Genomic DNA, 72,089 nt, shown 5'->3' with positions numbered 1-72,089 from the left:
TTCTTAAAATAAACTAAGAAAATATATTTTTCTATATAAAAACCTATTGGCCTGGAATTGTCTTTGAGTGTGTGTTCCCCATTGATTGCCTGTGTGTGTACAACAAATGCTTAACACTACCCTCCTTTATTGATTTTAAAGAACTGCAAAACCACTTATGAAATGCCGGTCAAATTCTAATTAAAGTTGTAGTGCACATGAAATGGAGATCTTACCTATTTAAGGAAAAACAGACAGGAGTATTTTTACCATTTTGGTTTTATCATCACATGTGCCAACTATTTAAATTGATTGTGCCCCGGCGTTTCAAACAGTTGACAAAGGCTAACCCAATAGCCGAAACGCGTCCTGAAGTGGATTAACTGTAATTAATTAAAGCTATGATCCTCAATCTGGAGTGCTGGCTTTCTCTGTATTCGAGGAAGAAGTGTTTATATATATATATATATATATATATATAAAAAAGAAAAGAGTACTCTGGGTAGTTCCCAAGTTTAGGTGGAGAGCAGCTCCAGTAAGGAGCACCCTCAACACCAGAGACACTCTACATTTGCTTACCTCAAATGTCTGTTTATCTAGCAAACTTTTTAAGCATAGGATCAGCACAATGCTATCTACGCTTAGCTGGATAGGGACAAAGTCTTTAAGCATAGGTCTGACACAGTGTCAACCTTGCTGAGCTGTAAAATGATAAAAGCCATTTACCACTCCAGGCACAGTATAACAACTTTGGATTGGTAAAATACCATCCAAGCCAACCTGGAATGAGTAAAAGCAACCCCTGACACGTGTTTCGCTCTCATTAGAGCTCTTCAGAGAAGGTTAGCTTTGTCCAGACACAAGGGAGCACCCAGTATAAGTCAAAACAAATCCCTTTCAGGGTTAGAGTGATGCATAAATTATGCAAAAAAAGAAAAGAGCACTCTGGGTAGTTCCCAAGTTTAGGTGGAGAGGAGCTCCCGTAAGGAGCACCCTCAACACCAGCGACACTCTAGGTTTGCTCACCTCGAATGTCTGTTTATCTAGAAAAAATGTAAAGCATAGGATCAGCACAGTACTATCCACGCCGAGCTAGATAGGGACAAAGTTTTTTGCCACTTGTACAGCAAAGTTTTTAAGCATAGATTTGACACAGTGTCAACCTTGCAGAGCTGTAAAATGACAAAAGCCATTTACCACTCCAGGCACAGTTTTACAGCTTTGGATTGGTAACAGGGCCCGCGGGGCAGAAGAGCACCGCTGAACAGGGCCCCGCCGTGGAGATAGGCACCGCTGAACAGGGCCCGCGGTGCAGAAGAGCACCGCTGAACAGGGCCCGCGGGGCAGAAGAGCACCACTGAACAGGGCCCCGCCGTGGAGATAGGCACCGCTGAACAGGGCCCGCGGTGCAGAAGAGCACCGCTGAACAGGGCCCCGCCGTGGAGATAGGCACCGCTGAACAGGGCCCGCGGTGCAGAAGAGCACCGCTGAACAGGGCCCACGGGGCAGAAGAGCACCGCTGAACAGGGCCCGCCGTGGAGATAGGCACCGCTGAACAGGGCCCGCGGTGCAGAAGAGTACCGCTGAACAGGGCCCCGCCGTGGAGATAGGCACCGCTGAACAGGGCCCGCGGTGCAGAAGAGCACCGCCGATAAAAACACGGCGGAAACAGACTACGGACGGGAAAACGCTCACCACTACGCACTCCAGGAGGAAGGAGGACAGCATGGAACCCGAATTAAACATCCTACCTGCTCTCGTCTACCTTCTCATCTACCACGAGTACGAAGTCCGGCGCAGACGACAACGGTGAGTACTGCACCTACGACACACGGGAGGGGGAGGACGAAAGGTTACGGGCACACACATATGCGACCCCCCCCCCCAACTATGTACACACCAATGCAGAGCAACAAGTCACAGTGACACCACCCAAACACCCCTGAAAAATGCTAGGACATAATCAAATTTGGAATAAATATTTATGTACCAAAAAGCTCCCGAAAATTATCGTACAACCATGAAAGATATTCACAACAAAACTAATGACATACACATCAGTGTATAACTGAAGTACCAAGTCCTGCACATCCTACGAATTCATCATGTCCGTGGGCCAAAGTCTTGAGAAATAAGGGCAAAGCCCACACAGGAGACCTGAGTCCTTTGGAGAGAACACTGCAGGGGCACCAGATGTAAAAACTACAGGCACCTCAGGGGGAAGGGAAGGGGGTGGCACCACAGCCACATGAGTCCACGACGCCAGATCCACGAGGATCCACCATGCCCACTGTACCATTACCATCCTGGGGAGTGCAAAGCCACAGTCTTTCAATGTCTCTACAGTGGGTGGGCTGCCCACTGTACCATCCTGAGGAGTGCAAAGCCACAGTCTCTCAATGTCTCTACAGTGGGTGGGCTGCCCACTGTACCATCCTGGGGAGTGCAAAGCCACAGTCTCTCAATGTCTCTACAGTGGGTGGGCTGCCCACTGGACCATCCTGGGGAGTGCAAAGCCACAGTCTCTCAATGTCTCTACAGTGGGTGGGCTGCCCACTGTACCATCCTGGGGAGAACAAAGCCACAGTCTCTCAATGTCTCTACAGTGGGTGGGCTGCCCACTGGACCATCCTGGGGAGTGCAAAGCCACAGTCCATCAGGTGGATGACAGTCTCCACTGGTCAAGGAGGAGGCATGGTGGGCACAGTGAACCATAAACAGTGATTGAGACAGCCGTGCCCAGCGGAGCGGTGCTTGAGAAGAAGGGCCCAGCGGAGCGGTGCTTGAGACGGCGGTGCCCAGCGGAGCGGTGCTTGAGACGGCGGTGCCCAGCGGAGCGGTGCTTGAGACGGCGGTGCCCAGCGGAGCGGTGCTTGAGATGAAGGGCCCAGCGGAGCGGTGCTTGAGATGAAGGGCCCAGCGGAGCGGTGCTTGAGATGAAGGGCCCAGCGGAGCGGTGCTTGAGACGGCGGTGCCCAGCGGAGCGGTGCATGACAGGAAGGGCCCAGCGGAGCGGTGCTTGAGATGAAGGGCCCAGCGGAGCGGTGCTTGAGAAGAAGGGCCCAGCGGAGCGGTGCTTGAGACGGCGGTGCCCAGCGGAGCGGTGCATGACAGGAAGGGCCCAGCGGAGCGGTGCTTGAGATGAAGGGCCCAGCGGAGCGGTGCTTGAGATGAAGGGCCCAGCGGAGCGGTGCTTGAGATGAAGGGCCCAGCGGAGCGGTGCTTGAGACGGCGGTGCCCAGCGGAGCGGTGCTTGAGAAGAAGGGCCCAGCGGAGAGGTGGAGAGACAGCGGTGCCCAGCGGAGCGGTGCTTGAGATGAAGGGCCCAGCGGAGCGGTGCTTGAGACGGCGGGGCCCTGTTCAGCGGTGCTCTTCTGCACCGCGGGCCCTGTTCAGCGGTGCCTATCTCCACGGCGGGGCCCTGTTCAGCGGTGCTCTTCTGCACCGCGGGCCCTGTTCAGCGGTGCCTATCTCCACGGCGGGGCCCTGTTCAGCGGTGCTCTTCTGCACCGCGGGCCCTGTTCAGCGGTGCCTATCTCCACGGCGGGGCCCTGTTCAGCGGTGCTCTTCTGCCCCGCGGGCCCTGTTCAGCGGTGCTCTTCTGCACCGCGGGCCCTGTTCAGCGGTGCCTATCTCCACGGCGGGGCCCTGTTCAGCGGTGCTCTTCTGCACCGCGGGCCCTGTTCAGCGGTGCCTATCTCCACGGCGGGGCCCTGTTCAGCGGTGCTCTTCTGCCCCGCGGGCCCTGTTCAGCGGTGCTCTTCTGCACCGCGGGCCCTGTTCAGCGGTGCCTATCTCCACGGCGGGCCCTGTTCAGCGGTGCTCTTCTGCACCGCGGGCCCTGTTCAGCGGTGCCTATCTCCACGGCGGGGCCCTGTTCAGCGGTGCCTATCTCCACGGCGGGCCCTGTTCAGCGGTGCTCTTCTGCACCGCGGGCCCTGTTCAGCGGTGCCTATCTCCACGGCGGGGCCCTGTTCAGCGGTGCTCTTCTGCCCCGCGGGCCCTGTTCAGCGGTGCTCTTCTGCACCACGGGCCCTGTTCAGCGGTGCCTATCTCCACGGCGGGGCCCTGTTCAGCGGTGCTCTTCTGCACCGCGGGCCCTGTTCAGCGGTGCCTATCTCCACGGCGGGGCCCTGTTCAGCGGTGCTCTTCTGCCCCGCGGGCCCTGTTCAGCGGTGCTCTTCTGCACCGCGGGCCCTGTTCAGCGGTGCCTATCTCCACGGCGGGGCCCTGTTCAGCGGTGCTCTTCTGCCCCGCGGGCCCTGTTCAGCGGTGCTCTTCTGCACCGCGGGCCCTGTTCAGCGGTGCCTATCTCCACGGCGGGGCCCTGTTCAGCGGTGCTCTGCTGCACCGCGGACCCTGTTCAGCGGTGCCTATCTCCACGGCGGGGCCCTGTTCAGCGGTGCTCTTCTGCACCGCGGGCCCTGTTCAGCGGTGCCTATCTCCACGGCGGGGCCCTGTTCAGCGGTGCTCTTCTGCCCCGCGGGCCCTGTTCAGCGGTGCTCTTCTGCACCGCGGGCCCTGTTCAGCAGTGCTCTTCTGCCCCGCGGGCCCTGTTCAGCGGTGCCTATCTCCACGGCGGGGCCCTGTTCAGCGGTGCTCTTCTGCACCGCGGGCCCGGTTCAGCGGTGCCTATCTCCACGGTGGGGCCCTGTTCAGCGGTGCTCTTCTGCACCGCGGGCCCTGTTCAGCGGTGCCTATCTCCACGGCGGGGCCCTGTTCAGCGGTGCTCTTCTGCCCCGCGGGCCCTGTTCAGCGGTGCTCTTCTGCACCGCGGGCCCTGTTCAGCCGTGCTCTTCTGCCCCGCGGGCCCTGTTCAGCGGTGCTCTTCTGCACCGCGGACCCTGTTCAGCGGTGCCTATCTCCACGGCGGGGCCCTGTTCAGCGGTGCTCTTCTGCACCGCGGGCCCTGTTCAGCGGTGCCTATCTCCACGGCGGGGCCCTGTTCAGCGGTGCTCTTCTGCACCGCGGGCCCTGTTCAGCAGTGCCTATCTCCACGGCGGGGCCCTGTTCAGCGGTGCTCTTCTGCCCCGCGGGCCCTGTTCAGCGGTGCTCTTCTGCACTGCGGGCCCTGTTCAGCGGTGCCTATCTCCACGGCGGGGCCCTGTTCAGCGGTGCTCTTCTGCCCCGCGGGCCATGTTCAGCGGTGTTCATCCAGCAGGTCAAGGGAGCCAGACCTGGCCTTGACTCCCGGCTCAGTCGCCCTCGGACCGTGACGTTTCTGGACCCTTCGGGGACGGACTCCTGGCCTCCTTAGTGTCCTCCTTCCCAGCTGGGATGTGGCATGTGGGGTCCACCTTCTCCGCGCTCCTGCTGCCCTTCCGCTCCTTTGATGGGGCTCTCGGGCCCTTGCCTCCCCTAGAAGGTGTGGGTGGTGAAGTGGCCGCACATTGCTCCTTGGGGGCAGCCCTGTTGGTCCTCGCACGGCGGCCCTTGTTTTTGTGGGTCCTCTTGCCGGGGGGGGGCTGGACGTGTCCTTGCTGCTGATGGATGTGTCACTGCTGGCAAAGGGTGGGCTCCAGAGCCCATGCACAACAGTGACACCCGAAGCTGGGCTGGTGGTGGCTGCGGTGCTCTTGGGACTCTTTGAAGATGGATGGGGGAGCTCATCGGGGGGAAAGAGGTCAAGGTTAGCCAGGAAAAGTTTTTTAGGGCCAAGGTAAAAGGTAGGAGAAGTGGAGATGGAAGTGGAGGTAGAGGAGGTGGTTGTAGGAGAGTCAGGTGTGCTGTCATTGGGTGAAGGTGCTGGTGCTGTAGGCTGTCGTGAGGTGGATGGCTGTAGGGTGGGTGGCTGCCTGCATTTGTGTGTCTTGGAAGAGGGGGTGACAGACACAGTGGGAGAGGACACAGGGGACGTGTAAATGGCAGTGGGGGTGGTGACTGCACGAGTGTGGACTGTACTGGAGGGTGAGGTGGTGATGGAAGCACTGGCAGATGTTGGGGTGCATGCAGGTGTGAGTGTAGACGTCACAGGGAGGGAGGAGGGAGACGAGGAGGAGGGGGACACAGGGGTGGCAGTGGCTGTTGGCATGTCTGCATCTGGGTGTTGCTTGGGTGAGTGTTTGTGGGATCTGTGGTGCTTGTGTTTGGATGAGCTGCTCTTGGGTGTTGAGGTGTGTGCAGGCTGGTCTGATGGTGTGGATGGGATAGGCTGAGGGACAGGAGACAGAGAAAGGCTGGAGGCAGTAAGAAGAGGGAGGCTGGAAAAAGGGACAATGGCTGCCGTCAGTGCTGAGGCCAGAGCAGTGAACGCTCGTTGATGGGCAGCCTGACCCGAATGAATGCCCTCCAGGTACGCATTGCTCTGTTGCACCTCCATTTGCACACCCTGGATGGCATTCAAAAGGGTCGTCTGCCCAACAATGAGCGTCCTTACCAGGTCAATGAGCTCCGCACTGAGGGCAGCAGGGGCAACAGGGGCAGGGGCTGAGGTGCCTGGGGCGAAGGAGACGCGCGCCTTCCTGGGCGAACCGGCACGGAGCGAAGACTGAGGGGCTGCTGGGAGGGCGGGGCTGGTGCGCTGGGTGGCGGCTGTACCTGTAGAGGCGGGGGGCACGGATGTTGCCGCCACCGCTAGGGAGCTCCCGTCCGAGGACGTGTCGCTTTCGCTGCTCTCACCAGCGGTCCCCGTCGTGGTGCTCCCCTCGCCCTCCGGATCACTGGTGCCCTCGGTGTCTGTTCCTGGGCCCACCGGGGCCTTGTGTCCTGCAGCTCCCTCGTGCTCCGATGCCAAATCTCCTCCGCCTGATGATGCTAATGCACACATGCACAAGAAGATGAAGAGAAAGGGTGGGGGGAGAAAAAAGAAGACCAGGTTGAGTGCATGCAATGTCAACACCGTTGGCAGAGAGGACAGACACAGGAGCCTAATGCACTAAGCCGCGCATTCGGGGTACACTACTCAGTACTACTGACTAGGACAACAGGCCAAGAGACGTCAAACGCGCACATGGGAGATGCTGGACCTTCAATGGCTGTACTTGTCACCCTACCGAGGTGGGGGCCGGGGGCACAGGGCCATGCCTAAGGGAGAGGACTACACTACAGAAAGCGCCCTGGCCTAATGTCACCCACAGCCCTCCTCCCCCACCCAGACGCCTCCACTGCGCAGAAAGATAGGAGAATGTGCTGATACTCACCCCCTTGTGTCTGCTGTGATGTCTTAAAGCGCCCATCCAATTCTGGGTAAGCCACCGCCAGGATCCGGGACATCAGGGGGGTCATGGTGCGACTGGCACCCCTCCTAGGTTGGGAGGCCATCCCCAGCAGTGTTTCTGCGGTCTTCCTAGTTCCGCGGCGGATGTCCTCCCACCTCTTGCGGCAGTGGGTGCCCCGTCTGTTGTGGACCCCCAAGTTCCGGACTTCCTTGGCGATGGTACGCCAAATCTCGATCTTCTGATGGGCGCTGACCTATTTGACATGTACAGGGTGGATAGGAGGAATTCATCAATGACCTGCATGTTAGATGTGATTGGCCCCCCCCACCAACTTTGCCATATGGCACATGCTCTCATGTGTCGGGCGTTGCACTCCTCATTCGCCCCCCACCCCACCAACTTACATCCACCCCAATCCACACAGGCATAGCCCATTCCATGTGCACCCGTGTACTCACTTGTTGGTCTGGAGGACCGTAGAGTACCGCATACTGGGGGAGGACCCCATCCACGAGCTTCTCCAACTCTTCAGACGTGAAGGCAGGGGCCCTTTCCCCAGTCGCAGCAGCCATTGTATCTTCCAGACCGAGGTCACAGCAGCACTTGCAGTATAGGTCCTCTCCTGTGGATGATCAGGTCTCGAGTGATTAAGCAGATAGAAAATGGCAGTCACGCCCGCGGCGGTGCGTACCGCGGCGGTGCGTACCGCGACCGCCGGCGCACTTCGTCATTGGCTCCTGAAACCCATAGGCTTCAATGTTAACCAATGCGGCTTTGCGCTGCGGTCTTCGACCGCCTACCGCCACGGTGTGCCCCGCCAGCGCATTGACCTCACATCCCATTGTCCCACTTCACAGGTCAGGCAGCCGCCATTTCAAGGGCCTACATGGCTTAATTTTGAATAAGACACACAGGCCTAGGCCTTGCATTGCCACACATACACGCCTTTCAACCCATTGCCATTCTTTAACTGTGCAAGCTGTCTGTACGTACCTGTGGTTTGGCTGACTCTGTGCTCCATGTTGTCCTTCCTAGGCACCGTCCGCTGGGACTTGCGATGAGAAGGAGGAATCCTCGCGTGTACCGACCGCTGGTGGACCTGTCGACAATGGAAGAACGCCACATCATACTACGATACCGACTTGACCGAGCCACTATCCATGAACTGTGTGCCCAGCTGGAGCCAGCCCTGATGTCCCCCATCCGCCAACCCACAGGGATTCCCCCTCTGGTGCAGGTTTTGTCAGTCCTCCATTTTTTGGCAAGTGGGTCATTCCAGACCACAGTGGCCATGTCATCTGGAATGTCTCAGCCTATGTTTTCAAAGATTTTGAGTAGAGTGTTGTCTGCCCTGATGAAACTCATGCGGAGCTACATCATTTTCCCAGAGGAGGGTGACTTGCCTACAGTGAAGGGTGATTTCTATGCCCTTGGACATATCCCCAACATCATTGGTGCCATTGATGGGACCCATGTGGCTTTGGTACCCCCAAAAGACGATGAGCAGGTGTACCGAAACAGAAAAAGTTATCATTCGATGAATGTCCAGGTGGTCTGTTTGGCTGACCAGTACATCTCCCATGTAAATGCCAAGTTCCAGGGTCAGTGCATGACGCGTATGTGATGCGAAATAGCAGCATCCCCTATGTGATGGAGCAGCTACAGAGACAACGTGTGTGGCTAATAGGTGACTCTGGTTACCCCAACCTGCCTTGGCTACTGACCCCAGTAAGGAATCCCCGGACCAGGGCAGAGGAACGGTACAATGAGGCCCATGGGCGAACTAGGAGGATCATCGAAAGGACCTTTGGCCTCCTGAAGGCCAGGTTTAGGTGCCTGCATATGACTGGGGGATCCCTGATGTACTCACCAAAGAAGGTGTGCTACATCATCGTGGCCTGCTGTATGCTTCACAATCTGGCATTGCGACGTCAGGTCCCTTTCCTGCAGGAGGATGGTGCAGATGGTGGTGTTGAAGTAGCTGTGGAGCCTGCGGAGAGTGAAGAGGAGGAAGACTCAGAGGACGACACAGACAACAGGGACAGAGTAATAGCACAGTATTTCCAGTAGCACACAGGTAATGATCACCCATGCCATTTTACATTTCCTGAAAGCCTCCTGCATCTCAACTTTGTCGGTTTCCCCCCAGACCTATGGACATGATGTTTGAATTTCCCTTCCCTTTTCTGTGCTGTATGAGCCACTGCGTGACCTCGGCTTGGTTGGCCCATGGACTAATGCTAAGTTACCTCGGTATGTGTAATTCACAATGTTCACAATACGTAATTGATATGTAATGTGTCATACATTTGTAAATAAGACAGCCTGAGTCCTAATTGATTTCAGTGCAATGTGTGATTTATTATTAGTGCATAGATATTGGTACATGATGGTGAAACAGTGATGGGTGGGGGTGGAGTAATGTCCATGGCGGAGTCCAGTTCTCAGTCTCACAGGTGCATTGTCCATACGCCTGTGGCAGGATGGAGCAGGGGCAGTTCAAGGTTTGACAGGGTGGCCATGTGGGACAGTGGGAGGACTTCAGGGGGTATGTGATGCTGGCGGGGGACTTGACATCCTACTCTGTCGTTTTTTTTTATCTCAGGCTCCTTTTGCGGGGCGGTTGTTGTTCAGCAGGAGGTGGGGTTCTGGGGGGCTGTCGTTGTGGTGGGGCCTCCTGTCCACTAGCGCCGGCGGAGGTGGTAGGCTGTTCCTGTTCCTGGCTAGTGACAGGGGCCCTGTGTGATGCCACATGGTCCCGAAACTTGTCCTCTATGCGGTTCAGGGCCTGGACTATGCTCCCCATAGCGGTTGAGATGTTGGTTAGTTGGTCGCTGAACCCCATGTAGCGTTGCTCCTGCTGTGCCTGGATCTCCTGGAACCTGGCCAGTACCGTCGCCATCGTCTCTTGTGAGTGGTGGTAGGCAGCCATGATGGTGGTGAGGGCCTCTTGGAGAGTGGGTTCCCTGGGCCTCTCCTCCCCCCCTGTCGCACAGCAGCCCTCCGAGTTGCCCTGTTTCCCTGGGCCTCTGTCCCCTGGACGGTGTGCCCACTCCCACTGCCCCCAGGTCCCTGTTGTTGTTGGGTTGGTGGGTTACCCTGGGTGCCCTGTAGTGGTAGACACACCGCTGCTTGACCTGTCCTAGAGACAGAGGCATGGGCCCGCTGGGTGGGAGCTGTGCGGTTGTTCCCAGAGGGGGTTGGGTCTGCAGTGGCCTGTGTCTGGGTGAGGGGAACCGACTGCCCAGAGGTCCCCGATGGTCCGGGCTGGTCGTCAGGTTCCAGGTCGACAGAGCTGCTGTCATCACTAGTGGCCTGTTCCGGGGGTGGGATGGACATTTCTGGTCCCTCCTGACCGGTGTGTTGTCGTTCGGGTCCTGCATGGGGTAAGAGGGTATGGTTATTGTTTCTGTGTGTGCATTAGCTTGCGTTTTATAGGTGCCCTTGTCCCCCAGTGCTGGCATTCCCTTGGGGGAGGTGTTGTGAGGGTGTTTTGTGGGGGGGGGGTGATGGGAATGTGCAGTGGTCATGCTTAGGTGATGGGTGTCCATAGTTTGGGGGTGGCATGCAGGGGTTGGTGTTGGGTGGGTTGTGCTGGGGAGACATTCTCAGGGAGGATGTGTGCTGGGGGGTTGGGGGTGAGGGTGGGGGTTAGCATGCTGGGGGTGGGGTGAAGTGGTTGGCCTTGTACTTACCAGAGTCCATTCCTCCGTGTACTCCAGCGAGGCCATCAGGATGCAGGATGTTGAGTACCTCCTGCTCCCATGTTGTGAATTCGGGTGGAGTGGGTGGGGGTCCCCCGCCAGTCTTCTGCACTGCGATGTTGTGTCGCGAGACCATCGAGCGCACCTTCCCCCGTAGGTCGTTCCATCGTTTGCGGATGTCCTCTCTATTTCTGGGATGCTGTCCCACCGCGTTGACCCTGTCCACGATCCGCTGCCAGAGCTCCGCCTTCCTCGCTATGGTGGTGTGCTGGACCTGTGAGCCGAAGAGCTGGGGTTCCACTCTTATGATCTCCTCCACCATGACCCGGAGTTCTTGGTCCGAAAAGCGTGGGTGCCTTTGTGGTGCCATGGGGTGGGGTGTATGAGGTGTGGGGTGGTGTATGTGATGATGTGTGTGTTGGTGTGTGGTGCTTTGTGCTTCTATGTGGTGTGTGTGATGTTGCGGTGTGCCTCTGTGTGTCTGGCTATCTATTCTCTGATGTGTGTCTCTCTCTCCTTCGTCTCTGGTTTTTGTTGGTAGGGGTTTGTGGGTGAAGTGGGTGTGTGTTTTATATGGTATTGGATGTGTGGGAGTGGTGTGTGTATGGGTTTCAGGTGTGTGCCTTTCAAATTGTCCAATGTGGTAGGGGTTTGTAAAGGTGTGTGTATTTTGACCGCGGCGGGGTCTACCGCCAATGGAATACCGCGGTTGAATGACCGCCGCGTGGATTTGCGGGTCATAATGGGATGGGCGTATTTCTGTTGGCGTGGCGGCGGAGGTTTGGTCTTCTCCAGTTTACCGCTGGCCGCTGATGTGGCGGACTGCAGTGGAGGGCGGATTTTCGGAGGTTTTGCAGTTGTGGGTCAGAATGTCCGTGGCGGCTGACCGCGGCCGCAGCGGTATTGTGGCGGCCTTCTGACCGGCGGTAAGCGGCTTTTACCGCCGAGGTCAGAATGACCCCCTTAGTCCCCCTGATGAGGCATCGAAGTGCTTTTGGATGACTAGCTTGCTACTCCGGACCCCAAAAGGATTAGTGGTGGATTAGTATAGGGAAATATGAGTACAGTATTAGTATAAGGAGGTATGAGTTAATTTGAGCAGAAGACATGTGAGTCTGTTATTTGGACTGAATAAAATAATGGATGGATACAGGCGGGAAAAATCCAGAAGTGTAAACTGGAAGATCATAATAGCAAGATGAGATTTGGGATGAATAAAGGAAAGATGGAGGAAGGAAGTGTGTGTGGAAAGGGATTAGGGACATCATAGTAGTAAAACGGGGTTTGGGATGAGTCAAAGGAGAGATAAATGAGGGAGAATTTAGTAGGGTTGTTTTGGAGATCATGGTAGTAAACTGAGGTTTGGGGTGAACCTAATAAGGGTTATTTTGGAGATAATAGTAGTAGAATGGGTTTGGCAGGAGTCAGAGAGTGGATCTAGAGAATAGATTAATAGGTATAGGGTGAGGGTGAGACAGAGTAATGCTTTTGAGATAACATTTTTTCTCTTGTTCAGTAGGACTAAAGTAATAAAGATATAGATATATGTTTACAAAGTAAGGGAATACATGTGCAAGGAATATAATACATTGACAATTAAATATCAAATATCCTTCTTCTGGTGGGCGCTGACCTACAGGAATAGTACAGGGGAAAAGGAGAAGATATAACCGTCCGCACCGTCAAAGTCATTGGCCCGCATCCCTATCCTTGCCATGATGCACATGCACTCACCGTCGTTTCATGCACCCCTAGTTCCCCCCCCTATCTTTCATCCACACCACTCCAAACAGCCATTGCCCATACAGCATGCTCACAGTGTACTCACCTGTTTGTCTGGAGGACCGTAGAGTAGCGTGTACTGGGGGGGACCCCATCCACTAGTTTCTCCAACTCCTCCGTGCTGAAGGTCACAGCAGCACTTGCAGTGTAGGTCCTCTCCTGTCGAAGATCAGGTATCAAGTGATTGAACAGAGAGAAAATGGCTGTCAAGTCCGCGGCGGTGCGTACCGTCACCGCCGGCGTACATCATCATTGGCTCCTGGGACCCATAGGGTCCAATGTTAACCAATGTAGGATTGCGCTGCGGTCTTCGACCGCCTACCGCGACGTGTACAATGCCAGCGCAGTTACCTCATATCCCCTTATCCCACTTTACAGGTCAGGCAGCCGCCATTTCAGGGGTCCACATGGCATTATTTTGGACTGCGTCACATATATCTAGGTCTTGCTTAAACACTAATACAGCCATATGTCGATTTGCAAACATTTTCCAATTAAGTTGTGTTTACGTACCTCAGAGTTGGTTGATTCTCTGCTCGCTGTTCTCCTCCATAGGCAACGTCCGCTGGGGCAGGTGAGGAGATGGCGGCATCCTCCGGTGTACAGACCTCTGGTGGACCTGTCGACAATGGAGGAGCGACATGTGATCATCACCTACAGACTTGATCATACCACAATCCTGGAACTGTGTGCCCAGTTGGAGCCAGACCTGATGTCAGCTATCCGCCATCCCACAGGAATCCCCCCTCTAGTTCAGGTGCTGTCAGTACTCCATTTCCTAGCAAGTGGGTCTTTTCAAACAACAGTGGCCATAGCATCAGGGATGTCCCAGCCTATGTTTTCCAACGTGTTGTCCAGAGTGTTGTCTGCCCTGCTGAAACACATGCGGAGCTACATCGTTTTCCCTCAGTTGGAGGATTTGCCTACAGTGAAAGGTGACTTCTATGCCCTGGGATATATCCCCAACATCATAGGTGCCATTGATGGGACACATGTGGCCTTGGTCCCCCCACGCAGGAGTGAACAGGTGTACAGAAACCGGAAGAGTTACCATTCAATGAATGTGCAGATGGTGTGTTTGGCCGACCAGTACATCTCCCATGTGAATGCCAAATTTCCTGGCTCAGTGCATCACGCTTACATTCTGAGGAATAGCAGCATCCCATATGCGATGGGGCAACTCCAGAGGCACCGTGTGTGGCTATTAGGTGAGGACATGGACCCTATACAGTGTGAATAGGTGTCTGGGTCTGGGGATGTCCCTATGAGTTAGTGTGTGTCTAACAGTTGTCCCTCGCCATTTGCAGGTGACTCTGGTTACCCCAACCTGTCATGGCTACTGACCCCTGTGAGGTATCCCAGGACGAGGGCAGAGGAATGCTACAATGAGGCACATGGGCGAACTAGGAGGCTTATAGAGAGGACCTTCGGCCTCCTGCAGGCCAGGTTCCGGTGCCTCCCTATTCTACTCACCAAAGAAGGAAGCCAGATCATCGTGGCCTGCTGTATGCTTCACAACTTGGCTTTGCGACAACAGGTGCCTTTTCTGCAGGAGGATGGTCCAGATGGAGGTGTTGTGACAGCTGTGGAGCCTGTGGACAGTGAAGACGAGGAAGCAGAAGAAGATGATACAGACAACAGGAACACAGTGATCCACCAATACTTCCAGTGAGACACAGGTAAGAAGACAACACAGCCTGCCACATCTGATTTAATTCTACTACCTCTCATCTGTCTGTCATTTTCACCCAGTGTATGGTCACTGAGTTGTCACTTTCCCTTACGATTTCACAGATGTGGGTCCCACTGTGTGACATCTGCTTTGTTTCCGCATGGACTAGAGCTGTGTGACATAGGTATGTTGACAATACAATGGACATTGCTATTTCCCTCAGTTATTGCAAATACACAATTGTGAAAGCACAGACTGACTCCAGATAGTTTTGTGACTTAAGGGTGTTTATTTAAGTGCTAAATAGTGGAGGGGGTTGTAAAGTGGTCACGGGTGATGGTGGAGGAATGTCCATGGCAGAGTCCAGTCTATTTGTCTCACAGGTGCATTGTCCAAAGGGGCATAGGAAGTGGAGCTGGGGCAGTTTAAGTATGGACAGGGTGACAAAGTGGGACAGAAGGAAGACAAATCAGAGTGGTCTCATTTCTTGGCAGGGGTCTTGGCATTGTTCTCTGTCTTTGTCCTGGATCTCAAGGACCGCTTGCAGGGTGGTTCTCCATCTGCAGGGGGTGGGGTGCTGGTGTCGTGGTCCTGTGGCGGTGCCTCCTGTCCACTAGCGCCGGCGGAGGTGGTGGGCAGTTCATCATCCAGGCTAGTGTCAGGGGCCCCTTGTTGTGCCACAGTGTCCCTCCTGGTGTTGACGAGTTCCTTCAGCACCCCTACAATGGTGCCCAGGGTGGAATTGATGGATTTTAGTTCCTCCCTGAAGCCCAGATACTGTTCCTCCTGCAGCCCCTGGGTCTCCTGAAACTTGGGCAGTACCGTTGCCATCGTCTCCTGTTAATGGTGGTAGGCTCCCATGATTTTGGAGAGGGCCTTGTGGAGAGTGGGTTCCCTGGGCCTGTCCTCCCCCTGTCGCACAGCAGCCCTCCCAGTTCCCCTGTGTTCCTGGGCCTCCGTCCCCTGAACCATGTGCCCACTGCCACTGCCCCCAGGTCCCTGGTGTTGTTGGGGTGGTGGGTTAGCCTGGGTTCCCTGTAGTGGTGGACACACTGCTGATTGACGTGTCCTGGGGACAGAGGTATGGGCCCGCTGGGTGGGTGCTGTGCTGGTGTTTCCAGAGGGGGGAAGCTCTGTAGTGGCCTGTGCCAGTGTGAGGGGAACCGACTGTCCCGAGGTCCCAGATCGGCCGGGCTGGTCATCTAGATCCAGTTGGACAGAGCTGCTGTCATCACTGTGGGCCTCTTCTGTGGGTGGAGTGGACATGTCTGGACCCTCCAGTCCGGTGACGTTGGGTAGTGGTCCTGCAGGGGTGTAAAGGAATGATTACTGCATCTGTGTGTGCCATGGTGTGCAATGGTTGGGTGACCCTGTACCCCAGTGCTTGCATTCCTGTGTAGGACCTTGTGTGATAATGGTTTAGGGGGGTGTATGGGTATGTGCAGTGGACATGCTTTGGTGATGGGTGTCCATGCTTTGGTGTTACATGCAGGGCTTGGGTTTGGGATGTGTGGTTTGTGATATTGGGACATACGTGAGGAGTTTGAGTGATGGGGTGAGGGCAAGGGTGGGGGTATGTGATGGCATGCTGGTGGGGTGGGCGGATAAGGTAGTAAAGATTTGCCTTACCAGAGTCCATTCATCCAGATTCTCCTGCGAGGCCCTCAGGGTGCAGTATAGCCAAGACCTGCTCCTCCCATGTAGTGAGTTGTGGGGGAGGAGGTGGGGGTCCGCCGCTAGTCCTCTGAACCGCAAGGTGGTGTCTTGAGAACACGGAACGCACCTTCCCCCGTAGGTCGTTCCACCTCTTCCTGATGTCATCCATAGTTTTTGGGTGCTGTCCTACTGCATTGACCCTGTCCACGATTCTTCGCCATAGCTCCATCTTCCTAGCTATGGTGGTGTGCTGCACCTGTGATCCGAATAGCTGTGGCTCTACCCGGATGATTTCCTCCACCATGACCCTGAGCTCCTCCTCAGAGAACATGGGGTGTCTTTGCGGTGCCATGGGGTGGTGTGGGTGATGTGTGGGGTGGTGTGTGTTGTGATGTGTGGGGTGATATTTAGAGGTGTGTTGTGTGAGGTGCTTGGATGTTGTGTGAGTGATGGTGTAGGGTGCCTGTCGATGCTATTGTTCTTTCTGGTGGTGTCTCTCTCTGGCCTTCTGTCGCAATTGTTGACGTAAGGGTTTGTGGGTGATGTGGGTGTGTGTTTTATATTATATTGGATGTGTGGGAGTGGTGTGTGTATGTGTATCAGGTGTGTGTATTTCGAATTGCCCAATGTGGTAGTGTTTTGTAAGAGTGTGTGTATTTTGAGTGCGGCAGTGTGTAAGTGGAGGTGGAGGTTTTGTTATCGCCAGTTTATCACTGACCTTTGGTGTGGCGGACTTGTGTGGAATTCCACGGCCGCGGAGGTGTGTTGGCAGTCTTCTACACGGCGGTAAGCGACTTTTACGGCCAATGTTGTAATGACCCCCAAAGTCTTTTGCCATTTCTACAGCAAAATCTTCAAGCATAGAGTTGCCACAGTTTTTTTCATTTTTTATGATATGCCCCGGAAAAGAGGTGGTGGTTCCTGGGGCTCCATTGTGCCTATAGAGGGGGGTTGAATGCCCCCCCAATATACATATAAAACCCCTGGGAGGTGGTAGTCCCGGGGGCTCAATGAAGCCTGAGGAGGGGGACCGGGTGGTACCCCTCCTCACTTTTTTAATACCTTGCATGCCCCCAGGACCTGGCCCATCCAGAAGCTCTTTAAATAAGAAGCGCAGGAATCCGCTCTTGGGTTTTTCTATTGTTGCTGTGGATTTGCAGCAAAAATTTAGACAAATGCTTTTTTGCCATGGTGGGTTCCCAAAGGGACCCCAACGCCATGGCTAGGGGGTTAGGGTATCCCTACCTTGCCCCCTTTTTTATACACTTTCTGGTTAAAGTGTTGGCAGCCAATCAGATTTCAGCACGGTGACTGTTAAATCTGCGGAGGATCAGTGTCCCTAGATTTACAAGTTTCTTTTCTCTTTAATATCTCAAAATATATATATATGCTAAAAAATCTGCAGGTTACAGTGACATTATAGTTGATGTTTAACCCATACAAAACCACAGAAATTCAGCAGTTATAGTTATACTTATAGTTATACTTATGTAATAAATATATGTATAACTCATGGTCTAAAGTTACTTTCCGGCGCAAGTTATAGTTTCTTCAGGTAAGTATAAGTATAACTATTACTGTTGAATTTCTGTGGTTCCGTATAGATAAGACGTCAACCTAACTATAATGTTTCTGTAACCTTTGTGTTTTGTCAGTGAATTTCTATGGGTTTTTTAACATAAAGTAATTACTGCAGGTTAATACACCCACAGCCGCACAAGGCTGTGTGAGATGGAAGTTGGCCACAGGCAACCGCCAGCATGCACTCAAAACCCTTTGGCTGTGCGCAGCAGGTTTTAGTGTTTCAATGGGTGTATTTTGTTTTCATTATTTTTTGGATCTGTGTATCTTTTTGGCCACCCTGAGCCCGCAGGGTAACCGCGGATCGGTCGAAAAAAAATTGGTCAATTTTTTGCCAATGAGGGGTTCCTGAGGGACCACTCCATGTGTCCTATGGGGACAGGATACCTCTATCCTAATCCCTTATGTATTTTTTTAACTTTATTTTTACCTCCCTCGGGCCGATGCGAGAATCGAAATGGAAGCCACAACTTTTTTGTCAGGTTGCGGCCAGCCAATCAGTGCTGTACGTCTACCTTGGATCTGCGTATCCTCCGTCAGTGGATCAGTGAAGGATCTGCGTCCCTAAATATCTATATTTTTTAACATTTAATAACTCAGAAACTACTGAACAGATTTACACCACAAAAAGCTTGAGCACAACAAGCACGATCTGCGGACCAAGATCTAGCTTCCTATCAATTGTAATTACATTCAGCGATCAGAGTGTAGCCGTATCTAAAGAATGCAAAATTCACACAGACGCAGAATGGGGAAAAAGTGTTTTGAGAATCCCCCTTTTTCTCTGCCCCGCTTGATGAATCACCCTAAAACTTTCAAAACAGCAGCTGAACTAATTGCCATATTACTTTTGAAAAGTTTGTGAAGATTTGTCAAACTGCACCAAAGTTAATGGCAAAATAATAAAGGCTATCTATGGGAAAAGTTGGTAATAACTATATGTGTGTGTATGTGTATATGTATATATATATGTATAAATATATATATATATATATATATATATATATATATATATATATATATATATAATTTATTTTTTTAAACAACGGTTACAGGTACGTTACAGTGAGATTCTGAATTTACTCGCACAAAACCAGAGAAATTCAGCAGTTATAGTTAGAGTTATTTCAAGTAACTATAACTCGGGGCCTAAAGCAACTGTGACTCACGCCCCAGCCAGCACAGTTTTTTCTTCAATAATTTGACTGATAATGTGTCACTGATATTTTTATTGACGTTCTAAAAGTTGTCATGAGTGCTGCAATATGTGGAATAATTAGCTGTGCATGGCGATGGCGCAAGTTATAGTTACCTTAGGCCGCAAGTTAGAGTTATTTCACGTAACTATATCTACAACTACTGAATTTCTCTGGGTTTCTGCGAGTGAATTCAAAACCGAACTATAACGTCCCTGTAACCTTTTTGGTTTTAAGTGAATTTCTATGTTTTTTTAAGTTCTATTTCCTAACTATAACGTCCCTGTAACCTTTGTTTTTTTTCAGTGAATTTCTATGTTTTTTTAACGTACAGTAATTTTCATTACTATACATTAATCCAAACACTTCTGCGCCCGGCCTTCGTCTGTGCATGGCAAGGGTTGGCCGTAGGGCTGGGCCACAAGGCCAACCCCCTATAACCACCAAGGCTTGTGCATGCCCTTTAGCACGGCAATGGCTAGGCCCTGCGCCCAACCCCATAACTACCAAACCCCGCTCTGCACATGGCCTTTGGCCGTGCATGGCGGGTGTTGGCTGTTGGGCCAGTCTCTCTGGTTGTGAAAATAGGTGTGAAAAGGTGTTTCTGATGGATACAACTACCTGTGGATTCCTCACCTAATGAATTCTCCCAATGCGCCAGCATTCAACGGAAATTTTCTTCCCAGCTCTGCACGTCGATGAGGGCGTCACTATTGCCCGAGTCCCACGCTACTCCGTCTGATGTCATTGTGGCAATAAGAGGACCTCGCCGGCGTACTGATGTCAGTTCCCTTTTTTCCATGCCTTCGAAGCATAACAGTTTTTCTCCTGGCTCTTGGGAAGCTACTGTTTCTCGAAGGTGTTGCTTTGTTAAAATGTCTCCACCTCGTAAATCAGGATTCAAGCCTTGAAGAGAGTGCAGGGGTCGTATGTCAGTGACGGACCAGCATAATGATTGCTTGTGGTGTTTGAGTTCCGAGCACGACGTGGAGGAGTGTGGTTCATGTCAACAAATGAACCCGAAGGCGTTCAAGGAGCGAGAGCCAAGCTGTTTTTGGCCAAGGCTAAAAAGAAAGAGCAGCATGGACATCGGAGGTCATCTTCAGGGAAGTCCTCGAGGTCGCATAAGAGACGGCGTCGGCATGATTCCCGGCATCGAGATGATTCCTGGCGCCGTTCGGAGAGGGACCTATCCCGGTCGAGGTCACCTTCTATTCAGCGGCATCCAACGTGGGATGTCAGTCCGACTGTGACTCCTCAGCTTGAGAGCCCTCAGGCTTCTCCGGCGCTGTCGGTGTTTGAGGTGGTCGAGCCTTCCCAGGGTCCTGGCTTCTCGCCTGGAGGTGCCTGATCCAGCGCCTACGCCGCAGGAGTATCCAACATTCCCGGCTACAGGAGCGGATCTGGCGGCATTCTTGAATGCTATGTTTCATATCTTTAACTCCATGGCCCTTGGCGTTGCACTGGCTGGTCCCACAGGTCCCTTGGCTTTTGGATTGGGCGTTCAGGCTTCATACAAGTCGACGCCATTCATGCCCTTCTGCCCAGCAGAGACTGCTGGTCCGGCGCCGTTGCCGTCGAGACCTTCGATGTCGGTGGCTTCTGTGGATCCAGTGGTGCCGATGACTTTGCCACGAATCCAATCGACGCCGGGGAAGAGAGCCCGTTTATCCATTGCGCCGATGGATCCGCCGTCGGATGAATCCGGAGACCGGGGTGTGTCTCCTGGGCCGCGTCAGCTGAGGTCGTCGGCCAATTCTATGTCGACACCGAGGATAGAGGCCAGGCTGCGCTCAAGAAGAAGGGCTCTGAGGTTTTTGGAGGAGCAAGAGTATAGAAGGCAGCTCCTGGAGGAAGGAGAGATCGCTGTGCCCCTGGGGGACTTTCAGGGTTTGGGCTCCGCGAGTGGTCTCGATACTTCCCCTGAGTGGGATTTAGCCTCTCCTGGGGAATTTACTGAGGAGGCTGCCTCGTTCCATACGGTGATAAGGGAGGCGGCGTACTTTCTGAACGTTCCACTACCGGCAGCTGAGGTAAAGACAAACATTCTGACTGAAGTCTTGCATCCTGCTTCGGCTGCTGCGGAACTACTCCTTCCGTTCAATGATGCTCTTACAGAACCAATCCTGGAAGTATGGAGGGAGCCTGTATCTTCGACTGCTGTAAGCAGATCGGTGGCAAAAAGATATAGAGTAGCTCCTGGGGACCCAGGATTCCTCTCTCGGCATCCGACTCCAGAGAGTCTGGTGGTTCAGGCCCGTGCTCCTCACATTCGGCTCCTGGTTCCTTCCCTGGGGCTCCATCGAACAGGGAGTCGAAAAAGCTGGAGCAATCTGCCTAGAAGATTTTTTCTTCATGCAGTATGGCCCTTAAGTATGCAAATTCCACTTGTGTTTTGGCCAGGTATATTCAAGCCCTAAGGGACGCGGCCAAGGCTGTGCTACCTGATTTGCCTCAGGATATGTGGGGTCTCCTGTCTGATGTGCAAGTGGCAGCGACTCAGGTTATTCAGTCGGGGCTGGATACGTCGGACTCAGTGGCCAGGGCAATGGGCACATCTGTGGTCACCAGGAGACATTCAGGTCTTTTAGAAGATTCAGGGGGTTTGGAAGAGGGACTTCCTTTTGGGGGAGACCCCTACCGGCAGGCCAACAACCGTCTAGCCTTGCCTATAGGTCCTATAGAGGGCGGGGTAGGGTTAGAACGAGAGGAGCCACCCAGCAGCACCCTGCCTCTTCCTCTTCCTCTGGGGGGGTGCAACAAGGGAAAGTAGCCTTAGTCCTCCATCCATTGCATCCCATGCTTCTTCTGTAGGGGGAAGGTTGTTTCATTTTCTCCGCATGTGGGAGTTGATCACATCAGACTCCTGGGTCCTCAATATTGTGGGGAAAGGTTATGCCCTTCCTTTTCGGGAGTTTCCTCCTCCCTTCCCTCCCCGTCCATTCTTTTGCACAGAAGACCATCTCCTGTTGTTGCAGCAGGAAGTTCTAGTCCTTTTATCGAAAGGTGCAGTGGAGTTGGTTCCAGAGCAGGAAAGGGGTCAGGGTTGTTAGTCAAGGTATTTCCTGATCCCCAAGAAGTATGGTCGTTTGAGGCCGGTCCTGAACCTGAGGGTTTTGAATTGGTTCCTCAAACAGCAGAAATTCAAAATGCTGACTCGAGCGCAAGTGCTTCTGATGTTGAACAAAGAAGATTGGATGGTGTCTGTCGACTTACAGGATGCTTACTTTCATATCCCTATCCTGAAGTTGCACAGGAAGTATCTCCGGTTTGTGGTAGGGTCGCAACACTACCAGTTTGCGGTCCTTCCTTTTGGTCTTACGTCAGCACCTCAAGTCTTCACGAAGGTGATGGCGGTGGTTGCAGCAAATCTCAGGAGGAAGGGAATATCGGTATTCCCTTAACTGGACGATTGGTTGATCAAAGCCAAGTCTCGGAGCTCGTGCTGCCTCACGTGCAAATGACAACCCAGTTGTTGTTCGATCTGGGGTTTTCGGTAACGTGCCCAAATCTCACCTGGAGCCCTCTCAACGCCTCCTGTTCATAGGGGCAGTACTGGACACAACATTGAATCGGGCCTATCCTCCGCCTCAGCAGATTCAGGACATTCAGGCGTCGATTCCAATGTTTCAAAGTGGAGTAGTTGTTCCAGTCCTCAAGGTCCTTCGCCTGCTCGGTCTGTTTGCTTCTTGCATTATGTTGGTCACTCATGTACGCTGGCACATGAGGGCTTTTCAGTGGTGCCTCCGCAGGCAGTGGTTTCAGCACAGAGGGGATCTCGAGGAGTCGATAAAGATGTCCAGAGACACTGCAGCGGATTTACGATGGCAACCTTTCCCAAGGAAGGCCGTTTTCGCTACCACCAACAGTGGCCACGGTTATAACGGATGCCTCCACTCTAGGGAGGGGAGCTCATCTGGGGGACCTGGAGGTCAAAGGTCATTGGTCTCCAGTGGAACAGATGTTTCTAATCAATCTGTTAGAATTGCGGGCGATACGTTTGGCTCTCAAGGCCTTCCTCCCTTCCCTTTGCGGTCAATCGGTTCAGGTCCTGACGGACAACACTACTGCGATATGGTACATCAACAAGCAGGGAGGATTAGGGTCGTACCTTCTTTGCAGAGAGACTCTGTGACTCTGGTCCTGGGCACAGGACCATCAGATTTGCGTAGTAGCAAACCAACTGGCCGGAGTTCTGAACGTACGTGCGGACAGTCCCAGTCAACACTTTTCGGTCGATCACGAGTGGCATCTCCATCCAGACCTGGTCCTTCACATCTTCCGGATGTGAGGATTCCCTCAGGTAGACCTCTTTACCACTCGAGAGAACGCGCACTGCCAGTCGTTCTGCAGCCTTCAGTATCCAGTGCAAGGAGCTTTGGGGGACGTGTTTCAGATGTCCTGGTAGGGCCAGTTACTTTACACATTTCCCCCCATTCCCTTGATTTTTCGGGTTCTGAGGAAGATTTGCAAAGACCGGGCCCAAGTCATTTTAATAGCTCCGGGTTGGCCAAGAAGGGTGTGGTACTCAGACCTTCTCCAACTCTCACTGTGCCCTCCGCTCCGTCTCCCTCACAGGGCAGATCTCCTCTTGCAGTCGCAGGGGCAGGTTCTACACCCCCACCTCCAGAGCCTGCACCTTCATGTCTGGAGATTGAACGGGGCAATTTGAGTTCCTTTTCTCTCCCGCCAGAAGTGGTGGACGTTATTTTATCAGCCAGGCGACACTCCACCAAATCTATCCATGCTGGCAGATGGGCAAAATGTGTTGCTTGGTGTGGAGAGAAGCAAATAGATCCTTTACGGGCCCATTTGTCGGACATTTTATTATTTGTGTTGTCCTTGGCGCAGAGGGGTTGTGCAGTTGCGACTGTTAAGGGCTATATGTCTGCACTGTCGGCCTTTCTGTGCCTTCCCGATCAACCCTCTTTAAGTCCCCTGTAGTTATAAGGTTCTTAAAGGGTCTTACTAATAGGATTCCTCCCACTCCCTTTATTATGCCTCAGTGGGATTTGAATTTAGTTCTTACGTTCCTGATGGGTTCGCCGTTTGAACCTTTACATTCATGTCCGTTAAGGTTGTTGGTATTAAAGACTGTTTTTCTCATAGCTATCACGTTGGCTAGGTGAGTGAGTGAACTTCAAGCACTTAGCGTTAAACCCCCTTTTACTTCTTTTCATGCGGACAAGGTGATTCTGAGGACCAGGGCGGCTTTCCTACCAAATGTTGTTACACCCTTCCATTTGGGATAATCTATAATGCTCTCGTCTTTCTACTCTCCTCCCCATCCATCAAAAGAGGAGGAGAGACTGCATCGGCTTGACCCGAGGAGAGCTTTAAGTTTCTACATCGAGCGAACGAGAGAGTTCCGGGTGGACGATCAGCTCTTCATCGGCTACGTGGGGAAGAGGAAAGGCTGTCCACAAAAGAACACTGTCCAGGTGGGTCATTCTTTGCATAAAATTATGTTATTCCTTAGCAAAGAAGGTTCCTCCTGTTGGAATTAGAGCCCATTCCACCGAGGCTAAGTCGGCCTCTTCAGCCTTGGCTAGATGTGTTCCTGTGGATGAAACTTGCAAGGCCGCGACTTGGACTTCCCTCCATACTTTTGAAAAGCATTATTGCTTGGACTCTGAGGTTAGGAGGAATGGCCATTTTGCACGGTGAGTGCTGCAGGATTTCTTGGTGTGACCATTCAGGCACCCGCCACTGAGGGCGGTACTGCTTTGGGACTCTATTCATTAGGTGAGGAATCCACAGGTAGTTGGATCCATCAGAAGAACAAGTTACTTACCTTCAGTAACGCCTTTTCTGGTGGATACACTAGCTACCTGTGGATTCCTCACGGTCCCACCCGCCTCCCCGTTGCCTGGTTGGTCATACCAAGATTTCCTACGGTGAATGTATATTTGATTGTATATTTATTTATACTTATGTACATATATGTGTGATATATAGATGTTTATATTTGTATATTTTGCTGTTTTTATTTGATTAAATATTACGTATTATATTTGATTGCTGTAGTCATGTCAAGTATGTGATGTCAGGTGATCACCTGTTCCCCTTCAAAGGCACGTAAAAAATTGTGTAAGCTGACGTCAGCCCGCCAGCGAGGTCCTCTTATTGCCACAGTGATGTCAGACGGAGTCGCTTGGGAGTTGGGCAATAGTGACGTTCTCGTTGACGTGCAAAGCTGGGAAGAAAATTTCCATTGAATGCTGGCGCTTTGGGAGAATTCATTAGGTGAGGAATCCACAGGTAGCTAATGTATCCACCAGAAAAGGCATTACCAAAGGTAAGTAACTTGTTCTTCTGGGTGTGAGAGTGTCTGAGTGTGTGAGTGGTTGTGAGAGGGTTTATGTAGGTGTGAGAGTGGGTGTGAGAGTGTCTGTCTGGGTGTTAGAGGGTGTCTCTGGGTGTGACAGTGGGTGTGACACTGTCTATGTGAGTGTGTGTGTGTGTGTGTGTGTCTGTGTGGGTCTGTGAGTGTGTGTGTGACAATCTGAGTGGGTCAGTGAGTGGGTGTGTGAGTCTGAGTGGGTCTGTGAGTGAGTGCCTGAGTCTCTGAGTGGGTCTGTGAGTGGGTGTATGAGTCTGAGTGGGTGCATGAGTGTTTAAGTGGGTCTGTGAGTGGGTGTGTTGAAGTAGGACGGTGAGTGGGTACATGAGTGTCTAAGAGCCTCTGTGAGTGGGTGTCTGAGTGCGTCTGTGAGTGGGTGTCTGAGTATCTGTGTGGGTGAGTCAGTAGCTGTGCGAGTGACTCTGCCACAAAGAAATCTCACCTGTCCTATTATCCAACAAGAGTCCACAGCTTTGCACAAAATATCTACCCAAGTGTAGTTCTTTCTGCCTCCTTGGGTAAATGTCCAGTATATATTCTACACTACAGCTGTGTAATGGACCTCAAGGAAATGTCACCAGTGACCTTCTGTGCATTTTTGCAACATGATTCTCCCTGTTGCCGCTTTCTCTAGAATACTGTGAAAACATTAACCCTCCTATACAGAGGCCAACAAGACAATAAAGACGTAAATCTCCACCAAACCGGGATCCGTCCTCTTATCTATATGAAGTAAGTGGTTCTTTGTTTTGTGGAGATGTCCTCATATTCCTCGGTATCAAAAATGCGCCATCAAAACCAGGGGTAAATGCCCTGGGGAGCCCTTTCAGAAGCTGTCCATCATCCTGGTAAAATATGTGAAGACCTTTGGATACTACTCAGGTGGACAGTGCGGGGCCAAGTGGGTGGAGCTTCCAGGTGATTTACACATTCTCATTACTCGTAGCAACTTAAGGGTAGAACCATTTAGTCTAGAGGAGAGGGGCTGTGCGACCCCCCTCCCAGGGCCAATTTTGAACCCCGGGACCCATTATCCTGGACCCGGCCATATCTCCTGTGTGCCCAAGGGAGACCAGTGTATAATGGAACCGCAGGGGAGCCTCAAGGCCCCCACAATCCTAGCTGGCTCCCCACCTCCTACAGGAGCCGGCATTGATCTTCACACAGGGAGTTGCTAAACATGCAGGTCCCTGTGTGCAAGAGCAATAGTTCCATCTCTTTCCCTGCCGGCATCTCTGCGGGCAGGTAAAGAGATGAAACCTCTGCTTCCAGAGGGCAAGAGCACTTTGACAGCTATTGCCCACTGGAAGCCGAGTGTTTGCTCTGACAGCTCCCGCCAAGTCAAAGAAAACAGCTATGTCCCAAGGATGAGCACTCTCAGACACAGCAGGAGCCGGCCCTGGAGGGTGGGGGTCCCCAGGTTCATTACTGGCTCCACGAGCGTGGCCCTCCTCCAAGGAGGGCGTTGGGAATTGATGGACCCTCTTTAGTATTATTTTTTCAGCTCCAGGGATGTGGCATTCCCCGGGGCATCCGGGGAGCTGCACGGCTCCCTCTTAATTGCAGTAAAGTGCCCCAGGAGGTGCCAGTCCCCGGGGATGCATGGGGGCCGCATGGGCCCCCCTGCATAACTTTCATATTCAGCCCCGGGGAGGTGGCAGTCCCCAGGGCTGTGGGGGAGGCCATAGCGGCCTCCCCCATTATAAATACACATTTTGCCCGGGGAGATGGTGATCCCTGCGGTGTGGGGGCAGCACGGCCCCTGCATATTTTAACCACATTGCCCTGGGGAGGTGGTGGTCCCGGGGGCTAAGATGAGCCTTAGGAGGGGGGCCAGTTGCCTCCCCCCTCCTTTTTTAAGCTCCCAATCCCCCTGGGACCAGGCCCACCCGGGGGCTAACAAAAAGCGCAGAAGACTGCCCTTTTTAATACAAATCTCAGAAAAATCTGCGACTCCAGATCTGCAGATTTTTCACAGACTTTTTAAAAAAAAATGCTTTTCAGCCCTGGTGGGTCCGTGAGGTACCCCTAGACCAAGGCTAGGGGCTGAGAGTGATTCTACCCTGGCCCCTTTTCTTATTTTATAACTTTTTTTGTGGGACTCATCTGAAGCCAAGCCCTAAAATGGCTGCAAACACTTCCTTGTTAAAGTGTTAGCAGCCATTCAGATATCAGCATGGGAAAAGATGAATCCGCGCAGGAGCCACGTCCCTAGATAACTATATTTTTTCAACTCTGATACCCCCAAAACTACTGAATGGATTTACACTAAATCACAAAAAGCACAATCAGTGGAACAGAATGTAGCTTTCTGCCAAATGTGGCGTAATCCCGTTCAGCGTAAATACCCTATGGAAAGATGAATGGGAAAAATGCAATTTGAGACCCTCCTTGATCTCAGCCCAGGCTTGACAGGTCACCCTGAAACTTTCAAGACAGCAGCTGAACCCACTGAAGTATAGGTTTTGAACATTTTGTGAGGATTTGTCCAGCGGCGCCAATCTTATTGTCAATACAAAAAACTTCCTTCCTAAGGAAACTAGGTCTTAACTATAACTACCTACGGGGAACTGCCAGTAGGTTAAAAAAAAATACATATATATATATATATATATATATATATATATGTTCATTCTTCACATTGAAGAAATTCAACTCATCACTCAGTTCCATCCCCCGCATAGATCCACAGCACCATTTATTTCATATATAAAGTAGCCGTTGATCAGACGTTGATTTCATTATTTCATTTTTATTGCTGTTTAATGTGCTTCTCCCAAACTGGTTGTACTTCTTCAGTAGGTAGTTATAGTAAGGACCTAATTCCCTTAGACGAAGCATTTTTTGCTTAGACAACAATAAATTTGCCACCATCTAATGAATCTTCATGAAAAAACACTTTATCAATGGGAATTAGGCCCTAACTTTAACTACCTACTGATGACTGCTATTACCTACTGGCAGCCACCAGTAGGTAGTTATAGTTAGGACCTAATTCCCATAGACAAAGCTTTTTTTTGTTTTGCTAATAACTTTGGTGCCATTTGACGAATCTTCACGAAATTTTCAAGATAGGTACGAAAGTTAGTTCAGATGCTGTCTTGAAAGTTTTGGGGTGAATCGTCAAATAAGGGTGATAAAAAGGGAGGTCTCAAAACTCCTTTTCCCCTTGCAATTTCCCATAGAGATTTTGAACATGACTAAAGCTAAAACTGCTGATAAGAATTACACCAAGCTTGGCAGAAAGCTAGAGCTTGGTCCAGAAAATTCTCTTTTTGTGATTTGATGTAAGTTTGTTCAGTAGATTTCAAGTTCTTAAAGAAAAAATAAATTTGTATATCTAGGGATGCTGATCCTCCGGAGATCCAACAGATCTCAAGCTGTGATCTGAGTGGCTGCCAACACTTTAACCAGGAAGTGTTGGCAGCCATTTTGGGGCCGAGACTCAGCCGAATTCCAAAACAAAGTTTTAAAAAGAAGAGAAGGGGGCAGGGTAGGAATGCTCTTGTTCCCTAGACCTGGTGGTGGGGTCCCACAGGGATCCTGTTGGGGCCAAAAATCCGTTTTTTTTTCATTTTCGCCATGAATCTCAACAAACTTTTTTTTTTAAAACAAAACAAGCACAGTCTCCTGCACTTGTTTTTAATCGAACCCCCAGGTGGACCAGGTCCTTGCAGCATATTTTAATTAGTATATTGGGGAGAGGGGCTACGCTGCCTGCTCCCTGGACTATTTATGGCCCGAGGACAACCACCTCCCCGGGGCAAGGCCTTTGTTTGCCAGCAGAAGGGGGCTGCATAGACCCCCCTTCCCTGGCCCTTCTTGGCCCTGGGGACCACCACTTTCTGGGGCCAGGCTGATATTTAACTGGGGAAGTGGGGGTGCAGTCCCTCTTCCAGGCCATTTTTGGCCCTGGGGAATACCTCCTCCTTGGGGCAGCCTGATTTGAGCAAGGGGAGGGGAGTAGCCGCCTTTCAGGCTGGTTTCGGCCCTGGGGACCACCACGTCCCCGGGGCCAGGTCGTGCAATCCAAATGGAGGGGGGCCAGGTGCCTCCCCCGCTCCTGGAGCCATTATTAGACCTGGGGACCACCGCCCCCCAGGTCCAGCTCAATTTCCCAAGGTGCCCACCCTCGGGACATAGATGCTTGCTTTCATTTGGCGAGAACTTTGACAGCTCCTGTCAAGCAAAAGTAAACAATAAGTCCACTCTCAGCAGTTTTCCTTCTCCTGCCGAGTGGGAGCGGAATTTTCATCTGCTCCCCTGTCTGCTGTCAAACGGCCAGGAAAATAGATGAAAAAATTGCTCTGGCAGGGAGCAGCATTTTTTGTTTTGCTAATAACTTTGGAACTGTTTGATGACCTTCCTGAAACTCTTGGCTCTTGCAAGAGTACCTTGAAACCAGTGTTAAAAAATAAAGCATTCTGATTGGCCTAGGGGGCTTTTTTTGCCTTGGGCCAGTTCACTCCCACAGTGGGAGCGAACTCTCTGTCTGGCTCTCTGCAACATGAGGAAAAATATTGCAAACAGCCATTACAGGACTCTGGGATTTAGTACTCTGTTCTGAGTTTAATTAAAAAAATAACTTATAAGAGGGCAGAGTAGGGATAGCTCCCCGATCCAGTGGGATTCCTGTGGGACTCATTCAGGGTTGTGGTATTTTAAAAAAACAATGAAATGGCAGATGTGGGCTGTGAAGAAAAACTAAGGGAAGTAGAGTGTGGCCCTCTCTCTGAGCCTAATCGAGGCCCTGGGAACCACATCCCCCAGGGTTGAATTTTAAAAATAAGGGAGAGGGTGTGCTGCCCAACTCCCTTGGCCAATTAAGCCCCTTAAGACTGTTTAGGTCCCTGTGATTACATAACTATGGGCAAAATACATAATAATAAAGGAGGGGGTGCACGGCTCCCACTTCCCTGAACCACCAATGGATTCCAGAGACTTCATGCCCTCTGGCCAACATGTTAGTACGGGGGAGGGGCCCTCTCCATGTCTCAAAAGGCCCTAGTGACCCCACCCTCTGGGGATAGCTCATATATTGTGTCTCAGGATGGGGTCCCCAAGTCCCATAGTGGCTTGGAGAGGAGGCCACTTGCCGCTCCCCTTAATTAAAAACAAAATACCTGGGAGATCAGGTCCCTGTGGCCCACAGTGGCACACATGACCCCTAAAAATTGAGTCTATGGGACTGTAAAAAAAAAAAACAGTCCTCAGACGTTTGGGGCAGTGGGGCCTCAAGAGAGTCAGGGAGGGGTAGCCCCTTAAAAAATAAATGCCCCAGGAGATGGGGTCCCCAGGGCCATAAAAGCTTGAGGAGAGGGGCTGTGTACCACCCTCCACTTAAATAAAGAAAGGCCAGAGGGATGGGGTCCTCAGGCTGTAAAGGCTCGGGTACGGGGGCTGCGTGACCCCCTACACGTAACAAAAACGTCTCTAGGTGATGGGGTCCCTGAGGCCCATACTGGCTCAGGGAAGTGGGCAGCGTGCACCACTCCCCTCAGTTGTAAAAAATGCCCTGGGAGAATGGGGTCCTTGGGGCCTGCTAACGCTCTGAGAGGAGAGCTCTGCACCCCCCTCCCTATAATAAGAAAATATGGCCACAACACATAGGATCCCTGAGGTCTTCAAAGGCTTGGGGAGGGAGGCCGAGCACCTCCATCTCTTTTTTCACAATTCAGCCCTGGTGGATAGGGTCTGCTTGAGTGCAGCCAGCCCCGATTGCCAACCTCATGCCTTTGGCTGTGTGTGGAGCGGGTTTGCCAGCTTACGCTGGGTTAGTCGCAGGCCAGGCCTTGCTGCCAACTCCACCCTGAGCATGGCCAAATGCAGTGGGTTGGCCACCCGCAGGCAGGTGGATGCAGGGCCTGGCGTCTGCCATGCATGGTGTGGGGTTGTTTGCATGTGAGAGGCTGGTCACAATCCATGGCCTTAAGCCAACCCCCTGCGGTGCATGGCCAGTGGCTGTGCACAGCAGGGGTTTGCTTTAATTATAGTGATAAAATATTAATTTACATAAAAAAAAACTCACTAAAAAAAACAAAGGTTAATGTGATGTTATGGTTAGGAGCTAATTTCAGTGACAATGTAACGTTTTATACTCAAAAAGCACTGAAATTCACCGGTTATAGGTATCTCTAATAACTATAACTCATACACTAAGGTAATTATAACGTGTGCCCTTGCCATTCAAAGCTTATTAATTTCAATACAAACAAACAAATAAAAAAACAGTGTTTTTTAATACTTCTTAAATATACACTTTAATTAAATATTTAATTCAAAAATAAATTAATGGTGCTGTAGCATTTTTTATTTTTTTATACATTTACAATAAATATATCAAAGTATTTTACATCAATATTTAACATAAAGCTATTTTTGCTATTTTTTTAGGTTTAATAAACTTTTTAAAATGTCGCTATCATTTTTCCAACAGAGATCTGCTCCAAGGTGGGTGAACTCTCCAGTTACATGCGAAAAATTTCAAGTAGTAACCATCTGGTTTCAAGAGGTGTGGAGACATGTAAGTCCACACTTTGAAGTAAATAATCACTGAAAATGGTGAACAGCTAAAGGTAGTACATTCACTACAAAGTGCATGTAATATTCCAAGCCATGCGTGAACTCCTGTTTATGCACAGGCCACAATTACGAATTTGAAATTTCTGGGTGTGTTAAATAACTCAATAAATTTCAGCAGGTCAAACCTGTCAAAATTTAATACGAGAACACTTATGGTATTTACCGTATCATGCAGATTTTGGTCATTAAATGTGTAAAAGGTGTTATTTATTGCAACCGATAAACAATGTTCCCCATGCTACCATTATTTCACAGGGACAATAAATAACGTTTTAGGTCGTAATCTGGCCCTAAATCTACACATGTAGATTAACTCACATGCAAATTTTTCTTTGTGACTTAGCACTAAGGCATGGGCTTTGGCTCTACACAAAGGAGTACTATTCTGCCAGCATCAGCTAATGGATTTTTGCTGCATCATTCCACAATGTACGGAGCACTTGGACTGCAAATCATGAGGTGTACTGTTTTAGGTCCCAAAAGTACACTGGTTCATCACTAACAGATTATATATTTCATAAATGTATTGTATACAGCAAGAAATCATTTTTTTTGTTTTTTTAAATGCAGCATGCTTATTTTTGTATTTTCGGCAGGGCTTGTGCACATCTTTTTCCCTGACTGTTTTACCTATTGTTCTTGTCTATCCTATCTGATTGTGCGTTGTTTCCCCTGCACAAATTTTCTGTTATCCATTTTTCGTCTTCATCAATGTTTTCTTGGGAAAAATTATTTTCCCTCACCAATTGCTCTTGCATTAAAAAATAACATGCAAATTACAGCCATGAGCAAACCCTGCGTCCAGGCATTGGCACAATAAAGTCGGACATATTGGCTTTGTCAATTATTTTTTATATTGCTGCAGGGTGTCCTTGACATAATATAAAAGTGAAATAATTCAGCCACGCCAGGTACTATACCTGACTAGATGCTCCAGTCCAGATTTTTAGTTTGAATTCTTTAATTGAAGGTCTTTATTCACTTACAAAGCCAGGATTACACGTCCCAAGATTCAAAAGTAAAAAATACCTGCACTGGAGCAGCTCATCACACAAGGACCTGGGAAAATTGCAGCTATGCAGATAATTATGCACAATTTGTTGTGAAACCCGGGATACCCCACACAGGCGAGAATCATGATTTACCAGACAACGGTATTGAGCCTCTCAACTTCTGAACCAAATTTCTTCCAAAGTCTTAGTTTCACGTTTGCAACATACTGCCGAAAACAGTTTGTTGCATCACTGCAAGAATATATCCTTAGCTTTGTTTGGTCTGAAAAATTAAACAGAAAAATGAACTGGTCTGTTGCATTTTCCCTTCATTTTTTTGTCTAACACAAATTATTTTTACTCAAGTGTGCGTCAGTGAGAGAAAAATAACTGCCCCTGGTGTATCCTCTGTGACTTTTCTTTCGAAAATGGTTTCAAGTACTGTGCGACACGAACATACAATTCTGTTCGTTAACTGTTAACGGACGGTGTCGCTGCATGAAGATACCTTAGAGGCAAGTGCACAGCGCGTGCCGTCCGTCAGTACTGGTCATAGTCACCCGTCCTGTCCAAGAAATCCATCCGTGCCAGGCACGTGCTGAACTTTCACCTGTTTCGTTGCATAAGGCGAAGCCACCCACGGGACCTCCAGCAGGGCAGGTGCACGAGCAGCAACAGATGAAAACATTGCATCAGCTCTTTCCCTCGGCCAAGGCTCGTACAGTACGGGCTTTCCCACTAATAATTAATTCCAAATAAATGATGGTGTGTAGTCATGTGGCTGACTGGGACAAATGCAGCCAGCTTCGGGTCATGAATGCATGAATACTTTATGTAGGGGTTCACAGGGTAACCAAGGAACACAAAAAAATTGAATAGCTGGGCTTAGGAAGGGTTGGCTGAAAACTGGCCCTATTACTTGATTTCATCAACCAGGGGCGTATTATGGAAAGTGCTTTGGGGCGCAACGAGCATGTGCGACCGCAATGTACACCCTGAGACACTTTGATATTGCAGAAAGGGCCACAGATGAATGTGCGGCCATTTCTATAATACAGATAGCGCTGGTGCACATATAGCCAGAGGGTGTTCCCTCATTTGCATGGGGGTGTGGCCCTTTGCTTCTGTGCCACATTATAGATGTGGGGGCACAAGCAAAGAAACTATGAGGAAGCGCGTTGACTGAGTGCGACCTAAAAGGTGACACACTGAGAGTGCACCCCTTGATGACAGCCCTCTGGAGGGGGGAGACATATCTTTGCAGGCAGGTGCTGTCACTCACTGCACCCGCCAGCAAGGGGATCTCTAATCCCCCTTAAAAGTGCAGGCGGGTTGCCACCTGCACAGTGACACTCGGAACAGCTGCTTCAAAGTCACAGTTTTTCACTTGAATGCAGTGCCCCCAAGGCAGCTCAAGTTCAAGGCAGTACATTTAATGTAATAGGGTGCACTTTCTCTATTTGTGCCCGGTACAACTGTTTTAAGCTGCACTGTGGCACAAACAGAGAAAGTGTGTCCTATGTGTAATAGGGCCCAAGTTCTAAGCAGCAGCTCACCTGTACCTTCATCAGAGGGATTCAACCATATGCAATACATCACCCCAGAAGGCTTCATCACAGAATGAGAAACACAGCACACGCTGTTGGGTATCGTCGTATCCACCCTGTAATGGATAACTAATAGCAGACCAGAGGGACATTTATCTTTCAGGGGCACTAAGCAAAGCATGCAAGACATCACACACAAAAACTCTACAAGTGACAAATGAATTTTAGGAGGGCGCATGTTGGGCCGCAGACAAAAACTGGTGGGGCCATCTTTGTGTGTATGTATATTTGTATATATAAATATTTGTGTATATATTACCTACTTGTGGTCGTCAATAGGTACTTATAGTTAAGACCTAGTTTCTAAAGGAAAAGCATTTTTTTATTTTTTCAATAACTTTGGGGCTGTTTAACGAGTCTTCACAACATTTTCAAAACTAGTTTGCCCCTGAGTTCAGAGGTCTTGCTGCTGTCTTGAAATTTTAGGGATGATTCATCAAGTAGGGGTTGAGAAGAAAGGGGGGGCCCAAAACATATTTTCCCCAATGCAATTTCTCATAGGGATTTTAGACACGACTACAGCCCGAAATGCTGGACGGAATTACACCAAATTTGTCAGAAAGCTAGCTCTTCATCCAGAAAGATCCCTTTTTTGATTTGGTGTAAATCGCTTCAGTAGTAGAATCAACCAAGTCTCAAACAAGTCCCAAATACTCTCACCCCTAGGCCTGGTGGGGGGTACCACAGGGACCCTGCTTGGGCCAAAAAGTTTTTTTTTTTAAAGTTTTTCTGTGAAAATCATGGAGGATCCGCAGATCCCAGCAAAAATGTAAAAAAATAATAAGAAAAAAAACATTGCCCCCCGGGTGGGCCAGGTCCTGGGGGCAATTTTACATAATTAAGTTGGAGAGGGGGGCATTTCGGCCCAGGGGACCGCCCTCTCCCCGGGGCAAGCCACAGTTTATTAAAGTGGAGAGGGGCAGAGCAGACCCCCTCCTAAGACCGTTTACAGCCCAATGGACCGCCATCTCCCCGGGGCAAGCCAGTTTGTAAAATGGGAGTGGGATCACACAGACTCCCTTCATGGCCCATTAAAACCCCAGGGACCACCACTTCCCCAAGACCAGGCCGACTTAGGAAAAAGAGGAGGGGGCCATGCAGACCCCTCCCGGGCCATAGACAGCCCGGGGACCACCACCTCCCTGGTGCTAGACCTAATTTTGAATGGGGCGGGACCACCACTTCTCCAGGGCAGACCCTGCAAAAAGAAAGGAGGATGCCATGCACCTGGGATCATTAATGGTTCTGGGGACAGCAACCCCCCTGAGCCGCTCCCTATGTCCAGAAGAGCCCACCCTCGGGACATAGTTGTTTGCAGTTACTTGGCGAGAGCTTTGACAGCTCCTGCCAAGTAAGAGCAAATAGTAAGTCCACTCCCAGCGGGTGGGAGCAGGAAAACTGCTCCTGCATGTGGGAATAATGCTGGCTGCTACTGGAGGTGGGGAGATGGCAGGAAGTGCCAGGGGATTGAGGCTCCCCCGTGGTCCCAACCAGTGCACATTGGGTGCTCTGGATGAAATCAGGGCACCCAGCAACCAGTGGCTGGGCCCCAGGAGATGTGGTTTCTGGGGCCAAAATCAGCCCTTGGAGGGGGACCACATGGCTCTCTTCCCCTTCAACTAATTGGTTGGGCCTTGGGGGATTGGGTCCCTACGGCCAAAATCAGCCAGGGGAGAGGGGGGCCTGAGTCACCCCTCCTATTTCACTAATTGGCCAGGCCCCGTAAGATGGTGGCTAAGATATGCAAGAAACAAAACAGAACAAGAAACAGGACAAAAAAATAAAAGAAAAATATGTTTTTCGGCCTAGGGTCCTGCAGTACTCCCACAGAACCCAGGCTGTCCCCATGAAATACCACAGGACTCCTGTGGGAGCTGTGGTATTGCGATACCGTGAAAGCTTCAATAGGTGCAGGTTGTGCACTATTATGGTGTCACGGATGAGGCTTCAGCAATGCAGGAGTACTGCAGTAATGAAAAAAATTAAAAATAAATTAAGCAAGAAAAATGTGGTTGGGGGTCCACAGAGGGTTGGCCGCCTGCGGGGAATTGGATGTCTGTGGATAGTTTGATGCTGGACCTGGCAGTAGGCCTGGTCTTGCGGTGAATCCCATGCCATGCACAGCTGAAAGATGTGCAAAGCAAATTAGGAGCCAGCGGCCTCTGGGGAGTTGCGGTCAGGCCTTGGAGCCAACGCCACAGTGCGCACAGCCTAAAGCTATGCTCAGTGAGGAAGTTGGGTTAATATGATCAAAAAACCCAGACATGCATTCAAAAAACAAAGTTAAAGCAATATTATATTTGGATATGGTTATAAGTTCTTATTTTACGTAAAATAAAGGTATAAAAAAACCATAAAAATTCCCTGAAAATAAATAAAGGTTAAGGAAACGCTATTAGGTATGGTAATAAGATTTTTCTTTAGATTTGGAAAAACCTCAGAAATGCACTGAAAAAATCAAAGGTTAAAGTGAAGATATAGTTAAGTCTGGTAATAATAAAGTTTTAGTTTACATTTAAAACACCCTAAACATTGACTGAAAAAGGTTATAGGAACAATTTAGTTAGGTGATGAAATAATATCAAAACCAATGGTAAAAAAAAACTCTGAAATTCATCAGCTATATTTTACGGAGTTAACCATGACTTACACCCCTACCATGCACTGTTAATGACTTCACATACACCATTTCTCATGACATATTAAATTACATCATTAATGACATCACTAATATCTGAAATGACATCATTAATGACATCACAGATCATTCATATACATAGAAAATCAGATTTAAACATATTAAAGGAACATAAATATATCTGTTTAAATCTGACTTTTTATATATCATAATATGTATATAACTATAGATGTATATTTAGCTTTACATACATACAAAGTCAGAGTTAAACATTTTAAGCAAACACTGCTTTACAATGAAAGGCAGTTAGATAAAATAATGTGATTATTTTTATTTCTGTTGACTCATGGTACATTCAAGAGCTGTGGTAGTGGGGCACAAAAGGGACTGGACAGAACAAATTGCGCTGGGCCAAGGACCTGTCTTATGCCCATTCTTGACATAATAGACACATACTCAACAGAGTGTAGGCAGCGTTTCATGGACCTACTGCAAGGATGGAAATGGGCCCTCTGGCTGCTGTTTGATTATAAAATACAGCTATAATAAAGGTGCAGTGGGCCTCTCAGGCCTCTCGACCCTGTTGCCACTGCACTTCCTGCATCAATGGAAGCTCCGACTCAGCTTAAAATGTGATGAACTGCTTCAGCCAGACAGCCGTATCAATTCTTTTCTTTTTATCCCAGTAAGCCTAACAATAATGCAATCTCACTTTGGGCAGCCCAGCCCTTAATTTGTAAAAGGATGAGAGGGGCCCTAAGTTTTGCTCAGAGGATGGTGTTCGGTGCTATAATAGGTCTGGGTAGCGAATACCAAGTCTGTGTAGTTCCGATTCAAACTCATGCCCCTTGAATCCACCACCAGACAGTCCCTGCCCCTTTATCTTACTCTTGCAAGTTCTTTTTCATCTCCTCATTCTCCTTTTGTCACTTTTTTTTCCATATTTCTCTACCTCCTTCTTTCCCCTTTTTGTGTTTTTCTTTTTCTTTTACGCTAAGTGTTTTAATGAAAAATAAGTGCGGTCCCTAGAAATGACCATCAATTCAAATTAAGCACTAGGGCAAACCTTTAATACTGACTAAGAATTCCGTGCTGGGCTCCAGGGTTGAGGTGGCCACTTCAGATGTAGTGCGACCACATTTTCAAACCAAAGGCTGTACACATACTTAGGACTACAAAATGGCTGAATTAGCATTGGCTGCACTAATAACCCTCAAAGGCACAGGGCTGTGCTTTTGTGGAGCTCCAGTAACAGTACTATGTCCATTTCACCTTTAAACATAGCAACAATATATCCTCCTCAAAATAAAAAAAATGCATTTTGTGGTCATTGGTAATCTCAAGTAAAAAAACAAAAAATAATGGCAAATGTTCTATTCCGTTTTAAATGTACATATTGAGGGCAAGACATCTGACAACAAGTTACTGAGTGAAGACAGGGTAAGTTTTGATCCTGGGCTACGCAGGACTGCTGTGCCTGAGAGGCTATATAACTTGGCCTGCTATGTGTACACTGCCTGTAACAAAATAAAACCATCTTCACGAAGGCTTTCTTCAAAAGGCACAGGACACAATAGTTTGATAATGACATGTGACATGTGAAGCTCAGCTAAACAAACTTCTCTCAGCGAGAGAGCCAGAAAGGCAGACGGGTGCCTACGTCTCTACCTTGCTCCATGTGAGAGAATGGGTTCCACAGACAGGTAAGCATGAAAAACATGTTACTTACACTCACTCGAACCTTCCTACTAGACCATGGGTACTCACAAACTTTTTCTCGGGGGCCAAAATTGCAGTATGTGTCATTTTGGGAAAAGTGTCAGAACATTAAGACAGCCATTAACATCTAGGACTTTCCGGGAGAATGAGAACGTCTTTGTACCCTGCCATAGTGCCCCGCTTCGAGAGATTGGCTGCTGCCCTTTCGACCTGGTTATGAGGGACTGTAGTGCTGACAGAGTAATTTTAGAAAGAAGATTGCTATTAGCTTTTTTTTTTTTTAAAGGACAGGCGCCCTTAACCAGAGTCTTTCACTTCCATCTGTGTCGTGCAAGGTGTATGGACACTAAAAGATACAGGATGAGTGTGGCGCACGCGTGCAAGTCTGACAGGGAGTGGAGTGGGGATGGGAGGGGTGGAACAGGGGAAATGTGAGTGAGAAAAAGTGCGTGTATGTGTGTGTGCACACGCGCGTGTGACCGCAGCATTTTGGAAGTTGGGCATTGGTCTGTTCTTGAGCAGTTCGGTAAAGGAGACACATACATCTTTTAACACTTTGTACTTTTTGTAGTTGGGTGCGAACCCCAAGTTCTGTGAACCATAGTGAAAAATCTCCGTTCCCTTTGCCGTTGAACTGTGTGTAGTGAGGACAGGCACGTTCTGTTTTTGACTGACAGGTCTGCAAATTGTGCTTGGAACTGCATAAGCAGTGCTCAAGGGGACCAATGAAAAACATTAACTTAGATTTCATATTATGAGAAAATACAGCGCTTGCTGTGTAGGCTCTATAATAACATTTGAGCTCCGATCTCTATCTAGGAAGTTCTGGTTTTCTCTGTCGATATTCACTTTATGTGTAGTATTTACTTTTGTGTGTATTAAAGTATACTTTTCATTATGCACAGCACTGGATGGACACCCGATTATTAACCAGTAGTGATGTGTTTTATTTATTGCATTCTCATGGTCTAACCTGCACTACCTCTCTTGGGAGGCTTACTTTACCACCAAAAGTCTAGTGCTGAACGGAAGAACTTGATACTTTAATCTGTGTTCCAATAGTGCCTCAGATCCAGGACTCCAGTAGTAAACAACTCCAATTATCACAATGAAAGCCCTTCAAATGTTGAGTCTCCTGGGACTCTAATAACTAGGAGTTGGCGCAACTCGCATAATTTCAGTGAAGAAATTATGCAAAATTATGTGAAAGTTTGCGAAGAGCATAACTGATCATGTAGCCCTATTTTCTTAGCGCAAAGTGCACTCTCTCATCCGAAGTGGACACGAGGATGCATTTTGCACTGAAAAAGTACTGCTAAATACAGCAGAACATGAATAGCAACAACCAGCAGCAACGTGATAATTTTGTTGTTCCTGTGCTCCTGAGGTAGGATTCGTGTGCCAAATTACTCATAATTATGCAAACTGGCATAATCATGTAATTCTGGGGAATTTTGCATCAAAAGATGAATGCGAAATGATTATGATTACCCTGGCACAATTAAAATTTTGCTCAGGTCTGCTAGTAACTGAGTTAACAGTCTGTTAACTTTACAAGATAGAAGTCACACACGGATAATGCTGAACACCACAATAGGAGCTGACCATACCAAACTGCTATACACCATATTTCCTGTTCATGGTCTAAGAAGCGATCTCATTATTATACAATGACTGAAATTCCCCAAATGCCAGGGCCAGTGAAAGTAACATTAGGTGCCTCAGCCCACATGACAACATTGCCTTTGGCCCACGCCCTGACTCTCGACTCTTATCATTTAGGTAGAGTAAATAATGCCATATTCAGCTTTCTGTGGTAAACTGAGGGGAAGTTTTTTTAGGAGCTATCACATGTACAGATGGATACATATAACAAGTATTAGTAACAAATATGTCACAGTTCAAGGTCTTACACTGCAGACTATCTCAACGAAATAAAAAGCAGCGGTCATCTCTCTTGCTGTGCCGACTTTATTTATCTGCCCCGAGCTGTGTCTTCAGTGACACATGACTTTGCCATAAGTTCTCCATAAAGTTGGCTGGAGAGCCTGCCACTGTGATGAGCAGCACCTGGGGTACTCTGCATACGCTATACTAGATGAGCTCAATAGCTGAGTATTATCAACTGCTCAGGTATTCCTGTTTTTAAACGGAATTCTTAACTTTTGCCGGTTGATTTTGTATCATAGCATCTTTTTGGATTGTATATTAATTATTTACATGCTTTCAACATCAGACAGCTGCGGTGAACTGGCCCACTGCACTCTTTCCATCTAATGTATTTTGTTGGGGAAAGCCCAGGTAAAAAGCTAAAGCTGCCCTACCTAGATTGCAGTTAGAAAGCAATTTAGTGTTCCTAATCAGCAGAGAGATGTACCTCTCTCAAGAACTCAAACTAGAGCAAACCATGTCAGAGGTTTCTTTTATGTAATCCAGATTGGCTTGGATGGTATTTTACCAATCCAAAGCTGTACTAATGTGCCTGGAGTGGTAAAAAGCTTGTTTGTCATTTTTCAGCTCTGCATGGATGGCACTGTGCTAATTCTATGCCCGAAAACGTTGCTAGAAAAACAGACATTTGTGGTGAGCAGATTCAGTTGATCGCAGGTGTTGTATGATGGTCTATATAGGAGCTGCTCACCACCTAAACTTGGGAACTACCCAGAGTTCTCTGCTACCTTTTTTGCATTATATATGTTTCACTCCATGCCTGAAAGGGTATTGTCTTGAATCACACACACACACAAACACCTTTTATTGAACTTAAATGATATACCTGATACTTTCCAGACCTCTTCATCCATTGGCCCGTTGATGTATCATTTACATATTTCTTTCACCCGCAACTGCAAACAGCATGCAGCAGTGGGACCACTTCAGCCATTGGCTGACTTCCCTGTAAGGAGCATTCTGCTTTTTGACAAGGTGTCGGGTACTTATTTGACAATGGGCGTATTATGAAACCAAAAAAAAAATACCTTAGCTTTTGACCAATGTTTATTTTATATGTTTGTTGTGCACCACTGATCGGCCAACAATAGCGTTTTACAAAAAGCATTGCAACACAAAAAAGGTATTGGCAAAGCCAAAATACTGGCAGCCAATGCCAAACCTATTGGCTTTGAAAAGCTTGTTTTATACAATGGTTAATGTTTTCAGTAAGTTTGTTTGTAAGCGCTTCTATTACCCGATACGCTCCATAACAAATCTTACATTTGGAGCACAAGTTATTAAATAACCATGAATGTGGCAAAGTGCCATTATGTCCTCCTACGTGCTCTATCAGCATTACAAAATGCAAGTCATCAGTTTTTAAATTGCCATAAAAATGTTTTCTGTCTTTATGTTAATTTATTTCTTATAGTGTGCAGTCTGGTTAAAATAATTTTAAGACTAGTCTACATAACTAAAGTCGTAGTTGCAATTTGGATCTGTATACAAATGGTTACTGTTTTACGTGAAATATTTCTTGCAGTGAGTTTGTGTGACTGCAACAAGTGATACAATAATTTAGAATGTATTTATTTACATGAACCTTGGGATAACTATGGCATGAGATCTGATACTACCTGTGGTTATCACTGTGGCTTAAAAATGGAAGCCATTAGGTTGACTGTGGTTAGTTGTCCTCAATTTTATGTCAAGACTGGAGGCTCATATTATGCTTCTCTTACTTGCTTTAATTAGATAGCAGCAGTCAAGAAATTACAATTCCCATGAGGCTTAGAAAACAGAAAGCCAATGTGAATGAAAAACGTATCGGAACATACACCAATTGGAGTACAAGAATAGTATAATCACCACGCTTGACTGCGACCAGCCCTCTTTCTTGCTGCTCGCAGTCAAGATAACTGATTATTTATTCCTTCATTCTTTATTATGTGTTAACATTTAGAATCATTGTTGGTATTCCGCTTCGGCGCCCGCTTTGTTTCCTTACTTATTTTTCCAACGTGCTGCAGTCCTTGCACCTTTCCCAAGTGCTCCCATGCTTCCTTCTTTTTTGAAACGGTCAACGGCGTTTTTGTCAGAGTAACGGTCGTCGGCTCGTTTTTCCTCTTGCGCTTTGTTTGTCTGCTCCAGCTTTCGCCGCAAGTACTCTGCTTCGCTTTTAGCCTCTCTTTCCTAAATTTTATTACGAAACACTTCAGTCTCCGCCTTTGTAGTGCCAGTTTCCTCCTCTCACTTTTCCTGTCAGGAGTTAACCCTTTCGTTGCTAGTGTAGTTTTGTTGTGGCTCCTCTTTTATTTAGACTACAATGGAGCGACATAGCTCATATGAGCAATTTAACAATGGTGAAGACATTGGGGCTTTTATTAATGATTTGGGGTCCAAAGCTGTTTCAGCTACAATGAACAAGATCACAAAGAATATTGAATCCTCTGTTCAGAACATGGTTTTCAAATCCTTATTTGCCCATTCTGGGGGGATAGCAGAAAACGAAAACTTGAGGATTTGTCATCTCAAAAAGCCCTCCCCAAAGTCACATCTGATGGCACTTCTTTGACTGGTGCAGTTTCTTCACCCCAGATTGAGGACGAGTCTCCTCCCAGGCCTCCTTCTAAGGAGGGGAATTCTAAGTTCTCTCAAGAGAAATGTAAATCTAAAATTAAACATACTGTGAATGCACCTAAAAAGATTGTGATTTCTCACATTTCAGATACTGATGATGACATGGGTGACTTAGATGATTTTGACGACAGTTCAGACATTTGGGGTTCACATTCTCAACCATCCCCTCCTCCTAAGAAGCCTAAATTAGATCCTTCTCCTTCTCAGCTAAAATGATTTTGGATTCTGATGGCAATCCTATGTTCAATCCCTCTCTCCTTCATCACCCCAACTCCACGGAATGGTGTCCCTCGTCTCATGTGGGCGATTATATTGCTTCTAGACTAAGGCCCTCATTACAACATTGGAGGTAAGTGCCGCTTACCCCTATGCTGACTGCCGCCAACACACCGCGACCGCGGCGGTATACCGCTACCCGTATTATGAACCACACACAGAAATCCGCCACTGTACAGAAACACACACAAGTCCGCCAGCCCAAAGGTCAGTGATAAACTGGCAGTACCAAAACCCACACCGTTACACCAACAGAAATACGCCCACAGCATCATGACCCACGAATCACCACGGCGGTCATTCAACCGCGGTAAACCATTGGCGGTACACACCGCTGTGCTCAAAATACACACACACTTACAAAACTATACCATATTGACAATACAAAATACACACACCTGACAGTCATACACACACCACACCCACACCACTATAAAACACACACACACACTACCCACAACCCTTTGCGACCCAAAGATTTTGGCAAGTGAGAGAGACAAGCCAGGAGCACCCACTGAATCTGAGCCACAAAACAGCATCACCCACACACCATCCACACACCTCACAGTACACACCCCAACACATCACCCCACACACCCTCACACATACCACTCACACTACACCCATGGCACCACAACAACATCCCAGGTTCTCAGAGGAGGAGCTAAGGGTCATGGTGGAGGAAATCATCCGGGTAGAGCCACAGCTATTTGGATCACAGGTGCAGCAGACATCTATTGCAAGGAAGATGGAGCTATGGCGGAGAGTCGTGGGCAGGGTCAACGCCATGGGACAGCACCCCAGAACAAGGGATGACATCAGGAAGAGGTGGAACGACCTACGGGGGAAGGTGCGTTCCGTGGTTGCACAACACCAGATAGCTGTACAGAGGACTGGCACTGGACCCCCACCTCCTCCCCCACAACTAACAACATGAAAGGAGCAAGTCTTGGCGATCATGCATCCTGAGGGCCTGGCAGGAGTAGCAGGAGGACTGGACTCTCGTAAGTCAAATCCTTACTACTTTATCCCCCACCCTACCTTCATGCCATCCCATCACAAACACATACCCCTACCCTCACCCCCATCACCCCACCACCTCACATATACCCCACCATCACAACCCACCCATCCAAATACCAAGCCCTGCATGCAACAACAATGCATGGACCCCCATCACAGACCTGCATGGACACCCATCACCACAGCATGCACACTAGTGAAAATCACGTAAACAAACCAATCACAACTCACAGAAGCCAAAGATGCCTTGATAATAACAATCATAGAGGGAAACATACCCATGCACAAGATGGCACATGTAGAAACAATAACACTGCATTTACATCCCCACAGGATCCCAGCTTAATGTCACCAGAGAGGAGGTTCCAGCCACATCCAGTCCTCCCCCAGAAGAAGCCCACAGTGATGACAGCAGCTCTGCACGCCTGGATCACGATGACCAACCTGGCCCATCAGGGACCTCTGGACAGTTGGTTACACAGGCACTGTCCCAACCCACCACAGAGCCTCCCCCCTCAGGAAACACCACCACAGTACCCACCCAGCAGGCCCATCCTTCTGTCCCCAGGACACGTCAATCAGCAGTGTATCCATCACTACAGGGACCCCAGGCAACCCCACAAACACAGGACGATCAGGGACCTGGTGTCAGTGGCAGTGGGCATACGGTTCAGGGGACAGAGGCACAGGACAACAGGGAAGCTGGGGCGACTGCTGTGTGACAGAGGAAGGACAGGCCCAGGGAACCAACTCTCTACGAGGCACTCACCAACATCCTGGGAGCATACCACCATTCCTAGGAGACCATGGGCCACATACTGGCCAAGTTGCAGGAGACCCAGTGGCTGCAGGAGGGACAGTACCTGGGGATCAGGGAGGACCCGAGGGACATCCACACCACCCTGGTCACCATTGCAGGGGTACTGGCTGACATGGCCAACACCATGAGAGAGGCAGTGACACACCAAGGGGCCCCTGACACTAGCCACACCGAAGAACAGCCCTCCACCTCCGCCGACGCTAGTGGACAGGAGGCTCCGCCACAGGAACAACAGGCCACTAGCACCCCACCCCCTGCAGAAGGAGAACCACCCCCAAATGGTCCCTGCGATCCAGGCAGAAGCCAGAGAACATTGCCAAGACCCCAGCCAGGAAATAAGACTCTCCTGATTGTCACCCTTGTGTCCCACTCTTGAACTGCCATTGCTCCCCTTCCTATGCCCCCTTGGACAATGCACCTGTGATACAAATAGACTGGACTCTACCCTGCACTTTCCTCCATCAGCAACCCAGCCCATTGCAATACCACCTCCCCCCCCCCCCCCACTTTTTAGCACCTAAATAAACACCCTTTGAACAAATTCAAGTATGGAGTCTGTCAATTGTTTGACATATGTATTAGTTTCACAAACTGTAAACATTGCAATTCAAATGTACTGTAATATTTACATAGGTATGAGCTGTAGTGGGCAGCAGTAAACACACCAGGAGCCAGAGTGGGGCACAGAAATCTGAAAACAGAGATGCCAAAGGGTACAGTAAGTGGCCATAGAAATAGAGAAATCAGGCTGCCATGTTCAATGTCCAACACAAAATTGCAATAGAAGTTGAAGTTACTGTGTCTTACCTGTGTGTCACTGGATGTACTGTTGAATTAGCGTGGTTCTGTGGTCCACATCTTCTTCCTCTGCCTCCTCTGCGTCACTGTCCACAGGCTTCACCGCTGCCACACGACCATCCCTAGGCTCATCCTCCTGCAGAAAAGGCACCTGGCATCTCAAGGCCAGGTTGTGCAACATGCAACATGCAACGATGATCTGGCACACCTTCTTGGGTGAGTAGTACAGGGATCCACCAGTCAGATGCAGGCACCGGAATCCGGCCTTCAGGAGGCCAAAGGTGCGCTCAATGATCCTCCTTGTTCGCCCATGTGCCTCATTGTAACTTTCCTCTGCCCTTGTCCTGGCATTCCTCACTAGAGTCAGTAGCCTTGAAAGGTTGGGGTAACGAGTCACCTGCAACATCGAGGGATACCTGTTAGCCAGACACTCACCCTTAGGGCCAAACCCACACCCAAATACCTACATCAACTGGGTGGGGACCATGGGCTCACCTTTTAGCCACACCCGGTTCCTCTGAAGTTGAGACATCACATAAGGGATGCAGCTATTCCTCAAGAAAAAGGCATCATGCACAGAGCCAGGATACTTGGCATTGACATGGGAGATTTACTGGTCTACCAATCACACCATCTGCACATTCGGAGAGTGAAAGCTTTTTCTATTTCTGAACACTTGTTCATTTCTCCTCGGGGCGGGGGCAAATGCAATATGTGTACCATCAGTGGCACCAATGATGGTGAGGATATGTCCCAGTACATAGAAGTCAGCCTTCACTGTGGCCAAATCCTCCACTTGGGGGAATACAGAGTAGCTGGGCATGTGTTTCAGCAGGGCAGACAACACTCTGGTCAGCACGTTGGAGAACATTGGCTGTGATATCCCGGATGCCATGGCCACTGTCGCTTGGAAGGAACCACTTGCCAGGAAATAGAGCACTGACAGGACCTGCACTGGACGGTGGATACCTGTGGGGTGGCGGATAGCTGAGATCAGGTCTGGCTCCAATTGGGCACACAGCTCTGTGATTGTGGCCCTATCAAGTCTGTAAGTCAGGATAATGTGCCTGTCCTCCATTGTCGCAAGGTCCACCAGGGGTCTGTACACGGGGATGTCTCCATCTCCTATTCATCCTCAGTGGTTGAACTCTAGGGTGAAAAACAGTGAGCAGATGGTCATATTCAAACATATTTCAACCGTAATATGCTTTTTTTGCTTCATAGAAACAATATGTGAACTCTAAAGCCAGTTGATGTGCCAATGTCTGCTGTGACGCAGTTAGGTGCCGTGGCCTGTGCCCCCCTGAAATGGCGTCTGCCTGACCTGTGAGGAGGGACAAGTGGAAATGAGGTAATTCCACTGGCGTTGTGCGCCATTGCGCTCGGCGGTCGATGACCGCCGGGCAACACCACAATGGTTATCATTGGGCCCTATGGGTTCCAGGAGCCAATGGCGATACACGCCGGCAGTGACGGTACGCACCGCCGCGGACGTGACCGCCATTTTCTATCTGTGCACTCACTTGCTACCTGACCTTCAACAGGAGAGGACCTACACTGCAAGTGCTGCTGTGACCTGTGTCTGGAAGCGACAATGGCTCGAGTGTCTGGGGAAAGGGCCCCTGCCTTCACTTTGGAGGAATTGGAGAGAGTGGTGGATGGGGTCCTACCCCAGTACCCTTTACTCTATGGTCCTCCAGACAAACAGGTGAGTACACTGTGAGCATGATGTGTGGGCCATGAATGTAAGGATTGCTGTGTGTGCAAGCCTTGTGTCGGGGGGTCTGAGGGGTCCTGGGCAGAGTGCTGCATGTACGCTGGTCAATGTATGTGCGCAAGGGGATGGGGGGGATATGTTTGGCCATGAGTATAACAGTCCGGACGGTATGACTAATACCTTTTCTGCTGTATTTTTTCTGCAGGTCAGCGCGCATCAGAAAAAGGGTATTTGGCGTGCCATCACCGATGAGGTGTGGACCCTGGGGGTCTTTGACAGCGGGAACTCCCACTGCCATAAACGGTGGGAGGACCTGCGCTGCTGGGCAAGGAAGACGGCAGAGGCCCAGCTGGGGCTGGCCTCCCAACGAGGAAGAGGGGGCCCGTCGTACCCTGACCCCCTGATGTTCCACATCCTGGCGGTGGCCTATTCGGAGTTGGATGGGCACTTGAAGGCATCACAGCAGCCACAGGGCGGTGAGTACAGAATCTGAATCATGACTTTGTGCGCATTGAGGTATTACCTGGGTGGGGGATGTGGGCTGTGGGTGCCCCTAGGACAGGGCGAACATGGCAGGGTATGTTCAATGATAGGCAAGCTCAGATGCACTCCAACCCCAATAATGTTAGGGGCATCTACTTCTGGGCAGGGTCCTGTGGGTTTCAGGTGTGCAGCTAATAGTGGTAGGCATTGTACTCCATGGGCTGGTGACTAGCATTGCAACTGGTAGTGCATGGCCTAGTGCATAGGGCTTTTCCCTGTGAGTTGTGTACACCAAAGGTAGTGTTGTTGCTGGCATTGACCAAGTGTATCCTCTGTCTCTCCCCCCCTTTTTGTTTTGTCACCCTGTCCTTGTGTGCATTAGCATCATCTGCCAGAGGAGCAGAGGCACCGGCGACGGAGGGAGCTGCATCCCACATGGACCTGGAGACCGAATCCAACAATGGTGAGGGCACCAGTGGGACGGAGGGCGAGGGGAGCACCACGACAGAGACAGGAGGGGAACGTTCTGAAAGTGATACCTCCTCCGATGAAAGGTCCCTGGCGGTGGTGGACACCTCTGTGCCCACCCCAACAACAGGTTCAGCCGCCACCCCCCGTACCAGCACCACCCTTCCAGCAGCCCCTCAGAGAGTTTCCTGAGCCCGCTCACCCAGGAGGGTGGGCATCTCCTTCGCCCTAGGCACCTCAGGCCCTGCCCCAGTCAGCCCTGCTGCCATCAGTGAGGAGGCTATTGACCTCCTGAGAGCCCTCTCTGTTGGGCAGTCAACCATACTGAATGCCATCCAGGGTGTAGCAGGGCATTTGCAACAAACACATGCAGTCCTGGAGGGCATTAACTCTGGCGTGGCAGCCCAACAGAGAGCATTCCAGGCTCTGGCCAACGCACTGATGGCAGCCATTGTCCCTGTCTCCAGCCTCCCCCCTCCAACTTCCTCAACCCAGTCCCAATCCTCTCAACCCCAGCCTATCCCAAGCGCACCTTCAGACCCGCAATCACCCAAATAAACAAACAGAAGTGTCTCAGGCAAACACAAGCACAATCACTGCCTCCACTGTGTCCCCCCTCTGCTCGTCATCCACCTCCATCACCAGCACGCCTATCACTACACACCCCTCACTGGCAGTCAGCACCCCCACATCCATGCACACATCCCCTGTGTCCTTTCCCACTGTGTCTGTGACCCCTCCTCCCAACGTACACAAACGCAAGCACACAGACACCCAACAGCCACCCACCTCACAACAGCATCCAGCCCATGGACCTGCACCCGAACACAGCAGACTGACACCTCCTACAACCACTCCCTCTTCCTCCACTCCCAAACCTTCACCCTCTTCCCGCCCCAGTGTCCCTAAGAAGCTTTTCCGCGCCAACATTGACCTATTCCCTATCCCTACCCCTACCCCCTGTCCTTCACTTAGGGCCAGGGTGGGCAGAACACAGCCCAGCACCTCAGCTACCCAGTCCACGGCCACTGTGGTTTCTGCAGCTACTTCAGGTGTGAGAGGCTCCAAGGAGGCACCCGTCAGCCCAGCCAGTGTGCCAGCACCACCTGCCAAAGCCAAGAAGGGTCTGCCACCTAGCAAGGGCAAGAAGGGGACACCAGCCAGCAAGGGGAAGGAGGCACCACCAGCCAGCAAGAAAAAGACACCTGCTGGCAGAAGCAACACCTGTCGGTGTGACACACAGGTGAGAGATTGTGACCTTGCCGCATCCAGGATGAAGCACACTGGGCACAAGGCCCCCTCCAGAACCAGTGGAAGAAGCCATCCACTCAGCCCCTCCTTGCCAGGATGAAGCACACTGGGCAGAAGGCCCCCTCCAGAACCAATGGAGAAGCCATCCACTTGAGAGACTGTGGCTTTGCACTCCCCAGGACCAAGCAGTGGGCAAACCACCCACTTGAGAGAATGTGGCCTTGCACTCCCCAGGAGCAAGCAGTGGGCATGGAGCCCCCTTCAGGCCAGTGGCGTTGTACCATCTTCCGGCAGAGGTGCCCCAACCCCCGATTCCCCATCCCACTGAGGTGCCTGTGTGTTTTCAACCTGATGCCCCTGCAGTGTTCTCTCCGTATTGAGGCAGGAGTCAAGTGTAGCCTTGGCCTAGGTGTTTTGGCCCAGTGGACCACGGACATTTTGGAGTGGGCATTGTCCCTCCTTTTGTATATATTGTACATACTGTTCCTTGATTTAAGTATGTATTTTTCTAAGGCTTTACTATTACACTCATTTTACTCCATTCCTTTTGTCCTTGCGTTATTCCTGAGAGTTACGGGGTGTATATGTAATGTTGTTGCATAAATCCATGGCGGTAAGCACTATCAGTGCCAGGGAATTCCTTCCCTGGCACTGATAGGGGTCTCCCCCACCCCCACCCCCACCCCGACTCCCTCCCCTACACCCCCCACCACCCCTGCCACCCCCCAAAGGTGGCAGGACCCCACTCCCCACCCCGACCCCCAACATCACAGCACTCATACACACACGACACTCACGCAGGCACCACCAACACACATACACGCACACCCACATTCAAACATACATGCACACATCCATACAGACATACCTACAGACATACACGCACTCATTCTCATACACACAACACCCCTGCAAGCATACACGCACTCACACACCCCCTCTACATACACACACACACACACCCCCATGCACGCACACAACACACAACATCCCCCCACCCCCTTCCCCTCACGGACAATCGACTTACCTGGTCTGACGATCATCCGGGAGGGGACGGGAGCCATGGGTGCTGCTCCGCCGACACCACATCGCCAACAGAACACCGCCACACCGAATCACAGGACGTGACTCGCTGGGCGGTGTTCTGTTGGCGAAGCGGTGGAGATGGAGCAACCTCCACTTCCCCACCGCCCGCCAGTATGGCTGTTGGCAGCTCTCCGTCCGTAAAAGGACGGAGAGCTGCCAACTGTCATAATAGGCAGAGCGGCAAACCGCCACCACTGGCGGTCTTCCGCACGGCGATCTTGGAAAAAGACTGCCGAGGTCAAAATGACCCCCATAATCCTTCACCCCCAGTTGTATCATCAGCGAGGCAGAGGCTACTGGGGTCGTGGACAATGTGGTTTCAGGAACAACAACTCACAAGGTAAGCCTTACTTCTGGCCTTCCTCCAGTAGGTGGTCTTCTTCATTTATTCTCTGCAAAATGGCGCTCTATAATGGCAGTTCCATGGGTTCTAAAAACAATTTAAGGTTATCTGATAGAATTCTATTCAATTCCTCACCAATCATATTTTCCTCCCCCTCTGCGTTTTTCAACAGAAATATCCTCATCTCAGAAGAAATTTAATCTCTTCTGTCGAAACAGGCCATTCAGCCCCCCCCCCTCCAGACCCTTCAGGCTTTCTCAGTACTCTCTTTTTGGTTCAGAAGAAAAACAAAAAGATGAGACCAGTCATCAATCTCAGAGCTTTCAACCGGTTTGTCATCTACCAACACTTCAAAATGGAAACCATTCTTCATTTAAGGGACATTCTTCTTCCCTTCGATTTCATGGTCCGTCTGGACCTTCAGGACACGAATCTTTCCGTTCCTATTCATGTAAGTCACAGAAAATTCTTCCAATTCCAGTGGCAGGGACAAACTTACCAGTTTTCTTCCCTTCCGTTCGGCCTTTCGTCAGCAGCTTGGTGCTTCACAAAAATAATAAAACCGGTAACAGCTCAACTCAGGTCCTTAGGCATCAGGTTGTTAATTTATCTGGACGACATTCTCATTATGCATCAGAGTCACCTTACTCTTCAATCTCATCAACAAATCAAGTGTTCTCTTCTTTCTCACCTAGGCTTCCTTCTCAACAGGGAAAAATCTATTACAATCCCTTCACAAAGAATAGAGTTCATGGGGTTCGAGATAGATTCTTCTTCCGCTACCCTTCATCTTCCCCAGCAAAAGGTAAAATCCTTAAAGTCAGAGATTTTAAAGATTCTCCACAATTCCCAAATTTCTCTCAGATCCTTAGCCAGGATTGTGGGTCTTCTCTCTTCCTCAATTCAGGCTATCTTTCCCGGTCCACTTCATTACCAGGCTCTCCAAAGGTTAAAGATTTGTCATCTCAGAAAAGGTCTCTCGTTCTCAGAAATAATCAGCTTAGACCAAGAATCTTGCTCGGAGCTTCAGTGGTGGATAGACCATTTAGATGCCTGGAATGGCAGAACTATATTTGCATCAGCCCCAGATCTTGTGTTAGAATCAGATGCAAGCCTGACGGGCTGGGGTGCCTGTTGTGGTCCAGTCTCAACTGGAGGTTCATGGTCATTAGAGGAGTCCAAATTACACATCAATTATTTAGAAATGCTTGCGGGCTCCTTTGCAATCAAGAGCCTAGGAAAACACAAACAAACTGTGTACCATACTCCCCCATATGGACAATGTATCGGCTGTCAGCTACATAAACCATTTAGGGGCACCAGATCAAAACCCTTAGCGGACCTAGCAAAAAGCCTATGGGAATTTTGCCTACTCAACAAAATTTCACTCTCAGCAGAGTACCTTCCAGGTTCTCTCAACAAAACGGCAGACTGGCAATCCCGTTTCCTCAGGGATTCCAGCGACTGGAAACTCCACACCTCAGTATTCCAATCTCTCCTCCACAAATGGGGTCCCTTCAGCATAGACCTCTTTGCCTCTTGCCTCAACACGCAGTTACCTCGGTTTTTCAGCTGGCGTCCGGATCCTTCGGCGTTAGCCTCAGACAGTTTTCTGCAGGACTGGTCTCCTTCAGTCAACTACGCTTTCCCTCCTTTTCTAATGATTACCAGAGTTCTCGCCCAAGTCAGGTGCCAGAAAGCGACATTGGTAATAGTAGTTCCTTTTTGGCAATCGCAAGTATGGTTTCCTCCTCTCCTGGAGTGAGCAATTGACTTCCCAGTCCTCCTCCCGCTTTTCCCTTCCCTTCTTCTAGATCCTCTAGGGCAAGCGGACTCCCTGATACTCAACAATATGCTCACTCTTTCTGCTTGGAAAGTATAGGGTCTGCCCCACCTTCCATTCCTGTTTCGGCAGAGGCTTCAGACTTTATTAACAAAGCCTAGGCCCTTGGGACGAGGAAGGCTTACAGTTTCGCCTGGTCTCTGAACGAGCTGATGTATGGGAAGGTATCTCGATCCCATTTCAGCCAATATAACTTACGTAATTAATTTTCTAGCTGCCCAGGCTAGTGCAGGTAAGTCCTACATGACGGTCAACTTATATAGATCGTCCATTTCTATGCATCAAACTTACATCAATGGAAAACATGTGGGGGAACATCCCCTTCCCTGCCGTCTTTTAAAGGAAGTAAGGTTTTCTATTCCTCCTTTGCCCAAATATTCAAAATTATGGGATGCCAATGTTGTGTTAAATTAGTTTTTATCTTGGCAAGATAATTCTGATCTGTCATTGAAAATGCTTTCAGCCAAACTTACTATGTTACTCTGTCTGGTTTCCATTAAACATTTATCTGATGTTAGAGCCTTAGACATTTCGGCCCTCATTACAACCCTGGTGGTAAATGCCGCCTACCACTGTGCTGACGGCCGCCAACATACCGTGACCGCAGTGGTAATCCGCTACGGGTATTATGACCCACACAGAGAAATCCGCTACTATACAGACACCCACACAAGTCCGCCAGACCAAAGGTCAGTGATAAACTGGCAATAGCAAAACCCACACCGTTACGCCAACAGGAACACGGCCACAGTATCACGACCCACGAATCACCGCAGCGGTCTTTCAACCACGGTAAACCATTGGCAGTACACACCGCAGCGCTCAAAATACACACACACTTACAAAACACCACCACATTGGACAATTCAAACTACACACACCTGACACACATACACACACCACACCCACACCCACACACCCACACCACTATAAAACACACACCCACATTACCCACAACCCTTTCTATGAAAAAAAGCTAACAGAGAGAGACCCAAGGCAGGAGCACCCACTCAATCAGAGGCACAGAACACCATCACCCATATACCATCCATGCACCTCATAGCATACACCCCAACACATCACCCCACACATTCTCACACATATCACTCACACCACATCCATGGCACCCCAAAGACCCCCAAGGTTTTCAGAGGAGGAGCTAAGGGTCATGGTGGAGGAAATCATCCGGGTAGAGCCACAGCTATTTGGATTACAGGTGCAGCAGACGTCCATTGCAAGGAAGATGGAGCTATGGCGGAGAGTCGTGGACAGGGTCAACGCCGTGGGACAGCACCCCAGAACAAGGGATGACATCAGGAAGAGGTGGAACGACCTATGGGGGAAGGTGCGTTCCGTGGTTGCAAGACACCAGATAGCTGAACAGAACAGAGGACTGGGGTGGACCCTCACCTCCTCCCACACAACTTACGATATGGGAGGAGCAAGTCTTGGCGATCATGCATCCTGAGGGCCTGGCAGGAGTAGCAGTTGGACTGGACTCTGGTAAGTCAAATCTTTACTACTATATCCCCCACCCTACCTGCATGCCACCACAAACTCCTACCCCTACCCTCACCCCCATCACTCCACCATCTCACATATACCCCACCATCATAACCCACCCATCCCAATATCAAGCCCTGCATGCAACACCTATGCATGGACACCCAACACAGACCTGCATGAACACCCATCACCACAGCATGCCCATCAGAGAGATTCACCCAGCCCACAAAACCACCACGAACACAAGGCCAAGCTGACAAGGAAATCACAAACATACAGGGAAACACACCCATATTCAAGACGGCACACGCAGATACATTAACACTGCATTTGCATCCCCACAGGACCCCTACTCAACGTCACCGGAGAAGAGGTGCCAGCTACAACCAGTCCACCCCCTGAAGAGGCCCACAGTGATGACAGCAGCTCTGCACGCCTGGATCAGGATGACCAACCTAGCACATCAGGGACCTCTGGACAGTCGGTTCCCCTGCCACAGTCCCAAACCACCACAGAGCCTCTCCCCTCAGGAAACACCAGCACAGAACCCACCCAGCAGGCCCATGCCACTGTCCCCAGGACATGTCAATAAGCAGTGTGTCCACCACTACAGGGACCCCAGGCAACCCCACAAACACAGGACGATCAGGGACCTGGGGTCAGTGGCAGTGGGCACACGATTCAGCAGACAGAGGCACAGGACAACAGAGAAGCTGGGAGGACTGCTGTGCGACAGGGGGAGGACAGGCCCAGGGAACCCACTCTCCACGAGGCTCTCTCCAACATCCTAGGAGCATGCCACCATTCCCAGGAGACCATGGCCCAGATACTGGCCAAGGTGCAGGAGACCCAGCGGCTGCAGGAGGGACAGTACCTAGGGATCAGGAATGACCTAACAAACATCTGCACCATCCTGGTCACCATTGCAGGGGTGCCTGGTGACATGGCCAAGACCATGAGGGAGGCAGTGGCACAACAACGGGCCCCTGACACTAGCCACAAAGATGAACAGCCCTCCACCGCTGCCAGTGCTAGTGGACAGGAGGCACTGCCACATGAACAACAGGCCACCAGCACCCCACCCCCTGCAGAATGAGAACCACCCTGCAAACGGTCCCTGCGATCCAGGCATAAGACAAAGAACATTGATAAGACACCCGCCAGGAAATAAGACACTCCTGATTGTCACCCTTCTGCCCCACTGTGTCTCCCTGTCCACCTTGAACTGCCATTACTCCCCTTCCTATGCCCCCTTGGACAATGCACCTGTGATACCAAGAGACTGGACTCTAACTGGACCTTCCTCCACCATCACCCCGCCCATTGCACATTCCCTACATCCCCCTGTACTTATGAGCACTGAAATAAACACCCTTGGATCAAACACCCTTGGATCAAATACAAGTACGGAGTCTGTCAATTGATTGCAATATGTATTAGGTTAACAAGCTGTAAACATTTAAATCCGTATGTCCAGTTATATATACATTGGTATGACCAGTAGTGGGCAGCAGTACACATAGCAGGAGCCAGAGTGGGGCACAGGTATCTGAAAATAGAGATGGCAAAGGGTAAAGTCAGTGGCCAGAGACATAGGGTAAGAGGCTGTCTTGTACAATGTCCAACAGTTAACTAAAATTTTATATGAAGGTACAAAGTCTTACCTGTGTGTCACTGAAATTATTGCAGAATAATGTTGCCCCTGTTGTCAACATCTTCTTCCTCTGCCTCCTCTTCCTCAATGTCCACAGGCTCCACCGCTGCCACTAGACCATCTCCAGGCTCATCCTCCTGCAGAAAAGGCACCTGGCCTCTACAGGCCAGGTTGTGCAACATGCAACAGGCAACGATGATCTGGCACACCTTCTTGGGTGAGTAGTACATGGATCCACCAGTCGGAAGGGGGGAACAGGAATCTGGCCTTCAGGAGGCCGAAGGTCCGTTCTATAATCCTCTTTGTACGCCCATGTGCCTCATTGTAACGTTCCTTTGCTCTTGTCCTGGCATTCCTCACTGGGGTCAGTAGCCATGAGAGGTTGGGGTAACCAGAGTCACCTGCGAGGGATACCTGTTGGACACACACTAACCCTTAGGGACAACCCCATACCCAGACACCTTCTCATACTGTGTGAGGACCTTGGGCTCACCTATTAGCCACACCCGGTGCCTCTGGAGTTGGCCCATCACATATGGGATGCTGCTATTCCTCAAGATAAAGGCGTCATGCACAGAGCCCCAGGGTATTTTGCATTGACATGGGAGATGTACTGGTTCGCCAAACACACCATCTGCACATTCATAGAGTGATAGCTTTTTCTATTCCTGAAAGCTTGCTCATTTCGCCAGAGGGCAGGAGGGTGGACAAATGCCACATGTGTACCATCAATGGCACCTATGATGTTGGGGATATGTCCCAGGGCATAAATGTCAGCTTTCACTGTGGCCAAATCCTCCACCTGGGGGAACACGATGTAGCTGCGCATGTGTTTCAGCAGGGCTGACAACACTCTGGTCAGTACGTTAGAGAACATTGGCTGAGACATCCCTGATGCCAGGGCCACTGTTGTTTGCCAGGAAATGAAGCACTGACAGGACTTGCACTAGAGGGGGGATACCAGTGGGCTGCCGGATAGCTGACATCAGGTCTGGCTCCAATTGGGCACACAGTTCCTGGATTGTGGCACAATCAAGTCTGAAGGTAATGATAATGTGTCTGTCCTCCATTTTTGCAAGGTCCACCAGGGGTCTGTACACCGGAGGATGCCGCCATCTCATATGCAGCCTCAGCTGTTGGAGCCCATGGAAGAGAATGGTGAGCAGAGGGTCATATTCCCATATCTATTGCACGAATGCTGTGTTTTTTTTATTTACAGAAACAAAATGTGAATCCTAAAATCAGTTGCTGTACCAATGTCTGCTGTGATGCAGTTTGGTACCATGCCCTGTGGCCCCTTGAAATGGCGGATTGCCTGACCTGTGAGGAGGGACAAGTGGAAATGAGGTAATTGCACTGGCATTGTGCGCCGTCACAGTGGACGGTCGATGACCGCCGCACAACTTCGCATTGGTTATCATTGGGCTCTATGGGTTCCAGGAGCCAATGGCGATGTACGCCGGCGGTGACAGTACGCACCACCGTGGATGTCATAGCCATTTTCTATCCATCCACCCACTTCTTACCTGGCCATCAACAGGAGAGGACCTACACTGCAAGTGCTGCTGTGACCTGTTTCTGGAAGCAACAATGGCTCGAGTGTCTGGGGAAAGGGCCCCTGCCTTAACTGCAGAGGAGTTGGAGAGACTGGTGGATGGGGTCCTACCCCAGTACACGTTACTCTATGGTCCTCCAGTAAAACCGGTGAGTACACTGTGAGCATGATCCATGGGCCATGAATGTCTGGAGTGCTGTGTGTGTAAGCCACATGTTGGGGGGGCAGAGGGGTCCGGGCCAGAGTGCAGCATGTAAGGTGGACAATGTATGTGCGTCAATCAATCAATCAATCAATGACACTTATAAAGCGCGCTACATACCCGTAGGGTCTCAAGGCGCTGGGGGGGGGGGGGGTGCCGCTACTGCTCGAATAGCCAGGTCTTCAGCTTCTTCCTGAAGGAGAGGTGGTCTTGGGTCAGGCGCAGGTCGGTCGGGAGGGAGTTCCAGTTCTTGGCGGCCAGGTAGGAGAAGGACCTTCCTCCTGTAGTCGCTCTTCGGATGCGGGGGACGGCGGCGAGGGCGTGGTTGGCTGATCGGAGGTGGCGCGTGGGAGCGTAGAAGTTGACTCGGCTGTTGAGGTAGCTCGGGCCTTGGTCGTGTAGGGCTTTGTGTGCGTGGGTGAGGAGGCGGAAGGTGATTCTCTTGTTGACGGGGAGCCAGTGCAGGTCTCTCAGATGTCCGGAGATGTGGCTGGATCGTGGGATGTCGAGGATGAGTCTGGCTGAGGCGTTCTGGATCCGCTGGAGTCTCTTCTGGAGCTTGGCGGTGGTACCGGCGTAGAGGGCGTTACCGTAGTCCAGTCGGCTGGTGACGAGGACCTGGGTGACGGTCCTCCTGGTCTCGGTGGGGATCCACCAGAAGATCTTCCGAAGTGTGCGTAGGATGTTGAAGCACGCCGAGGAGACGTTGTTGACCTGCCTGGTCATGGAGAGGGAGGAGTCCAGGATGAAGCCCAGGTTGCGTGCATGGTCTGTCGGTTTGGGTGCGTTGCCCAGGGCGGGAGGCCACCAGGAGTCGTCCCAGGCGGAGGGTGAAGAGCCCAGGATGAGAACCTCCATCTTGTCCGAGTTCAGTTTCAGGCGGCTGGTCGTCATCCACTCGGCTACCTCTTTCATCCCTTCGTGCAGGTTGGCTCTGGCGGCGGCGGGGTCGTTGGTCAGGGAGAGGATCAGCTGGGTGTCGTCGGCGTAGGAGATTATGCTGAGGTTGTGTTTGCGTACGATGGCCGCGAGGGGGCTCATGTAGACGTTGAAGAGGGTGGGGCTCAGAGATGATCCTTGTAGGACGCCGCAGATGACTTCGGAGGCCTCTGACTTGTACGGTGGTAGGCGGACTCTCTGTGTTCTTCCGTCGAGGAAGGAGATGATCCATTCCAGCGCCTTGTCCTTGATTCCGATGTTGCTGAGGCGCCGTACTAGGGTGCGGTGGCAGACCGTGTCGAATGCCGCGGAGAGGTCTAGGAGGATGAGGGCCGCTGTTTCTCCATTGTCCATCAGGGCTCGGATGTCATCGGTGGCGGCGATGAGGGCGGTCTCGGTGCTGTGGTTGGCTCGGAAGCCGGACTGTGAGGGGTCGAGGGATCCGTTCGTCTCGAGGAAGGCGGCCATCTGCTTGTTGACGGTCTTCTCGATGACTTTGGCTGGAAACGGGAGAAGCGAGATGGGGCGGTGATTCTTGAGGTCGGTGGGGTCCGCTGTTGGTTTCTTGAGTAGAGCGCTGAGTTCGGCGTGTTTCCAGCTCTCGGGGAAGATGGTGGTGTCGAAGGATGTGTTGATGATGTCTCGCAGGTGGGGTGCGATGACAGCGTCGGCCTTGTTGAAGACGTGGTGAGGGCAGGGGTCGGTCGGTGATCCGGAGTGGATGGAGTTCATCGTGCGGATGGTGTCTTCGGTGCTGATCGGGGTCCAGGCGTGGAGGGTGGTGGTGGGGGGTGGTTGTTCGGTCATGGTGTGCGTTGGTTGGTTGTTGAAGCTGTTGTGTATGTCCGCGATCTTGTTGTGGAAGTATGAAGCGAGGGAGTTGCAGAGGTCTTGTGATGGGGTGATTTCGTTGTTTCCTGCGCTGGGGTTGGAGAGCTCATTCACGATGTTGAAGAGTTCCTTGCTGTTGTGTGCGTTGTTGTCCAACCGGTCCTTGAATGCTGTTTTCTTGACGGCGCGGATCAGCTGGTGGTGTTTCCGGGTGGCAAGTTTGTAGGAGGTCCTGTTGTCCGGTGTTGGTTCCCTTTTCCAGACTTTCTCGAGGGCTCGGAGGTTCTTCTTGGAGCACTTGAGTTCGTCGGTGAACCATGGGGCCTTCTTGCTGCCGGGTCTGCTAGGCGGGGTCCTCAGCGGGGCGAGCTCGTCCGCGCAGTTGCTGATCCACTTCGTGAGGTTGTCGGCGGCCTGGCTGGGGTTCGCTGAGCTGGCAGGAGGGTGCTGGCTCAGGGAGGTGGCGAGCTGGTCTGCTGTGATCTTGTTCCAGCTTCTGTGGGCGGCTTGTTGCTGGTGTTGGTGGGTCGTCGTTCTCTTGAAGGTGAAGTGGACGCAGCTGTTGTCCGTCCATTGAAGCTCTGTGGCGTGGCTGAAGAGGATGTCTGTGCTGGATGAGAAGACGGCGTCGAGTGTGTGTCCGGCGAGGTGGGTGGGGGTGGACACCAGTTGCTTGAGTCCCAGGTTGGCGAGGTTGTCGAGCAGGGTGCTGGTGTTGTGGTCGTTGTTGTTCTCCAGATGGTAGTTGAGGTCTCCCAGGAGGATGTAGTCAGCGGAGGGGAGGGCATGCGGGCTGACGAAGTCGGCGATGTCCTCGCTGAATTGCGTGCGTGGACCAGGGGGTCGGTAGATCAGGGTGCCTCTGAGGGTGGTGTTCGGGTTGGTGTGGATCTGGAAGTGCAGGTGTTCGGCGCTGGTCAGGGTGATGTCGGTGCTGGTCGTGATCCGGATGGTGTTTCTGTGGATGATGGCGATGCCTCCTCCCATCTGGTTGGCGTTTCGGTCCCTCCGGACGATCTTGTAACCCTCTGGGATAGCGATGGCGATGTCGGGAGCTGAAGAGGCGTTCATCCAGGTCTCCGTGAGGAAGGCAACGTCCGGGGCGGTGGCGTCTAGGAGGTTCCAGAGTTCGATGGCGTGTCTGTGGACGGAGCGGGTGTTGAGCAGGATGCACTTGAGGTGGGTGCTGCTGGTGTTCGACTTGGCGGGTGCTGGTGTGCGTCTGGTCTGGGTGCGGGAGAACTTGCAGGCGTGGCAGCTGAAGGGTCCGTGGGTGCGTCGTGGTGTGGCTTGGTGGCAGTCTGGGAGTCGGCCGGTGTTGAGAGCGATGAGGGTGGCGGCGGAGTACGTCAGGCGGGTCGGTCTGGATCTTCTTTGGCCAGGGGTCCTGGCGCTGGACGCGATCCGGTCGCGGACGGGCGCAGACGGGCTTACCTTTGGCGCGCCTTCGGCGCACCATCGGCGCGCCCGCTGCGCGTGACCGCTGCGCGTTCGCACGGTCGCCATATAAGGCGAAGTGCGCGGGTGGGCGGGGCAGCTGGGAGGCGGGAGCGGGGAGGGAACAGAAAGGAAAAAGGGGCGTGGTCAGCGGTGGTGGCGGGAAGCGGGGAGCGGGGAGGGAGGTGGGCAGACAGGCAGGAGAACGCAAAGGGCTGAAACTGACTAGAAAAAATACAGGCACAAAAGTCAGACAAACGCTGGTAACACGGGAGGAAAATGAAGAAACTGATTAGAAAAAAATACAGGCACAAAAGTCAGGCAAAAGCTGCTAACACGGGAGGAAAATGCAGTTCAAACAAGCACAAATGCTAGACAAAACAAGCAAAACCGACGCCAGCGGCGTCAGCCGGCAGCGAGGCAGGCAGCGAGGCAGGGGCAAGGCGAGGGGGCACACACAGCAGCTGGTGGCCGTGCGGCGCGGGGGTGTCCCACAAGTCAGGGGATGGGTGGGATCTGGTGGGCAATGAGTGTGATGGTCCAGACGGGTGACTAATTCCCTTTTCTGCTGTCTTTTCCCTGCAGGTCAGCGCCCACCAGAAAAAGGTTATTTGGCGTGCCATCGACAAGGAGGTGCGGACCCTGGGGGTCTTTGACAGGCGGAGCACCCACTACCGCAAGAGGTAGGAGGATCTGCGCTGCTGGGCAAAGAAGACGGCGGAGGCCCAGCTGGGGCTGGCCTCCCATCGAGGAAGGGGTGCCCGCCGCACCATGACCCCCCTGATGTTCCGCATCCTGGCGGTGGCCTATCTGGAGTTGGATGGGCACTTGAAGGCATCACAGCAGCCACATGGGGGTGAGTACTTAATCTGACTCCTGCTGTGCACGCGTTAAGAGTTACCTGGGTGGGGGGTGGGGGCTATGGGTGCCCCTAAGCCAGGGAGAAGATGGCAGGGTAGGTCCCTTGTTGGGCAGGCTCTGAGGCACACCTACACCAATAGTGTTAGTGGGCATCTACTACTGGGCAGGGTCCTTTGGGTTTCTGGAGTGCAGCTGATGGCGTTAGGCATTGTACCCCATGGGCTGGTGACTATCTTAGGAACTAATTGGGCATGCTAATAAACAGAGGGATAGGGAGGAATATTGGTCCAGTGTACAGCCTCCCTACAGGTATGCAAAACAGGAAAAGTACACTGTTCCAGCTAGGGAGAAAGACAGCAACTACGGGAGGGTCCTATTTTAGGAGCAGAAACCTCACACACCCAAATATGTGTCATGCTTCATCATCGGAGTTGCTCCTCGTCAGACTGGCGCTGCAATGTCTGACGGGCACCACCCCAGATGGGGGGGCTCTTTGCTGGAGTTCTTGTCTGAGATGATGCCAAGACCCTAAGTGTGTGCATAAAGTAAGGAGATCAAGAAAAAGAAATCTAAAATTGACTCACTGAACCTCAAAGAAGAATCTATTTAATAAGAATGTATAGGTCAGAGGCCAAGGTTAAAACTAATCATAAGAGTGAAACAGAGTTAATGGTCAATCACTCTAGGGCAGGGGTGGGGAATTTCCACGCCATCCCCCATAAAGGTCAACATGTTTCGCGTCTCCCAGAGGCCCAAACGGGTCCAGTGACGCTTCTTCAGGACCAAAAATAGACTAGATGTATCTCCTATTTGTGTAAAGTACAAAGAAACTTATACCTGAAATTGTCAGGACAAACTGTATCCAGTCACTCACACTAATATGGGATTGCTAATCCTGTCTGTCGCCCTCGTCCCCATTAGGGAGCGTGCTACATGGGACAGAGCGGACCAATGGTCAGGTATATATCTCCTTGATTTAGGATCCTCCTGCCGGCGGGTAACCTACCCGGGTCCACGTCTCCCGAACTAATTGGGCATGGCTTAGTGCATAGGGCTGCTCCCTGTATGTTGTGTACGCCAACGGTAGTGGTGTTGCTGGCATTGACCAAGTGTATCCTCTGTCTCTCGCCACCTTTTTTTTTGTTACCCTGTCCTTATGTGCATTAGCATCATCTGGCGGAGGAGCAGAGGCACCGGCGACGGAGGGAGCTGCATCCCACATGGGCCTGAAGGCCGAATCCACCAAGGGTGAGGGCACCAGTGGGACGGAGGGGGAGAGGAGCACCACGACGGGGACAGGAGGGGAGACCACAGACAACGACTCCTCCGATGGAAGCTCCCTTGTGGTAGCGGACACCTCTGTGCCCACCCCAACTACAGGTACAGCTGCCACCCCCACTAACAGCACCGCACTCCAAGCAGCCCCTTAGCGTGTTTCCCATGCCCGCTCACCTAGGAGGGTGGGCATCTCCTTCGACCAGGCACCTCAGGCCCTGCCCCAGTCAGCCCTACTGCCCTCACCGAGGAGGCTATTGACCTCCTGAGATCCCTCACTGTTGGGCAGTCAACCATTCTGAATGCCATCCAGGGTGTCGAGAGGCATTTCCAACAAACAAATGCATACCTGGAGGGCATTCACTCTGGCGTGGCAGCCCAACAAAGAGCATTTCAGGCTCTGGCCTCAGCACTGATGGCAGCCATTGTCCCTGTCTCAATCCCCTCAACCCCAGCCTATCCCAAGCACATCTTCAGACCAGCATGCACACAAGACAACACACAGGAGTGGTTCAGGCAAACACAAACACCACACATCATCTCCAAGCAGACACACCAACATCCACTGTGTCCCCTTCCTCTTCCTCGTCCACCTCCCTCCCAGTATCGTCTCCACTCACACCTGTATGCACTACATCCTCATCCACTACCGCCATCACCAGCACACCTGTTACAACACACCCCTCACGAGCAGTCACCACCCCCACAACCATACACACGTCCCCTGTGTCCTCTCCCACTGTGTCTGTAATCCCTCCCCCCAAAGTACACAAACGCAGGCACACCCCCACCCAACAGCCATCCACCTCACAACAGCATCCAGCACATGCACCTTCACCCAAACTCAGCAGACAGATACCATCTACAACCACTTCCTTTTCCTCCACTACCAAACCATCTCCCTTGTCCCGCCCCAGTGTGTCTAAAAAGCTTTTTCTTGCTAACATTGACCTGTTCCCTACCCCTCCCCCACCGTCATTACCGTCGGATAAGGGTGTTCAGATTCCAACCCAGCACCTCAGCCACCAAGTCGCCGTCCAATGTGAACCCTGCAGCTCCCAGAGGCTCAAAGGGAGCACCCGTCAGGAAAGCAAGTGTACCACCAACCCCTGCAAAGGACCAAACCATACCACCTCCTGCCAAGGTGAAGAAGGGGCCAGCATGCAGCAGGGGCATGGATGACGACCCACCCAGCAAGGCCTCCTCCAAACCTCCAACTGACAGAGCCAAGGGCAAAACAGCATCAGCCAAGGTGAGGAAGGGGCATAAAACCGAAGGCAAGGCACTTCAGCCAACAGAGGCTGCAGGTGAAGGCCTGGTGCCCATCAGCAGAACCGCCAGCCCCGCCACCTGCACTGCGTGCAGCAACGCCAGCAACCCCGCCCAAGCACCGCCACCTGCACCGCCGCTGCCACCACTACTGTCAGCAACAGCATCCTCAGTGGGCAGACGTCCTAGGCTGAAGGAGAAGGGCTGGAGCCTCCCTCCACCACTGGCAGCACCGGCACCTGCACCACGGCCAGCATCGCCAGCAGCCACGTTGCAAGCACCGCCACCTGCACCGCTGACAGTAGCACCACTACCAGCAGCCCCAGTGGGCGGCCGTCCGAGGCTGCAGGGAATGGGCTGGAGCCTCCCCCCACCACTGCCAGCACTGACACCAGCACTGCCACCACTGAGCAGCCGTCACCGCCGGCGGACAGTGTGTAGTCCTGCCTCCATGGGCTGTTGTGCGTTCTGACCCCTGCAAAGCATGTGGTGCTGACACCCAGGTGAGAGACTGTGACCTTGAACTCGCCCAATATCTGCATCATAGGGCACAATGCCCCCTCCAAGACCAGTGGATAAAGGCATCCACTCACCCAATCCTTGGCAGGATGAAGCACACTGGGCACCAAGCCCCCTCCAGAACCAGTGGAGAAAGGCATCCACTCACCCTATCCTTGGCAGGATGAAGCACACTGGGCACAAGGCACCCTCCAGAATCAGTGGAGTGATGCCTCCACTCACCCAATCCTTGGCAGGATGAAGCACACTGGGCACAAAGCCCCCTCCAGAACCAATGGAGAGATGCATCCACTCACCCTATCCTTGGCAGGATGAAGCACTCTGGGCACGAATCCCCCTCCGGAACCAGTGGAGAAGCCACCCACTTGAGAGACTGTGGCTTAGCACTCCCCAGGAGCAAGCAGTGGGCAAACCATCCATTTGCGAGACTTGAGAGACTGTGGCTTTGCACTCCCCAGGACCAAGCAGTGGGCAAACCACCCACTTGAGAGACGTGAGAGGCTGTGGCCTGGCACTCCCCACGACCAAGCAGTGGGTACACCACCCACTTGAGAGACTGTGGACTTTCACTCCCCAGGACATTGCTGTGGGCATGGAGCCCCCTCCAGGAGCAGTGGAGTTTTACCATCTTCCGGCTGAGGTGCCCCCCCTTCCTGATCCCCCTGAGGTGCCTGTGTGTTTACGACCTGAGGCCCCTGCAGTGTTCTCTCCGTATTGAGGCAGGAGTAAAATTGTGGGCTTGGCCCATGAATTTGTGCCCAGTGGCCCACGGACATTTGTGAATGGACATTGTACGGCCTTCTGTACATATTGTATATTTTTGTAAATACTGTTTTTCAAATTATTACGTATATCTGACTATTTCTAATATATCACTGATTTGACTCTATTCCTTTTGTCCTTGCGATCTTCCAGGGGGTTACAGGGTGTATATGTAATGTTGTTGCGTGTGTGTGTATGGTGTTGTGGGTGGGGGTGTTGCGTGTGTGTGTCACTCTCTTTTTCCTTCCCCTGTGAACTAGGTGCAGTACTCACCGTCGTCTTCGCCACCATCTTTGATGTTCCTGGTAGGTGAGGAGGTAGACCAGCATCAGCAGGACCTGTAACGCGGGCTTCCATGGCGTCCTGAATCTTCGTTTAGTGTTGAGAGGTGAGTGGTTTTCCTTCCAATTCCTGTTTCCGCCGTGCTTTTAGTGGCATTGGTACCGCCAGGAAAAGCTGGAGGATTGGCGGGTTGTGATGTGGTGGGTGGTACATTGTCTTCTGCCTGTCTGTTGGCGGGGACTGCCGCTGTGTTTGTTGCTACCGCCGTGGCGGTCGGAGTGTTAAAGTGGCTGTCTGTGTTTGTGGTTTCCGCCGTGATTGTGGTCCCATTTTTTTTTTTACCTCCGGCCTGTTGGCGGTGTTACCACCACTTTAACACCGACCGCCTGGGTTGTCTTCTCGCCAATTCGCCCCTACAGGCGTGTTGTTTTCTATCAACAAACATACTAAGACCAACTTATGTACAGTTTTTTATCCATATTTTCCTAATCAACCCAAATTGTGTGTGGGACAATGTCTCAAGTGTTATGAAGACCGCAGAGCCAATCTCAGAACGTCTTCTCTTTCCCAACTCCTTATTTCTTTCCGTAAGCCTCACAAACCCGTAGCTTCCGCTACGCTGGCCAGATGGGTTCATTGGGTCATGTCCCTGGCTGGTATCGACACCTCTGTTTTCGAGGCTCATTCCTCTAGAGGAGCTATGGCTTCCCAGGCTTTATGGGTGGGCTCCAGATTGGAAGACATTCTGAGATCGGCCGACTGGTCTACCGATAATGTTTTTAGAACTTTTTATTGTAAACCAGTTCATACTGCAACTTCTGTGGTAATTAACATGCTTTAAAAAAGCATAATATGAGCCTCCAGTCTTCACATAAAATGTAGATTTTCCTAGTAATTTATGACGAAAAGTCTTCATTTTATTACAGACATGGAGGCGAGGCGAGTATTATCCCACCGCAAATGTTTTTCTATAATGTTTGTTTTCGTTCTTTTCTCCCTACCTCCCAGCACCATCTACTCAGCCTCAACCTTCCTCCTGAACGTCAGATCGGATTTTTCGTCTTCAGGTTCATCTTCAAGAGATCCGTCTCGTTTCCAACGGAGTCCTCCTCCTGCCTATTGGATTTCTTCTTCATGCCAGTTCGGGTTGAACTTTATTGCTGTTGGCAGTTTCCATTGTTCTAGCTATTTTTCCTTTGTTTTTTCACACTGACTAGCCTTCTTGCACCAAGAAAGAGGGTTGGTCGCAGTCAAGCATGGTGATTACACTATTCCTTGTACTCCAATTGGTGTATGTTCCGATATGTTTTTCATTCCCATTGGCTTTCTGTTTTCTAAGCCTCTTGGGAATTGTGGTTTCTTGACTGCTGCTATCTAATTAAAGCAAATAAGAGAAGCATAATACTCGCCTCCATGTATTTAATAAAATTAAGACTTTCCATCATAAATTACTAGGAAAATCTGCATTGTCTGTCCTTTCTGTATGTAACATTCTGTGAAATATTTCAAGTAGAATCTCACAATAGTTAAGAAGAAAATTGTTTATTTACAAAATCATATTTCAATTTGGTACTGCACATCATGAGTTTGGAAAAAAGCTTGTGTTCGCATTTGGATACCACGATCTTCAAATCAGGGGCGGCTCCTCCATTAGGACAGCATCTTGATGAGGAAGAGACGATTCAGTGGGTGGAGAACAGTTCAAGATCTGTAAAGCCTGGTAACTGCCTCCCACTGCAAACAGGTTTGTCAATCATTTGGCATATTTGTGGAATGAGGCAGAGCTAAGCCTGGGCCTCACTGGGCCCAAAATGTGGAGTTATGAACTATGTTGAGCAAACTGCAATGTCTGTTTTAGTGTTTCATATTTAAGCCCAGCACTGCTCACGAGAGAGAGAGAAAGTGTAAAACAAGCATTAGTAAATGAATTAGGATTTGCCTATGGGAATAATAATAAGAGGTGTGGGAGCAGTGTGTAAGTGCAGGGAGAATGGTGTGAGTGCTCACTGTACAGAGTGAATAGTGCATGAATGAAGGGTGCTAAGTGTCTGAGTGCAGGGTGAAGATGCCTGAATGCATGGTGATTGATGTGTATTTTGTGCAGAATGAGAATTGTCTGAATGTACAGGGTGAGCAATGTTACCCTGTACAAGGTAAGAGGTGTTCAGTTTGTCAGTAGTGTAAGTGCAGGATGAGCGCTTTGAGTTCAGGGTGAGAGGTATAGGAGGAGGAGGAGGAGAGGAATGCGAGTGCTGGATGCGAGGCATGTCAATAGTGTGTGAGTGCAGAATCAGTACTGTTTGAATGGTGGGTGAGTAGTACATTGGAGAAGTGTGGCACAGTGGTTAGAGCAGGAGACCCTGATGCAGACATCTGGCACGGGACCAGGGTTCAATTCCCACCTCAGCGGGTCTTGGGCTCAATTCCCTTGGACCAGATAATTCTTGCCTCAGTGTCTAATCTAATTAATGAGTCCCACTCTGTAACTCTGGGCAATAATTTGCTTAATCTCCACAACGGCCCTCACAGTGCTTGGAAGCCTGGCTTCACTCTGGGGCTGTCCAGGAGTGGGCGCCTCACAGGGAAAAGCCAGGAGGGGTTCCACAGCGGTATGCATACAGCGCCTTGAGACCCTAACAGGTGAGTAGTGCGCTATACAAGTGTGACTTTTACAGTTTATATTACTGCCAGTTCAGTGTCAGGGAGACTGTGCAGAGTAAATGATGAGTGAGGGTGAGCAGTGTTTGAGAGTAGGTGAAAAGTATGTTAATTAATTAAATCTGAAAGTTGTGATTAAGCCCATAGGATCAGCACATCTGGGATTCACACTATCATGCAATATACTAAATAATGTATTCTCATTAAAACATTCCATCATATCAAAAACATCAGTGTTGACTGATATGGCGGTCTATGCTAAAAGCCTTTCCAGGAAGACTGTCTAATAGTATATATTATTTTCTTCTTGGAAACTAGAATAAACATAGATGGAATCACTCCAAATATTTGAAATGTGATTTTTTGTAATAAAAGGTACTGGGAATATAAATGTTCAGGTGTTTTTTTTTGTGCATAATTTTAAAAGCTACAGTGTCCACTGAGCCATGATCCACGATGTAAACCAAATATCTCGACTACAGTAGAGCAAATGATTCCAAATACAAGGCTCTACAAGTGGTTAAACTTTTTTCTCCTAAAACCTACCTGTTGCAATTTGTATGCTACAATGTTGATGACATGCCTGTGACATATGTTCCCTTTCATGAGTCTGCAAAACAACTTAGAACTTCCCGACCCTGCAGAGTCGGAGTCAGAGCTTGAGGATGGGTGACTGCACTTGGCCTTGGGTGCATAATATTCGTGGTTGTCTATGGACCTTTGCTCTAAAAAGGAGAAAACCTCCTCATGTGGCCAATTCTTGGATTTGTCTTTGTGCTTACGAGGCACCTCAGAAGGTCCTTGTGTTTGCCTTTTAACAAAGGAGATTTGGAGGAAGAAGGGGTACTGCGGCTTTGCCCTTTGGCATATAACTGCAGCTGGGCAGTAATGGGTCGCAATGCTGCCGCCAAAGCTTTTTTTATGGAGTGTTGAACGGAGGCGTCCCAGGTCTCAAATGCCTCCTCTCTGGCATCGCGCCCCAGCTCTTCCTGTGTAAAATCATTATAATATTCTGCTTCCTCAAATGATTCTCTCTCTGCCATAATATCGGAGTCAATGAGGACCAAGCCGCACTTGGAATCAGGAGGAGCTGCCCCAAGGTACAATCAACCAGGTGGGAAGATGAAAGAGCAGTTCCCAAACCACATGACTTTTTAAGCTCCTCAGGAAGATCCTGTAGTGTGATTATTACAGCCCGAGCTACTCTGGGGTAGTAGGCATCAAGGGGAGCTTGAGAAATTAACTGAGCGTGCACCCCACTCAAAATGTGTCAACTATGTGGAACGTCATCTCTGGCTTTCAAAATTGCTGACGGGCTTACACATAGCCCAGTCCTCCCAAAAACGAGCCCAATCGGTCTACGAGCGTCATCCATTGCTCTCGATATCGGGCCCTACCAGGGAAGGCACCGATAAAGCTCAAATGACCAGCGTGACGCGCAGCCGTCGCATGGGGAGTGGGGATGGCTCAGTCTTGCACGCTGCACCGTGGCTCAGAGTGCCGGCTCACTGCTTCGTACCCGTGAGAGGAACTACGCGCTAAGCAACGAGAATGAGGTAACTGCACTCTCTCGCAACCTTGCAATGCCACAATCAAGACCAACTGCTGAATTACATTCACAAATGTCACATTACCCGAATTCTACTTATCTAAGTGCATGAGCAGCAAAGAAAGAGGAAGTAGTGATTGTATTGGGTATTTGAGGGGTTAGTTCTCACAGGATTGGTGGTTGGGGAACAAGAGCGTGATGGTATTTGAAGTCATTATGGTTTATGTTAATGATATATGTTTGAACTAATTTTATGGGCTGCTGAAAAAGAGTGTTAAAGAAAGAGAAGCATAATCTGGGCTTCCGGTCGTGACATGGAATTCCAACAAGCAGTTCAACACCTGTGCAAACAATAATAAACTTGCAGCATGGGTGCATTATATTAGCCAAGACATCATTTAAAAGTAGGCATCTCCTCATTAACTTTCACACTACAATGTGACAAAAACTACACATGGCATGGAACTCTCTCTGCAGTCTGGCTAAGTTAGAATTTCCTGAAGAATCTTCCCACATCGTCAATGGTCAGAAAACTGTAAGTTTACAGTTGTTCCAATGGAAACTAAAAACCATATCTAAGATATAACTAAACTGTCTTTCACACGTCGATGATTGCTCCTCTTCTCTGGTTCCTATCATCAGGCTCGTCAGGTAACTCTTTTGTTGCAATCCATTCTCTAGTAAGTGCGCCTATTGTTGATTCCTGGGAACATTTCAGTCTCACTCATCAAGTTAACTTAGTTTCTTTTCTGGTACAATATGGTTCTATAAGCAGTTCTCATAAGCAAATTTAAGACATCTGCAAATTATTTGGTCAGCACAGCGTAAACAAAGAAGCAGTAATTTTCTAGTCTTTTCTAGTAATACATTTCCACCATTTATTAAACATTGCAGCTTAACATGAGTTTTTACAAACTAGGCCCAAACCTCGCCAACTTATGGCCTAAAGTTAATAAATCAAATACATAACATGAAATCATTAATATGACATACTAATACGTTTTTCACTACACATGCACAATATCTAATAATAATTTGCATTCTTTAAAAACGTTTTTATTTCATGACGGCCACTCAAGTGGTCACATTTTCCAAGTCTCATATTATTTTCTGCATTAGCCTAATTCCATGCAAATTCTTTAATCATTAATAATTGAAAATCATTAGAAATTAATTCAGCTTTCACAATCCCTCCTCTGATGACTAAATATGTCATCACACTTTACATCATTACATACAAAATTTTTGTTCATCTAAAATTTTTATTCACTGTAACTTTTAATTCTTCTTTCCCTTTTCAATTTTTCCCTAAAGTATTTTTCCATTTTAATTTCTTCCCTCCTCTGATCATTCTTCAACTTCTTTATTTTAATCACATGATACAATTTATAAATTCCCCATGCTCCAATTGTACAAATCACAATAATCTATAGTATGTATCATTTTCAAGATTATGAAGCAAAACCTTTGCCAACCTTTTCCCAAACTCCAGGCTCATTCAA

The sequence above is a fragment of the Pleurodeles waltl genome, chromosome 4_2 (genome assembly GCF_031143425.1).
Source record: "Pleurodeles waltl isolate 20211129_DDA chromosome 4_2, aPleWal1.hap1.20221129, whole genome shotgun sequence".
Taxonomy (NCBI): Eukaryota; Metazoa; Chordata; class Amphibia; order Caudata; family Salamandridae; genus Pleurodeles; species Pleurodeles waltl.
The sequence above is the reverse complement of the archived record's forward strand: the minus strand, read 5'-3'. Positions refer to the sequence as shown.